Source organism: Biomphalaria glabrata, chromosome 16 (genome assembly GCF_947242115.1).
Source record: "Biomphalaria glabrata chromosome 16, xgBioGlab47.1, whole genome shotgun sequence".
Classification (NCBI taxonomy): Eukaryota; Metazoa; Mollusca; class Gastropoda; family Planorbidae; genus Biomphalaria; species Biomphalaria glabrata.
This window is the reverse complement of record NC_074726.1, coordinates 17,066,250-17,138,338: the sequence shown is the minus strand read 5'-3', so window position 1 is coordinate 17,138,338 and position 72,089 is coordinate 17,066,250.

Genomic DNA, 72,089 nt, shown 5'->3' with positions numbered 1-72,089 from the left:
ATGGCCTTCCTTTTTTTTTTTTTCAATTGGTTTTTAATATTATTAAAATAACTTACTTATTTAGCCCGTGAACTAATGTAACTGTTACAATGAAATTTCACGGTCCGATCTCATTCCTTCTCTCTCTCTCTTTCGCTCTCTGGAACTCCCTCCCCCCCCCCCCTTTTTTTTTTTGTTATCTGCGCATCATAATTTCTCCCTCATAGGCTTTTGACTTGATTTGGACTCGCTTCAAAATGCGCCCCGGACACATATATGCTCTTATATTTTGGGCCCATCAATTTTAGTAGCACTTTTCCCTCCCTCCACCCTTACTCCCCCCCCCCCCCCACCACCGCCAACAACAAAAAGTTGGTCTTAGAAACAATTGACGAAAATAATAATGTTTTAAGTAAAGCGGGCTTTGCGAAGAGAAGTTTCGTAACATTTCGGTCTGCGCATGCGTGACCTTTTCTATTTGATTACGCGATTCATGAATGAAACTAGATCTATATTAGAATATATCTCAACATGGCTTCGCAGCTTTAGCGAAAGAATGTATGCAAAAATGCTTTAGAAAAACAAATTTGAATGTTAATTTGATCAAAATATGAAATGAATGCACTATAATTAGTATGTTCATGTGTTAAAGTATAAAGCTATCTTTGCGAAGAGAAGTTCTATCATCTTAGAGATGAATTAGTGTTTTAGACCTAGGAATAGAGAGATGTGTAACATTTCGCGTAATGTCTAATGAAAGAATGTTCGTCAGGAAATCTATAGTCACAGATATAAGGAACTAATTTATGTAAAAAATGGTTTTGAAATACAAATTTGAAGGTTAATTTTATTATATAATGAAATCAATGGACCATATTTTGTATTTTCATGTGTCAAAGTAAAAAACCATCTGCGCAATGTGTAGTTCTTAAAATTAGATCTAGATCTAAATCCTTTCGATCTTTTCTTATGTCAACATTGTAAACAAAGCCTACATTCATAAAATACTATAGCTGTAATAGAATCGGACAATTTTTTTTTTGAGGGTCATAAGTTTGTTTTAGGGCTACAATACATACACTACGGTCTACGTTAGTACCCAAGGGACATTTCTGCCAAGTTTTATCAAGATTGGTCAAGCGGTTTTGATTTCTATTCGTAAGATACATACATACATACATACATACATACACCTCACATTCTACTTTATAAAGTATATATATATATATATATATATACAACAATTTGGTTTTATCAATTGTAATCGTTTATTTAACCACTTTTGAATGTAGCGAAATGAAAATTTATTTAGATTTATCTTTTCAATGCTATTAGGGTTATTTCTTGGTGTTGAAGTTGTTGTTTTTGTCTCTCTCTCTCTCTCGAAAGAAAAAGACTCTAAAATTAGCTGATTAATACTATAAGGATTGGTTTTGTTTTATTTATTTAGACCGCTTCTAAAAGGAAGTGGAATAAACGTAAGGCATATTACAAAGAAGTAGACTTACGGAATTCTTGATATTTTTAAAAATGCTTTATATTACAACGGCCATTTGTGAAAATACAAAAAATAAAATTCAAAGGTTTGATAGAGCTAGCAGTTTTGCGAATGGCAGCGGTTAGGTTGCGAAACTGTCAAAAAGCGTTTTCAGTGAGGTAAAATGATCCTGTGTACGAAATTTTATTCGGATACGTACGATAGTTTAAGAGTTCTCGTGATAGATCAGTGGTATTGTCGCTTATATGTATTAGATTATCATTACACACCGGCTACGCCCGTTGATTTATTCCCATACTTTATATTGTTTATTATTGCCCCGAAAGGGGAAAAGACGCTATTAGTTTTGTGTGGAATGTCGGACCGTCCGTCCCGTTTAAATCTCGTAAACTAGAAAAGATATTGAAAATCCGATATCATGATGTTTTAGACCTTTCAAAATTCTGATGCAACGTCTACTTTTTTCTTTTCTGAAAGTGAAAATTTTAATTTTTAAAATCAAATATGCAAGCAGTTTTTCATAAAAACACACCATTTTTACAACTATTCACTATTAATAGTAACAAGCACACTAGGTATTGAGTAAGGGGCAAAGTATGTGCCATATTTTTAACACATTTATGCAAACGGTGTTAGATTTTTCACAAAAAAAAAAATAATTTTTCTACAAATGTTAAGTAAGTTTTGACATATTAATTACTACATTCTCAAACAATTGGTTACTATTTTTTTCAAAGAAACAACAATTAATAAGTAGTTTTATCAAATTATCGCGTGAACTATAGGGGCATCATATGCAAAAGTCACTAAACTAAGGATTTTTTACTAAATTGTTTTTACGAAATGTGAGGCTTTGAATAAGAGATAGACTCTATATAATACAATTAAATCAATAAGATAATCATTAAATGAAATCATTTAGGCCAGGTTCACATCTAACTTCACTTTCCTTTATCCCGTGGTCTGCTGGACCGTTGGGGCACCACGTAAGATCTATCAACCTTCTTTCTCCATTCTTCTCTGTCATTTGCCTATGATAGAATTTCATTGTGATATTCTTTCTGAAAATATTGAAACCTGCCCTTTTACCTGCCTACCTACCCCGAATTAGTTTTGTATCTGTTACAATAAAATGAAGCGGCCCGCTCTCTTTGTTTTTCCTTCACTCTTTCTCTCTCTATGGAACCCAAATTTTTGTTATTTTTTTTACAATGCGATTCGTAAAATCTCCGACGTAGACATTTAACTTGATTGAAGCCCTCCGCGACAAACATAAGCACATATGCTTTTGGCGCGTGAATTTTAGTATCACGTTTATTTCTCCGCTCCTTTTCTCCGCCGACCTCCCGTTCACAACCAAATATGAGTTCTATGTGCAACATTCGGCTTCTCAATTCAATATTTAATATATCCTATGTATACCCTATGTTGCTTTTCGACCGTAACCACCTCCCCCACTTTCTCACTTTTCTGCCCTTTTTATTACATATACAACCCTTAGCTTTTTTTTTTCACCCTCCGATTGATTGACCCTTATTTAAAAAAAAAATTCATTTGAACCCAGCTCTAAGAAATAATACTTTCTTCGTTAAGCTCTCTTGTGATTAGAATTATTTTCAACTGGATATGTTTGAGTATAAGTTGGAATAAAATACGACATAGACACTGAAATTATGGGAAATATTTTTATTTATCTCTTGTTAAAATATAAAAAGAACATAGCTAAGTAATTGCTTATATTAACTCTAACAGCACAAATATCTGTCTATTGCGTTAAAAATATATTTAGTCTTAGCTATGTTAGACTTTATTTAAACAACACACGAAGAAATAGGATTACAAATAAATCAAACGCCTCCAGGCAGCGTGTTTTCAATTGATTAATATTGCAAAAGAAATGAAACAGTTGGTCTCATTGCCAGACGGGAGGTCTGTGGTATTTAAGCAGCGTACACCAGAAATACATTAGCTACATCCTTTTCTAAATTTGGTCGAATAATTATGTGGGTCGATGTGGAAGCTTTGGTTCGAAGCAAATTGATACTAGAAAAAAAAACTAGGTATCTAAACAATGTCTACCACAGTGAAGTTAAGACTGATACACAGAATAGACGAGCGAATGTAAAGCAATGTGTTGACTTGAAGTAAAAGAGTAGAAAGGAACACATTTACTGCTCACTCTAGTTCACCATGTCAATAGTCTAATATTTCAATTTATTTGTTACAATGTACAATTTGTAGAGTGTTTGGAAATCATAAAAATGGAATTGGTATGTACAACGCTTACATTAACTCGCTCTGTATGTTTCTTGAATGTAGTTTAGATTTTTGTAATAGATTATGTAACCACTTCTATTCATCCGATCGTTGTCAAATTGTATATATGTTTGATGACAACTCATTAATCTATAAAAAATCATCAACCAATTAGTTAATCAATTAGTCGTAATTAATTAATTTTGTTTTTATATAGACTATTGTGACAAGTCAAAAACTCGCTGTCAGAGTCACTCAAATTTATCACAGCATTAATTATTATTTTTCATTATTTATTTATTTTATCTTAATTATTTCCCCATCCTACCCCTAAATTCTCCACCCGCACCACCTTTTCCTCTCCAGGCTAGACTTAGTTGACCACATTGGAGATAGCTAGGCCACGTCTTTCGATTTGTCTTCCCTTGACCGGGGCTAAGATATACACAGACTCTGATCTTATCGGCAGGATGTCTGACAGCCGCAGTGGACACCACCTTGTGTGGAATGCAAGTCACTCCCCCCCCCCCTTTCCTTTGTCTCTCTTTGATCTAGGAGACCACGAGGACAAACACGCCCATTGACCTCCCAATGTGCGACTCCCATCTCAAGTCTAATTCACCCACGTGTAAGATAATTCTAAGCCTAGGACATTTCCTGTTTCCGCCCACATTTTCCAGGCCTGTATATAAAGTAGATCCAAATAAAATCAGACTCTCTCATTTTCTTATTCGAGCTGAGCTATCGAGTCTGGACTGCTTCACTTATTCTCACTCCTAGAGGAATACCTGATGGTAAGCCGAACTTAATCACAAGTTCCATCTTAATTACTTTTGTGCTATTTCCACTGGATATTATCATGTGTATTTTGCTTAGTTCATTTATATTTAATTAGTGCATTGTGTATTTCTCACTGACGTAAGTAGAAAACATAAACATGTCCTATGTCTGTGGCATTTTACGTCTCGTGAGACGATCTTTTCCCTTTGCAACTTCTTGTGTGACTAAAGAGGCCAATCCTTGATACACAGCTGCGATCACAGGTTGGGCATATAAAATCACCAGGCGCCATTGCATTTTCACCCTTCTTTCTGCTTCTGTTGTGTATGACATCTGCAATCTGTGACCCTTCCTTAATGCTCTCTCTCCATGTGGATCTGTCCAGTGCCACCTCTTCCCAGTTGCCAGTGTCGATTTTGAAGAGCTTCATGTCGCGTTTGCAAACATCCGTATAACGTAAAAGTGGGCGACCAGCGGCTCTCCTGCCTTCAATTAGATCGCCATACAGGATGTCCTGTGGAAGTCGACCTACTGGCATTCTACGAACGTGGCCAAGCCAGCCAAGGCGTCTGCTGCTAATAACAGAGCGGATGTCCTGGCATCCTGCTCTATGTAGCACTTCCTCATTTGTTATCTTATCTTGCCACCTTATTTTAAAGATCCGCCTTAAGCATCGGAGGTGGAAGACATTCAGCTTTTTTTCCTGCCATGAGTAGGTTGACCATGTTTCACTTCCGTACAGCAAGGTGCTCAACACACAGGTCCGGTAGACTAGGGCTTTAGTACTGCTAGTCAGCAATATGTTGTCCCAGACTCTTTTCTGCAACCGTGACATGGTGGCCATTGCCTTGGCTATCCTGTTGTTTATGTCTTTATCCAGTAGAGTGTTGTTGCATATGATGGAGCCAAGGTAACAAAAGTGATCAACAATTTCTAGTGGTTGGCCATTAATGCTTACTTGAGGTGCAGTGTTTGTGTTTTGGACAAGTATCTTAGCCTTGCTTTGACTGATGTTTAAGCCGAACTTCTGGCAAGCAGCAGATAGTTTGTCAACCATGGACTGTAGCTGAATATCAGAATCAGCCACAATAGCTGCATCATCAGCATACAGGAGTTCCCTGACGAGTAGCTTCCTAACCTTGGTTTTTGCCCGCAGCCTTGATACATTAAATAGTTTTCCAGAGGATCTTGTATGGAGAAACACACCTTCGTTTATGTCGCTGTACGCATAATGCAGTAGACAGGAGAAGAATACGCCAAACAGAGTAGGTGCGAGCACACATCCCTGCTTGACACCACTGCAAACCTCAAAAGGTGCTGATTGGGCTCCATTGAATTTGACAGTACATTTAGTTTCCTCGTGAAAACATTCAATTAACTTCAGTAGTTTGGGAGGGCAATCTATTTTCCTCAGGAGTTTGAAAAGGCCACTTCTGCTGACCATGTCAAAAGCTTTAGTCAGATCGACAAAAACAATGTAAAGGGGTCTGTCTCTCTCTCTAAATTTCTCCTGCTGTAGTCGTAGAGAAGATATCATGTCTATAGTGGACCTACCACTCCTGAATCCACACTGAGACTCTGGGTAGACTCTAGAAGCTATCACTTGCAGCCTGGATAGTGCCACTCTAGCAAAGATCTTGCCCACTATACTGAGGAGAGAGATACCCCTATAGTTGTTGCAATCACTCCGATCCCTTTTGTTCTTGTATATTGTGACTATAGTTGCGTCACGCATGTCCTGTGGGACATGACCTGTTTCCCAACAGCGGCAGAGGAGAATATAGAGTTCAGGGAGCAGGAGTGATTCGTTGACTTTCACTACTTCCACTGGGATACCATCACTCCCAGGAGATTTTCTATTTTTTAAGCAGTTAATTGCTTTTTTGAGGTCACTAAGGCTCGGAAGCTCATCTAGGCATTCCAGTACTGGAAGATCTGGTAGAGAAGCCAGGGCGACATCGTCTACTGTATTCTGTGTGGCATAGACTTCGAGGTAGTGTTCTGTCCATCGTTCTAGCTGCTTGGTTTGATCTGTAATTTTTTCTCCTGATTTGGATAGAAGGGGGGCAGGCTTAGACACTGCTGGACCCAGGGCCGCTTTAATGACATCAAATAGAGCTTTGCTATTTCCTGAGTGGAGACTGTCTTGGATTCTGTTGCAGGTATACCTCCAGAAGTTGTTAGCACATTTTCTAGCCATTTGTTTTGCCTCTTTATTAGCACTTTTGAAGGCCTCCAGAGATTTTGGATTAGGCTTTGTCTTGTGAGCGAGGTGTGCAGATCGTTTTTTCTCGATGCAAGGTTCCATATGTGCTAGATTCGCCTCAAACCAGTCTACATTTTTGTGTTTTTGAGGCCCAAAGGCGGTGATTGCCGAACTGTAAATTACGTCTCTTAATTTCTCCCATCTGATCGAGATGTCTTCTTCATCACTTAACGAGGGGATTGAACTGTTCAGGAGCTCGCCAAAGAGTGCACACTTCTCTGGGTCACCTACATGGTTGACGTTAATTCGCCTTGTTCTGGGTTGAGTGGAAGTGTAAGCCTTCTTGAGAAGTAGTTTGATTTTGCTTAGCACTAGTGAATGGTCTGAGTTGCAGTCCGCACTATGGTATGAACGGGTGTGGATGACACTTTTCAGATCCATCCTTCGGGTGATGCAGAGGTCAAGCTGGTGCCACCTTTTTGAGCGTGGGTGCTGCCAAGAGACTTTATGGCGTTCCTTGCCAGAGAAGAATGTATTTGTTACACACAGTTCATGAGAGCTACAGAACTCAAGTAGCCTTTGGCCATTGTCATTTATTTTGCCAACATGAAGTCCCAAGCATTTTGGCCATGCATCATTTCCATCACCAACACGGGCATTAAAGTCTCCATTTATATAGAGGTGCTCGGATTTTGGAATACTTTTAATTACGTCCTCTAGAGCTTGAAAGAATCTGTCTTTGTCCTCTTCTGGTGCAGCAAGGGTTGGTGAGTAAGCACAGATTATATTAACTTTGCCTTGCGGTGATGCAAATTTCATGTGTGCTACTCTTTCATTGCCAACGGGAAACATTGCAATGCAGGGGACGAGACTGTTTCTTATTGCAAAGCCGACGCCATGTATTCTAGGGCTTTGTTCTGGTTTTCCTTGCCAGTAGAATGTATAGTTGCTTTATGTAAGAGATCCACTGTCTGCCAGTCTGGTTTCTTGCAGGCAGGCCACATCAATGTTTAGTCTGCTGAGTTCACTGTCGATGATAGCTGTTTGTCGCATGTCGGTGACGAGTTCAGGGTCAGTATTGAAGCCAGGACACATTGTCCGTATGTTCCAGCTTGCTAAACGCATTAATGTTGATGGGCTTTTAAGATGCAGAAGACTCTGTGATCTCCAAGTGGAAGTCATGCCACACAAGAGTCTGAACACCAGCAGAGGTGTAATCAGCTCTAGGGACCTACTGGAATGTTCCGAGAAGGAAATAGTGGAGGGCATTGAAGGAGTCACCCATGCCCGGCGCATTACCAGGCGCAGGGAGGGTGAGGAGGTCAAAACCGCCACTATTATCCTCACATTCGGAACTAGGACACCGCCAGAGTATGTGAAGGCAGGATACCTACGTACCTAACCCCATGAGGTGCTTCAAGTGCCAGGGTTATGGACACGGCGCGGCAGTCTGCAAGAGGAACACTGTGTGTGCCAGATGTGCTGGAGAGGGTCATGAGGACAAGGGCTGCACAGCCCAGTTCAAATGCCCAAACTGTCAAGCTGGCCACTCAGCCTACTCCAATGACTGCCCTGTGTGGAAACAGGAGGTTGCCGTGCAGGAGTACAAGGCAAGAAACGGATGTACCTTTAGCCAGGCGAAATCGGCTGTACTGGCCCTACCCAAGGGCCAATTCGGCTTGACAAAGACCTACGCCCAGGCTGTTGGTAAGAAAGGAAGATCCATAGCCACACAGACGGACACATTGACCCCACCACCCCCTCCTCCTCCCCCAACTCAGAAGAAAACACCGCCAAAGAACACACCTCTGAAGAAACAAGAAAGCCCTGTTGTCATGCTAAAGAACAGGTTCTCTGTGCTCGCTGATGAGAGCATGGAGACTGAGCAGCATGTCAAAACCAATACTCCGGGAGAACCAGGAGACATCATGTCTGACACAGGTTCTCCTCAGAGAACCCAGCCAGACACCCCAACCTCTACCGAGTTAGAGGTTGACCAACTCCCTAAGGGGAGAAATCAAAGCGGAGAGGATGCCCGAGGTGAGAGTGGAGGAAATAACCTCCGCTCTAACCAGAGGGATCTCCCCTCTCCAGAGAGAAAGACTTCCCCCAAAAGGGGGTTGTCCTCCTCTCCATCCAAACCCAAGAATAAAAATACCAAGGTCACTGGAATAAAGGGAAACCCCTCCGGGGGCCTCCCAAGGCCAAATAGCTCCAAGTAGGTCATCTAGAATAAGCCATGGATTCCAGCATTGTACAGTGGAATTGTAGAGGCCTCAAGGCCAATTACGAGGAAATGCAGCTACTGATGGACTCTGAGACTCCTGTAGCTGTCTGCTTACAGGAAACATTTCTAAAAGATTGCATCAGCTTCCGAAGCTACCGTGCTTACACCAAGAATGTTGAGGATGCAGAGAGAGCATCAGGTAGAGTCTGTATCCTTGTGAAGGATAGCATCCCCCATGAGAGGGTAGAACTACAGACCACACTACAGGCCGTAGCAGCTAGGATAACCCTTCACAAGGTTATCACTTGCTGCAGCCTGTATCTACCACCAGGCGCTCCATTAAACCGAACAGACATGGAGGACCTATTGAAACAACTCCCCCGGCCTTATTTAATCCTTGGGGATTTCAATGCCCATAACACCATGTGGGGATCCAACAATACCGACACAAGAGGTCGTATTCTGGAGGATATCTTCCTCCAACATGATTTATGCATACTTAATGATGCATCACCGACCTACTTGCACCCAGGAACTGGATCATTCACATGCATTGACCTCACCGTATGCGTCCCCGGACTTCTGGACGATTTTAAATGGTCAGTTAGCAATGATCTACGGGGAAGTGATCACTTCCCAATCATCATTACTAACAATCTCCCTTCATTGGGACGACCTCAGCGGTGGAAACTGAATAAGGCCGATTGGGAACAATTCCAAAAAAGATGCTCTGAGGATATCACAGAAAATATCCTCCATGAACAGAACCCAGCTGATACCTTTGCTAGCAAGCTACTAAGTATAGCCAGGAAAGTTGTACCCCTAACCTCTGCAACTCCAAAACGGCCTAGCAAACCATTGTTTGATACAGCTTGCAAAAGTGCTATTGGTGATAGGAAAAAACGACTGGCTGCATTTATAAAGAATCCTTCCCAGGAAAACCTAAAGCTATTCAGGATAGCTAGAGCAAAGGCTAGACAAACCATACGGTCAGCCAAAAGGAATTCCTGGAGAAGTTTTGTCGGCAGTCTGGATGCCAAAACTTCTGCTAGAGCGGTTTGGAAGGCAGTAAGGCGAATCAAAGGGAAAGAATCAAATGCAACAGGGCATTTGAAAAACCAAGGACGAACTGTCACGTCCCCCAGAGAAATAGCTGACTGCCTTGCATCCTCAATAGCAGAAAAATCATCCACTGCACACTACACGCCAGAGTTCCAAAAAGTCAAAACCAGGGAGGAAAGACACCCCATTGATTTCAGGTCAGAGAACAATGAAGACTACAACAAACCGTTCTCGCTTGAGGAACTGAGGGAATCGCTGGACAAGTCACATGACACAGCGCCCGGAGAAGACGAAATCCATTACCAGTTCCTCAAGCACCTTCCCGAACCCTCATTGGCAGTCCTGCTAGGGGTCTATAACTGTGTGTGGCAAACAGGCGCTTTCCCAAACAGCTGGAGGAAAGCCACAGTTATACCGATACCTAAACCGGGAAGAGACGGCTCTGACCCAGCTAACTATCGACCAATAGCACTAACAAGCTGCATCTGCAAAACCATGGAAAGAATGATTAACAGTAGGCTGGTCTGGTACCTGGAAAGGAATAAAGTGATCTCAAACTACCAGTGCGGATTCCGGCAGGGGCGGACAACAACTGACCACCTGGTAAGGCTGGAAGCTTATATTAGAAATGCATTACTCAGAAGAGAACATCTAGTAGCTGTATTCTTCGATATAGAAAAGGCCTATGACACAACCTGGAAACATGGCATTCTACGTGACCTGGCGCTTATGGGGCTTAAGGGACACCTCCCCCGTTTTGTGGAGGAATTCCTGAAAGATCGAAAATTTCAGGTCCGAGTGGGCAACTCCGCTTCTGACACTCATGACCAGGAAATGGGTGTACCCCAGGGCAGCATTCTGTCAGTCACCCTGTTCAACATTAAAATAAATAGCATCATAAATGCGCTGTCCCCTGGCATAGAGTGCTCTTTGTATGTCGATGACTTTGTCATTCTTACTTATGGGAAAAACATGAACACCTTAGAAAGGAAATTACAGTTATGTTTAAACAAAATTCAGGGTTGGGCAAACTATAATGGTTTCAAATTCTCAGACTCCAAAACAGTTAGTATGCATTTTTGTAATCTAAGGGGACTCCACCCAGACCCTGAACTATTTATACACAAAAAGAAGATCCCTGTCGTGAAAACTACAAAATTTTTAGGCCTCACCTTAGATTCCAAATTTAATTTTCTCCCCCACATTAAGGAACTTAGGAAGAAATGCCAAAAGTCATTAAACATACTAAGAGTACTCAGCCATACGGACTGGGGAGCTGACAGAGATACCTTGCTGCTGCTCTATCGGAGTCTAATTCGATCCAAGCTAGACTACGGATCCATAATATATGGAGCAGCAAGGAAGTCGTACCTAAAAATACTGGAACCAATACAAAATGCTGCCCTGCGTCTCTGTCTCGGCGCGTTTCGTACATCACCTATCCCAAGTCTCCATGTGGAGGCTGGAGAACTCCCCATGGATATAAGAATGAAAAAGCTTGCAATGCAGTATATAGTCAAGCTAAAATCCAACCCCACGAACCCTGCTTTTGACTCCATATTTAACCCCACAGAGGTAGAATTATACAATCGAAGGCCTAACGCCATACAGCCGTTGGGCCTTCGAATGAGAGAACCCATCCAAAATTTAACCCCACCCATTGACCAAATCTCTAAAATAGAAACCCCTCAGAATCCTCCTTGGCTAATGAATAAACCCAAATTAAATTTATCCCTCCTTAATTTCAAAAAAGAAAATACAGACCCAAGCATACTACAAGTCCACTTTAGGGAACTGCAGGAGAGCTACGGAGATTGTGGCACCATCTACACAGACGGATCCAAAATGGAGGGAAAGGTCGCGTGTGCCTGCTCCTTTCGGAACAAAACAATCTCCCGTAGACTCCCCGATGGCTGCTCCATCTTTACGGCCGAATTGCACGCAATATTGCTTGCACTTATGGCCGTAAAAGCATCAGAAAGGAGTAAATTTATAATCTGCTCCGACTCCAAATCTGCATTGCAAGCTTTGGGGCGGATGAAGACTGACATCCCATTGGTACATAAGAGCCTGAAGCTGTTGGACCAAATAACAGCCGACCGTAGGCATGTCACCTTCATCTGGGTCCCCTCCCATGTTGGCATTGAGGGAAACGAAGCCGCAGACAGAGAAGCAAAGAGAGCCCTAAATCATGCGGTGTCAGGAACCCAAATTCCCTACTCGGACCTGAGACAAAGTATTGCCTCTGCCACCTATCGAGAGTGGCAGAACCGATGGGAGGCTGAGACTCACAGTAAACTCAGGCAGATTGTGGCGGATGTCAGGTGGCGGCCCACATCTAAGGGTCTGACAAGGCGTGGTAGCACAACCATGTCCAGACTTAGGATTGGCCACACCTACATCACGCACTCTTTTGTACTGAAGAGAGAGGAGCCCCCACTTTGCGAGTACTGTGACTCTCGCCTCACCGTGGAACATATCCTCGTTGATTGCCCCAGATACCAGGATGTCAGGGCGAAATATTTTAGAGCCACTAATCTAAAAACACTATTTAATAATGTCGACCCTGGGAAGGTACTGGGCTTTATTCGGGAAGTGGGGCTATCTACGAAGATGTGATTTCTGAATTTGTGAACATGCACTATTTACATTAGATTTTTACCAAATATTTAAATTTTTACTACCTTTACTATTTTAACTGTGAATAGACCTTGATTTTAATTATATGACTGTATAGAATCTGGCCCTTGTTGTTTAGAGAGAGAGTAGTCCTTAAGGGACTGCAGGCACGACATGGCCTAAATTGTGCCGATGTGCCTCAAATCAACAAATCAAATCAAATCAAATCACCCTTAGCCTTAGACCTTACAGGGACACACACACAAGGCAGTGCGGCTATTGACCTATAGCTAGGGGTTTGGTTTGTGGGCAACAGGGCGTGTCCGCACGCCGACGGGCCATGCCTGCCTCACATCTTGGGGCCAAACCTCCTCCGAGACCCTTGCAGTTTAGCCATCTGCCACCACGAGGAGGTACTGCATAGGACTTGCTGTGGAGAGACTATGTACTGGTACTGTCCTATGTATGTATTTATGAATTGCATTAATCTATTAATGCTACGTTGCTCAATTGATCGTTGAAGCAACCATATATATATTTGTACATCCATTTTATTTCCTTTATCTCGGCTGATCGCCTTTATGATTTTACGATCGCACTTATACTGCGCTTAGAAAGGAGATATGAGTTATCTCCCCTGTATTGATTTATCTCCCCTGTATTCATTTCACTCTAACGAGAGTTGCGCCACTTGAGCCGACACCCTCTCCATTCAAGCGCGCTCCATTGTTCTCGACCGACGGTCATACGTAAGCAAACCGTCTTGGTCAATGAACACCGCCCAATTCAACCCCCCCCCCCTTTTTTTCTTTCTCTTACAACTTGTGTTGTTTATTTGAGATTATTATTTCCCCTTCTATGTACATTTTATATTATTATTTCCCCTTTTATGTACATTCCTATATTGCTACTATCTGCCATCTATTTTCCAAATCCCATTTGTCATCATCTCCCCTTTGTGCTCTAAAGCAATTTTACCAATCTTACGAATGCACCTCAGTCGAGGGCATCGATAAGATGTATGAGAGACATGTCCTAACTTGTCTTTATTTATCCGCAGCCTCCCTTAGGTGTCTGCCTATTTACCTGCCTATTTATTGGATCAACGGCCTATTTACCTGCCTATTTATTTGCTATCGAGAATCACCTACTGCCTATTTGCCGCTTAGGGTCTACTCGACACTACTCAACTATTTGCCATTTGCTGTTCAGTGTCTACACGACACTACTCAACTCTACTACTTGGCGCTATCGGCATTGCCCGCCTATTCGACAGCCCACCTGTCATCTTATTAGGTGCGACGTCCCTATGGACTCAGGTCTGTGCGAGACGTCATAGCTACGCCAACCCTCTGCAACTCACTGGACATATCCTGTCAACTACGCTGCCCACGGCAGATCAGCTCTGCCCGCAGTAACCTTGTGCCCACGGTAGCCGGCCACCCGCCCTACTGTGCCCACTACAGATATTAGAACTTGGGATTGAGACTCCACAAGAACTATATCACCGGCGTCCCTCTATTCGCTAGAGCGCCACCTCCAGCTTCAGAACCTCAAGCCAGGACACAGCCAGCTGCGACATCAACAGGACAACCAGCTAAGTCAGAGGACAAAGTGACATACTCTCTTATTAAGTGCCAGAGTGATGATTAAATCTAGTATTATTTAGAGATAGATGCAAACCCTCCCCCTTTTTATTCTTATATGTATATTTATGTAAATAAATATTCTTCATTTTTAACTTTTGTATCTATCTTTCATTGCTTGTCTCGTTGCGTGTCTGCTCCCGATTCATATGCTGATAGGTTGGTGTGTGATAGCTTTAAAAATAATCATCCCCTAGACATTAAACGCGCCAAACACACGTCACATTTCCCCACCTGTCACAACTATATGGACGATATATTTTTAAAAATCTTCAACCAGTTCTATTCATCAAATATTTCACAAAAGCTCGTGCTCGACGACAACAGACGATTCAACCAGAAAAGACATTCTCCAGACAACTTAAAATATAATACAATTTAGAAAAAAATGTTTGGTTCAAACCGGGTATCGAACCCGTGATTTTAAAACCATCAGCTGCTGGAACGAACGATGTTACTGAATCGGACAGAGGGAAGTGTATAAGAAACCAATTGTTTTTTTGGTTCCTTCATTAGACGTAGAACTCTTAAGATCTAGTCTAGATCTACTTCTTATCTTATCTTATATAATTCAGACGTTACTTCAAAAAATAAGATGATTACGTCCTACGCGTCATGCATTTAGTCATGCGTATTAACCAATGACCTGGATATATTTAATTTACGTAAATCTATCAATAAATTGAAAGCAACTTTAAATTAATAAACAGATCAGTTATCGAGACAAGTTAAAATGTCAAACTAGAGTTTTCCCAGTGTGGTCAACGAGCTAATAATTCTTTTCCCAAGGATATACAGCGACTGTTAAATTTCTATGAAAATAGTTAGAACCGTTTTCGCTTGTAGAATTTATGACGACTTTAGTTTGATTAAATTTTATATTGAAGAGAGTGTTTTTAACCTCAAAACACTATAGGGGGGGGGGGGTTAAACTAAAAAAAACCCTTGGCTACGCTCATAGTATTTGTTGACAGGATTAATACAGCATTTCGTGTCAACGATAACCTTCTAACTACTGTCAAAAAAATGCAGACTTAAACTCTACGGTCTCCAGTGCTCGAAATGACCTTTCTTCAGGGAACGGTACCAGGAAAAAGAAGAAGAAGCAGACAGAGAAAACGATGGGAAGACAACATAAAAGATTGGATAGGCTTGTTGGGAGAAATGTTACCCAAAGCAAGGGACAGAGAGGAATTGAAAAAACAGTCAACAGACTCTTGTGTGGTGCTCCAACGGTTCAACGGACTAATTGATAGGTAAAGAAGGTGAAAGTATAGTTTGCTTTAATATTATATTGCAAATGTTTCTTTTTACTTCAAAACACTCTGGAGGGAGTTGTGAACTCAAAACCCTCTGGCGAGCGGTTAAAATCAAACACTCCCTTTAAACACTCAAAATCTTCTGAAAGAGGATTTAAACCCCCTTGGCTACGCTCATGGAATTTGGTTGGGGGGGGGTGATTAAGCTTATATATATAATACTATAAAGTAGAATGTAAGGCGTATGTATGTATGTATGTATGTATGCGCCGAATAGAAATCAAAACCGTTTGACCAATCTTGATAAAATTTGGCATACATTTTTCTCGGGTACTAACTGGTACTATAGTGTATGTTTTGTAGACCTAAAACAAACTTAACACCCTCAACAACAAAAAAGCTGACCGACTCTATGAAAGTATAGTATCTTATAAATCAAGGCCATGTTTACAATGTTGACATGAGAAAAGATCAAAAGGATTTAGTTCTAGATCTAATTTTAAGAACTACACTTTGCACGGATAGTTTTTTACTTTGACACATGAAAATTACAAAATATAGTCTATTGATTTCAATTTTTAATAAAATTAAGGTTCAAATTTGTGTTTCAAAAGCATTTTTACATAAATTCGTTCCTTATATCTGCGAGTTTAGAATTCCTTACGTACATTCTTTCATTAGACATTACGCGAAAGGTTACAATCTCTATATTCCTAGGTCTTAAACTATAATTCAACTTGCTTTACTTATAAAATTATTATTTCGTTTAATTGCTTACAAAGCACTATCAGTGACTATATCGAAAGTGATACGCAAATTAAGACCCGCGGGCCGCGGGTAACATATGGCTAGTTTATATATATCATTGGCCTCCTTCAGTCGTAGAACGACTATGGTTCATCTCGCACACTTCCTCTTGTGGCTGTGGAGCCCTATTTTGGAGAGACACTCCCGTCCACAAATATTGCAGGTTAAGGTGGCTTTTGCTTCGATGGTAGAGGAGCTGGCCATATTTCGCATTGTCCGTTTTTCTTCCAGGGCTGAGGCCCATATTCTTTCGCTATCCATAGCTTTCTTGGTCACTGTCTCTCTCCATCTGGTGCGGTCTAGAGCTATGTCTTGACAATGGTCAGTATTGATGTTCACTGATTTGAGGTCCCGTTTTATTACATCTATGTAACGGAGGTGGGGGCAACCAGTTTTTCTTGAGCCAGTCACGCGAGGATCTCAGTATAACACACTCTTTCCATGTTATTTTAAAGATCCTTCGAAGGCATCGCAAGTGGAATGAGTTTAGTTTTCTCTCTTGTTTTGTGTAGCTTGTCCACGACTTGCTGCCGTACAGTTTCGTGCTAAGAACGCATGCCTTGTAGACCTCCATTTTGGTTGCTGTGGTGAGCTTCTTGTTTTCCCAAACTCTTGGTCGGAGTCTAGCTAAGGTTGATGCGGCCTTCCCTATGCGTTTTTTTATCTCCTCTTCTAGTGACAGGCCACTTTGTAATTTAGATCCATGGTAGCAGAATTCGTTTACGGCATCAAGCTTGTTGTCGTCAATGAGGATAGAGGGTGGTGCTGTAGCAGGTGGTCCCATGCTAATGGTTAGGCCATACTCTTTGCAAGCCTTAGAGAAGCAGGACATTAGTGACTGAAGCTCCTCACTACCGCTGCGTCGTCCCCGAAGCCCTACTCGGACCTGAGACAAAGTATTGCCTCTGCCACCTATCGAGAGTGGCAGAACCGATGGGAGGCTGAGACTCACAGTAAACTCAGGCAGATTGTGGCGGATGTCAGGTGGCGGCCCACATCTAAGGGTCTGACAAGGCGTGGTAGCACAACCATGTCCAGACTTAGGATTGGCCACACCTACATCACGCACTCTTTTGTACTGAAGAGAGAGGAGCCCCCACTTTGCGAGTACTGTGACTCTCGCCTCACCGTGGAACATATCCTCGTTGATTGCCCCAGATACCAGGATGTCAGGGCGAAATATTTTAGAGCCACTAATCTAAAAACACTATTTAATAATGTCGACCCTGGGAAGGTACTGGGCTTTATTCGGGAAGTGGGGCTATCTACGAAGATCTGATTTCTGAATTTGTGAACATGCACTATTTACATTAGATTTTTACCAAATATTTAAATTTTTACTACCTTTACTATTTTAACTGTGAATAGACCTTGATTTTAATTATATGACTGTATAGAATCTGGCCCTTGTTGTTTAGAGAGAGAGTGGTCCTTGAGGGACTGCAGGCACGACATGGCCTAAATTGTGCCGATGTGCCTCAAATCAACAAATCGTCCCCGAAGAGCATATCTCTTATGAGGGTGGTTCTGGTTTTAGTTTTGGCCCTCAGTCGAGCAATATTTAGAAGTTTCCCATCGAATCTGGAATGAAGATATATGCCTTCGTTGGATTTGTCGAACGCCTGGTGGATTAGCATTGAAAAGAGTATTCCAAAGAGGGCACATCCTTGTTTGACTAATCTGTTTATATTGAAACTTTCGAAGCAGGCGCCGTTGAACTGCACTGTACCCATCATATTTTGGTGGAAATAGACAATAATATTTAGCAGCTTGGGTGGACAGCCTATTAACTGTAAGAATTTAAAGAGACCTTCCTTGCTGACTAGATCAAAGGCCTTTGTCAGGTCGATGAATGCAATGTACAAAGGCATTCTTTGTTCTCTGCACTTTTACTGAAGTTGACGGATGGAGAAAATCATGTCAATTGTGGATCTCTCTGAGCGAAAGCCGCACTGTGATTCTGGATAGATTCGATAAGCAAGTTTTGTAGCCTGGGAAGTATCACTCGAGCAAATACTTTGCCTACAATGCTTAGGAGATAGATTCCCCTGTAGTTGTTGCAGTCGCTTCTGTCATCTTTGTTATTGTACAGGTGATGATCTTTGCATCCCGCAGATCCTGTTGCAGAGTAGTTCATGTACAGGCTGGCTTAGTGTAGTTTTGTATTGTTTCAGAAGATTTGTGGGGGGGGGGTACCGTCACATCCAGGCGCTTTGCCGGCAGCCATGCTGTCTATGGATTTGTTGAGTTCTAATAGGGTGGGTACTTCGTCTAGTTCATTCATTGTAGGTAATTGGTTGATAGCGTTAAGGGCTGAGGCAGAGACTGAGCTTGTTGTGGCGTAGAGTTCGGAGTAATGTTCGACCCATCTGTGCAGTTGTTCGCTCTTGTCTGTGATGATTTCCTCAGTGATGTGATTTGAGAGGTGCTGACTTTTTTTGGGCAGGTGCTAGAGCCTTTTTGATTCCTTCATACATCACTCATATGTTGCCTGCTTGAGCAGCGAGCTGAATATTTTCACTGAGCTCTATCCAGTATTCATTCGCACAGATCCGTGCTGTCCTCTGCACAGTGGCTCTAGCTTCTTTCAGAGTTAACCGATTGCATTGGGTAGGTTTCGCCTTGTATGTAGCGAGTGCATCTCTCTTTGCTCTGATGACAGGTGCTAGTATAGTTGATTTAGAGTCGAACCAATCGTTTGGCTTTGTATGTTTTCTTCCAAAGATGTCTAGGAAAGTCTTTGGTATGGTGGACTTGAGGTGTTCCCATTTTTCTGTTGCTGTATTTCCAAAAGCACTCTTGTTGTCGCGTTCAAAAGATTCCGCAAAGATCAGGGTGGCACATCTTGCTTACATCCGATTGGAGTCTTCCAATCTGCTCGGTATGGTCGATTTTTTTTATCTTACAACATACCAAGTAGTGATCTGTGTCACAGTCTGATAGGACCTGGTAAGCATGACAGATTTTAAGCACTTTTGTCTTACCATAATTAAATCTAGTTGCTGACAGTGTTTGGAGCGAGGCTGCCGCCAAGATACTCTGTGCTGTGGTTTAGTCTTGAAATAGGTATTTGTGACACAGAGGGAGTGAAGTGAGCAAACCTCGAGGAGCCATTGTTCATTTTCTTTTACTTTTCCGACACCAAAACGCCCAATACAGCTGTCCCATGCAGAGTTGTCAGATCCAACGCGTGCATTGGGGTCGCCGAGGATGATAACCTGTTCCGTATTTGGGATCTCACTAAGAGCAGACGAAAGGTTGTCGTAGAACATATCTTTGGCTTCTGGTGTGGAACTCAAAGAATGAGCGTAGGTACTTATCAAAGTTACGTGTCCAATAGATGTGTTAATGCGTAGTGATAGGAGTCTTTCTGAACCGTTGCACTTCAGCTCTACAGTGTTCAGCAGTGTGTTCTTAACTGCGAAACCAGAAGAGGGACTTTTAAATTAAAAAAAAACCATCGGGGCAAGTAATGGTTTAACATTAAATTTTACACTTCAATCAAAAACATTAAAGCAAAAAAAAAAAAAGTAAAAAAATTCCACCCCACACCCACCCTAGTTGTGATTAGCACTTAATACGTAAATAATTGCCCCGAACCCCTTGAAGAATCCTAGCTATGCCCATGGACACGATTATTCAAAGATACAAAATATGAAAGTTAACATTTGGTAGCAAAAAAAAATTTTAAGTGGAAAGTTGTCTATAGGAAAGCAACCTACGATATATATATATATTTGAAATGTCAATACCATTAGAATAATAAGTACTGAGTTAATATGGAATTCGAATTTATATTTATAACAAGTTACAATTTTGATTGATCCAATGGTGATTTATCATGATATCAGTAGCAGGAAAAGTTGCTAGTAGATTATAAGAGCGATGGCTGCCTGGTCGTGTGGTTTGCACGCTGGACTGTCGTTCGGATTTATCGACGGTCGAGGGTTCAAACCCTGCCCGCTCCCATCCCCCGTCGTCCTGCGGGAGGTTTGGACTAGGAAGTAAACTATCTTCAACTCTGAAACATGTAAAAACAAAAAACAAAAACGAATATCGTCAGAATCTTGTCATGCTGCAACAAGTGCAAGTAATGTAAAGAACAGAACATGGCCTTGCGTGACGATTTATCGATCTTACATAGCTAGGTACAATCCTTCAATCCTCTCTAATCTTTGATCTCAAAGAGATGCCTTATAGCCTAAATCTATGATATTCATTTTATCTGATATAGTGAGACAGATATTCCCGAAATGTGATGTCAAAATTGAAATAACGCATCATTATATTTTTTAATGAAAAGCACACATCAAAATAAAATAAGCAACTGACATTGACAAAAGGGAGTTACAAAATAAACTTGTAGATGGCCCCTGTTGTTTAGTTGTACTCACTCATTAGTTACATATAACATATAAACGAACATTTGATTCATAACTTTGAATGAGTGAATATGAGACCATTGACTTTTTCATCTTGCTTTAAAAATGGTTGATAGGTATATAAATATATATATATATATATATATATATATATATATATATATATATATATATATATATATATATATATATATATATATATATAAATCACCCTTTTGATAGCTATAAGTACTATGAACTTACTTATGAATTTATATTAAAATAAAGAGATCAAAGTGAAAAAATAGCAAATTTACAACTTTACCTTTTTCAGTCCGTGGTTAAACAGACTTTTAAACGCCTTTTAAATATTTTATTTATTGAATATTCATAAAATATGCATAGATATGTCGGCTAGTCAGGAATCAACAGAAGACATCAAAATGAAATATAATTATGTCGGCTAGTTAAGAATCAGCAGAAGACATCCCAGTGAGATGTCACCATCGACCAGAGTTCTACAGGTGGCATACAATAGAGAAAAGAATCCCTTTAGTTAACAATATAAAATGTTTAATGTAAATAAAGATAAAAGGGGGAGGAGTTACAAAAATGAGCAGTAAAATCATACATCCCTAAGTAAGTTAGTAACATATAAAGTAAGTAAAGATAAATGAGATGGTTAACTCCTCATATTAACTACTGACTGTACAAAGGTGTAAATGCCCTATTGACTTAGCTCTTATGTTCCTTGGTTCGATCGTGGTCTTAGAAGCTTATCCCTCTGCCTTGGTGCTGTAGACCGTTTTAGCCTGCTAGCATGAGCATCAGCTTGGGAGGTGCCAACTTCAGCCGAAGTACTGCAGTTGAATTAGTAATAGCCCGGCTATAATGTCTCCTCGAAGTGCGAGTCACACACCGGGGGTGGGGCAAAATCAACGATGATTAGGCAGGCTGCGGGTGCTAAGAATTGACTTCAGGTGTAGAACTTAGTACTCAGAGTTCGTTGATCCCAAGGTTCCTTCCTCCAGCCACGGAGTTAAGGGTGGGTTCAACAGGAACGGAGGTCTGGAAGTCGTGGTATTGAGCCAACAGGTCAAGATAGATAATGTGACATCCGGTCAATATTAGCTTTTCACAATCATTTGCTAATGAGGTATTAAGAACACCTGGCTAGAGGTCAAGCGTGACGTGCGCTCATGGTCTAGACCAGTGATTCCCAAAGTGGTCTATATAGACCCCCAGGGGTCTACGAAGACTTCCAAGGGGTCTACGAAAGTGAAAAAATAAATTGGGGGTCTATGAGATGTCTACGGGGGTCTACGATAATAAATTTCATTTAATCATGTTGCGACTTTAATTTTCACATCCCATTAATGTAATTATTTACTAAACTAATCTATGATTTGTACCTTAGTTAATCCTTTAAATATGTATCATGCTATTCAAACGAAAAATTGTAGCATTTAATTTCAATACTTATTTCACTAGCTTAATTTTGTCTACATGTAACTAATGTTAAACAAAAAAAGAAAAACTGTTGATTATTTAAAACTGGGACTCATTCTTTCCTTGTCAAATAAGCGGTTTTATGACGAAATGAAACCAATTACGCTGGAGGATCGTTTGAGACGATGCCACCCTGACAAAATAGATAATGGTTTGAAAAACTTTCGAACACTCAAAGATAAAGTTCAGAATAGACTCACAAAATCCCTCTTCGACATCATATAGAGAAGATGATGGTTTGTAGGCGACTTACAATATCTCTTTACTTATAGCAAAAACCGGAAAACACTATAGGTAAAACATTGATTTTATCAGCCGTTGTAGTTGTAAAAACTGTTTTACACAAACCTACATCAGATATTATTAAAACAATTTCTTTAAGCAATAATACAGTTCAATGGCACATTGAAGGCATGAGCTATAAAATTAAAGGCTTCTTATGTACTTCTTTGCAAACGACATACATACAGTTTTTGGATAAGCGATATCACAGGCTCTGACAGAATGTAATGCTGTGTGCTTCAAACTGGTTGAGGCTCGCAGGCTTCTTATTTTTAACAGGGTTGACCCACGAAACGTTTCCAGTATTTGGGTAAAGTTGCACGCAGCAGAGGTTTGAATTCAGTATTCCTTCTGTTAGGTGGGCAGCAAGTCTAATGATTAATTAATTTTTAATGTTTGATGGTTACGTCATAGAACAACAAATTCCTATATGAAACATAATATCCATAGCAACGGATAATAGACGTGCAAAAAAGACATTTCCAGCGTGTTTTGGTGATTCCAGTAAAAAATATTAATTGTTATTTTAATTGGTTTAAATTTGAATTTTATGAATAAAAAAAGATAAATTTCTATTTTTCATTCTTACACCCACTACAGCTAGAAATTAGTTTTAAACAATGGAGTTGATGAATTTGCAAAAATGCAATATAAGTTAAGCAGGGGGCAGTGGCGTAGCATCCATGGCGCGAAGGGGTTCAATGAACCCGGGCCCACAAGCAATAGGGGCCCACAGCTGTGGCGTAGCAACCATTGCGCGAAGGAGCTCATTACGCTTGGGCCCATGCCTCAAGGCCAGTTGGAGCCCACCTTAGAACTTAGGAAGAACATTTGTTTGTTCATTTGAAACACTTTTAAGTAGTTTAACTCTGTTAAGAAGTTGTAAAAACATTGATTTTTAAGACACTATTACTTATATACAGTCCTATCTGAATCAAACGTTATGACATAATTACTTTTTTTAAAAAAAAGGTACGATCTTTACATTGGAATGTCTTTACATTTAGTTTACTCATTTTTTGTCACACACTAAATTTGTATTGTTGGCTGGAGAGGAGCCCATCAAGATGTTCTTGAACCCGGAGTACTGGTGTGATATTTACTTGTGTAGCAGGCAGTGGTTATGTCCTATAGTCCTCGCAGTACTGGAGTGATATTTACTTGTGTAGCAGGCGGTGGTTACGTCCTATAGCAGTGTTTCTCAAACTGTGTGCCGCGGCACACTAGTGTGCCGCCGAAGATTTGCAGGTGTGCCGCGGGAGTTTTCAGAACGCCACACGTGCAGGCGTTACACAGGTTTACGTTGCGACGACATCCCCACTTGCAACGACCAGTAATAGTAGTGGATCGCTCCATAATGTCGGAAACGGGTGTTAGCTATTCAGGTTATGGAATTGTCCACTATACATATATTATTATAATGACTCAAATTTAGGCCACCTTAGCAGACGCACAGCAGTTCTTGAATTGGTAACCATAATAAGCGATGTGTTTCTTGTAAATTGTTTAGGTGTATGCTAATAATAACAAATTATCACTAAGCCTTATTCATTGTTATCCATGGAGAAATACGTTAGCAAGAATGAAACTGCGAAAGCGTTCAATGAAAAGCAAGGAACCAAACGAAGGTACAAAGAAGATTGCATCGGATATGGTTTCATATCTTCTGGACCTGAAGATGTTACACGGCCATTCTGTCTGATCTGCAATGCAACTCTGAGGCGCTTGTTTCAAGCCAATTGAAGAGACACTTGGAAACAAAACATCCAGCCGTAAAAGCGCAACCGAAGGAATACTTGGAAAACATCAGGGCTCAACAAAATAAACAAGCTAAGAAACTTACGAACTACCTAAAGCTGCCAGAAATGGATTAATTGGAAGTTATAAGGTTGCTCAGTTATTAGGTAAACGCAAGAAAGCACACACAGAGGCTGAATCAGCCATTGCACCATCTTTAGCAATAGTTGTTGAAACTATCCTTGGACCCGATGCCGCCGAAAAAGTTAAAAAAGTTCCTTTGTCAAATGGTACTATCTTGCGCAGAATTGAAGACTTATCGTCAGATTTACGAGATCAAATCTGCGAACACTTCGACGTGACTGACGATGAAGTGTCTCTCCTGTGGTCTCTTCAAGTTGATGAATCCACTGATGTTAGCAGCAAAGCCCAGCTGCTAGCTTTTATTCGGTTCATAAAGGATGAAAAATGTGTCAACGAATTATTATTTTGCAAAGACTTACCAACTACGACCAAAGACGAAGATATTTTCAAAGTGGTGAACGAAAACATTTTGCTATTGAAACTACAGTGGAAAAACTGTGTCAGCGTTTGCAACGATGGCTGTCCTTCCATGTAGGGAAATAGTAAGGGACTCGTCAATCTTGTGCGTCAAGAAAATCCAAATGTATTAGTTGTTCACTGCATGATCCGCAGAGATGCTCTCAATAAATATTGATGGGTCAGCTCTCCATTTGGAAACAATGAAGCTACAAATCTGACAACTGAAGAAGAAGAGCAGCTCAGTGATTTAAAAAACGATGCAGTTCTTAAGTCACGTTTTGCCGAGAAAGCCTGGATGTGTTTTGGATTCAATCAACAAGTTATATCCTGCAATCAGTTTAAAAGCAATCAAAATAATTATTCCATTTGCATCTTCATGGTTTTGTGAGTTTGAATTTTCAGCACTGACTGAAATCAAGTCTAAGAAAAGAGAGAGATTTCTTACAATAGACGATGAAATGCGAGTTTGTTTGTCGACTTTGGAGCCTATATTAGATCGTATTTGCTCTCAAAAACAGGCACACCCTTCACATTAAATGTAATACTTAAAAACAGGTTAAATCTTTTATTCTTTTTATTATAAAACAACTGTTGCTCTTCTTGGTGTGCCGCGACATTTTTGTAGTTTGTTTACTGTGCCGGCAGACAAAAAAGTTTGAGAAACACTGTCCTATAGTCATCGCAGTAATGGTGTGATATTTACTTATGTAGCAGGCAGTGGTTACGTCGTATACATCTGACCATCACCTAAATTAAAATTTAACTTAACACTAATAGTCCAATATTTAAACTACATGCTTACATATTACTTCCTAATGTGTCTTAAAACGAATAGATATTAATTAATAATATCATTTTATCCCGTGCTTTTAAGAATGTGCGCTTATAATACTGTCTCTAATTCAGTCACAAGAAGCACTGGCACTTGATTTCCAACATCGATTCGGTCCAACACCAAGTCGTGTTTATCCCATCTCCCATTTAGCTCGAGCCTGTCACACAAGTCCTGGTTTGGATCCCCATACTAAATGAAATATAGATGTTAAATGTTTTCTTGGAGGTTCAGCGAGTGCCTAATTAAATTATTCCGATAGCGGATTCCAGCGGTGGTTGATTTTGAAACCAATACGATGCCAATGCCCATACATTCTCATCGTATGACCTCAAAACCATCCATTCGAAGTTTGTTTCTTTGTTTTCTTGCGGTGGTTGATTTTGAAACCAATATGATGCCAATGCCAATACATTCTCAACAAAGTTTGTTTGTTTCTTTGTTTTCTTGCGGTGGTGATTTTGAAACCAATACGATGCAATGCCCACTCATTCACATCGTATGACCTTAAAAATATCCATTCGAATAACTTATTTTTTTAAAAAAGGTACGATCTTTACATTAGAATGTCTTTGCATTTAGATTACTCATTTTTGTCACACACTAAATTTGTCTTATTGGCTGGAGGGGACCCACCAAGATGTTCTTGAACCCTGGCCCACCAAGATGTTCTTGAACCCGGGCCCAAGGGTACCTTGCTACGCCACTGGCAGGGGGTCTACCGAAAAGCAGAAAACATGGCAAGGGGTCTACGAGATAAAAAAGTTTGGGAACCACTGGTCTAGACAAAGGGGAAGAGACAGTCTGGCTGCATCGCAATATGAGAGGAGCTTAGATCGTCACACGCTAGTGATAAAGTCAACAGGGCTGACAGATTTGACACTAGAATAGAATAATGGAGAATTGCACAGATTGGCAATGTGGTAGAGTAAATCTAGCGAAAAGGGGAAAAGATGGGAATTGGGGATAAAATTGGACTTGGAAGGGGAAATAATAAGGTTGAAATAAATAATAATTAATGCTGTGTTAAAATTGAGTGACACTGTCAGCAAGCTTTTGGTCTGTGACTGTTATGCTTGCCCTGGATGTGGCAAAATATGTAGGTCACAGCTGAGGTTGCGCAGCCACGGAAAATACTGTATTTCTTACTAATCTTCGGACTCCAAGACAAGCGTTATTATTATTAAATGAAAAACAAAACCAATCCCAATAGCATTAACAAGATAGATTTAGAGTCTTGTTCTTTTTTTGGAGAGAGTATGGAATGATACTTTGTAACACTGTCAAAACAAGTAAATCATAATAGCATTGAAAGGGTCTATTGCCATTTAAAATGGGTCAAAGAAACGATTACAATCATTAAAAACTAATTAATATTTCTTCTTAATTAGAGAGAACGAAATACCAAGATGTAGAAAGGGGAACGGGAATGTTCACGAAGGAATAACTTTTTGTTGTTGGCCGGGGAGCGGATAAGTAAAAGTGCTACTAAAATTAACAGGCCCAAAATATGAGAGCATGCAAAAGCGGATCTTACCAAATCAGGTAAAAAAAAACGAAATGAGGGTTCCTAAGAGCGAAAAAAGAGAGAAGGAAAGAGAGAGCGGGCCTTAAAATTTCATTATAACAGTTACACTAATTCATGGGCTAAAAAAGTATGTTCGGTTGATGGTTAAAATGCTTCTCATTTATTTAAACTTCAAAAATGAAGAGGATATTTAAGGCCTTAAAAAATGATATAAAACCTAAGAACTAATCAACGGTCGTAGCCTGTTTGTACTACTCGTTAAGCATATTTTATGAACATTAAAAAAATAACATGTTTAAAAAGCCGAAAAGGCATGTGTGTATCAATGGACTGATATACCAAATGTACAGTAGTCAATAAGTTCAAGAAACGAAATGAAGGAGTTGTGATACAGTTATTGCATGTATGCAGACGACGTATATGGATGAGACCTCTAGTAAATCTAAGCCATCTCATAAAAAAAAAAAGTAAAGCCTCTGGGGGTTAAGGTCTGGTGTTTGTCATGATGAGATTAATGAGAGTCTGGCTGTGCTAAAGTTTATGCACGTAGTGTGTCGATCGAGATGCCAGATATTCATCGGGGCTGTTGTAGCCAGAATTGTGTGAGTCCACCATTGTTAGCCAGTATACAATATACTACTGTAGCGTCCTGATGTTTGACTCGTCAGGAGTCATAATTGGAACGAGAAACCTTTTCTTGGTTAAGATGTTTTTTAAAAACATACCAGCTATTCCAAACAGTCTACTGTATATATACATATATGTAATTTATTTATTTATCCTATACTTTAAAACGACCAATTCTGGTATGTATCTATAATACAAAGCATAAAGTAAGGCGAATGCATGTATGTAGGCCTATACATGTATGTATGTGCAGAATAAAAATAAAAATCGTTTGATCAATCTTAATAAAACTTATGTTCCTTGGGTACTAACTGGAACAATAACATATGTAAAGTAGTCCTAAACAAGCTTAAGATCCTAAAAAAAAAGTTGCCCAACTCTATGAAAGTATTACTATTTCATGGATCTAGGTCATATAGCCATGTTTACATGAGACATGACCGAAAGGATCTAGATCTAAGTTTAAGAACTACACTTTGCAAAGATAGTTTTTTACTTTGACACATGCAAATACAAAATATAGTCTATTGATTTCATTCTTTAATAAAATTAACCTTTAAATGTGTGTTTCAAAAGCATTTTTTATATAAATTCGTTCATTATATCTGGGAATTAAGACGTCCTGACGTACTTTATATCCAGGGGCGGACTGGTTATCTGGGCAAACGTCAAATGCCCGGTGGGCCGGTACCAAATGGGCCGGTCTAGTCGCGACCAAAGAAAAAAAAATTAAATGCAGACAACTTTTAAAAAAAGTGACAGCAGCAAGACACAAAAGCCCGAACACGTTTTCTTGTTGTTGTTGTTGTTTTTTTAAATTATTATTACAATTAATATTGTTTGAAATTCAACAAGAATAAAATTTAAGAATAACACTATACACTGTACGTGTTATCATTTGTAAAACGTTAGACCGTACATTCTGCTATGCACGAGCGGCATGGCCTTCAACACTACTTTGATGTCTTCAAGACTGTGTTTGGCCTGATCACTTTGCTGGTCGGCATGGGCCTTTGATGGCACTCCTATTTTTGTTTTGCTCCTTCCCTCCCCCGTCTTTTGATGGTTCCATTGAAAGTTAACGAAAAAGAGGGATGGGAGAGGTTAAGTTAGAAAACATTAATATAACGCGGCAAAAGGGGAGACAATTAGCTCTTTAACAAAACTTAATAGAAGTTAACTTGAACACATACACACAGCCGCGAAATTGCAAACGACCCAACGTATTCATAGCTCAATATGGGTATAAAGTTCTAGTTTCTGCGATTTGAAAAGAAAAAAGTAAGTTTCTTGTTGTTTATTTGTAATAACATAGATCTAAAAATACTACACTTAAGGCTTAAAAAAAAAAAATTAATTAAAACATAAAATCTAGATCGAAATCAATATTTGTACCTTTATGATTAATGGCAAACTTATGCTTAGTCATTAATAATGAAAATTATTATAATAATTACAATAATTTATATAGCGCTGTCATATCCGATATTTAATGAAAGGAGATTTAGAATCATTTATATTTTAAATAATATATTCATATACAAATCGCGTTTTTGAGAATGTACTAGGACGAAGCAAGAGCTTTTCACATTTAGAAGTACCTCTCTAACCGTTATGCTTTCTCTTATCTGGTAAAGGAATATATATATATATATATATATATATATATATATATATATATATATATATATATATATATATAGTTCGTCCATCGTAGTTCGATTATGACCACTTTATCGTCCAGGGGGCTGAGGGCTTTGCACTGGGGTTTTATGTCTCCTCGTGTGGCTGGTGAGACCTATGTGAGCCCGGAATGTTCGGCCGCACATTAGGCAGGTTATTCCAGCTGGAGCTAGTGTCATTGGCCTTGCTTTTCTTCTCTGGCGTTTTTCTTCTGCCAGCTTGGTTCTCTTTTCCTCAGAAACCTGTGCGCCACTTTTCACAGCGCGACGCCATGATGCTTTGTCATGTGCCTCTGTCTCCCAGGTGGCTGGGTCTATGCTGAACGCCTTCAGAGAAGCTTTGAGGGTGTCCCTAAAGCGCTTTCTTTGACCACCTTGCGAGCGCTTTCCTTCGCTTAGTTGGCCATACAAGAGTCGTTTAGGGATGCGGTGGTCTTCCATTCTGCATACGTGTCCTGCCCATCGCAGCTGGGACTGCATCAGGATTGTGTGGATGCTTTGCAGAACCGCTCTTTGAAGGACTTCAGTATCTGGTATTTGGTCTTGCCATTTGACATTCAGTATTTTTTCACAGACATGTCGTGGTAGTGATTCAGTTTCTTTGCATGTTAACTGTACACTATCCATGTTTCTAAGTCATAGAGCAATGTAGGGAGGACGACGGCTCGATAGACCCCTAGTTTTGTATTTGTGGTGATACAAATTTAAAGGAATGGGTTGCCTGAGTCAGCCAGGAAAACCAATGACTTAGCATATTTTAAGTCACAGATCAACATGCATGACTAGATTGACACGTGAAATGCGTAGGACTTGATTATTGTAATTTTTTTGAAGAAACGTCTGTAATCTATAAGTAATACCAAAAAGTTTGAAACTCATTAAGGCTGCTATTGTAGTGTTTATAGTTTTCAGACTACATACATGTATAAATAGAATACATTATGTAAGCCTACGAAAGTATACATCCAGTTTTCGATGCGTTATCAAACTTTATATATTTTGAATAGAATTAGGCTTACACCTATGATAAAATACATGGGCGAAGCCGAGAGGGGAGGAGTTCAAACCATCACCGGCCTCAGATCTCATTGTCTGAAAGGGAAACTTTACTTACTTCCCCAGTGCAGCCAACTTAAGCAAACTACAGTCACCAAATTTCATGAGCGTAGCCAAAAGGGGTTTTGTGGTTTCCCTCCCCCCCACCCCTCCACTTCCAATACAAAAACTAAAGCATTTTACCTTTTTCTACCAGTCGCTGGACTCCACTGAATAGAAGATTTAGTTTTTTATTTTTTTTAGCGAAAGAGTAGCAGGCTAATTGCACTGTAGATACCTCAGAATATGCATTTTTTAAAGCTTAAAATAACGAAAATAATGCTTGGGTCCGGGGCGACTGGGGGAGCTTACAGCGCTCCCCCAGACTCCCTACCTGTCCCTTGGCGGTGTATACTGCCTTTCACTAATTATAGGAAAAGAGTATTCTAGGGTAGAAAAAACGTTTGAAAGAATGAAAGATAAGAATGTAATGAAGATTAATTACATATAGACACACACTAATATATATATATAATATATATATATATATATATATATATATATATATATATATATATATATATATATATATAAATGGCGTAGAGGTTTAAAATCCCTCCCCCCCACCATAAACACCGAAAATATATGACATGACATTTGTGGGTTGGTTTCTATGGTAATGCCCGGGCCGATTTTGATACCCAGTCCGCCCCTGTTTATATCCCATTAATCGCGCGCTTCTTTCATTAGACAAGACCGAAAGGAGAACTTAAAATCTCATGAAGCCTATATCTAGATCTAATTCGCAAAGATAGTTTTTACCTTAACACATGATCATACTAAATGTAGTCCATTCATTACATATTGTAAACCAATTAACCTTCAAATTAGTTTTTTTTAAAGCATTTTTACATACATTCGTTCGCTATAGCTGCAACTTAGCCAAATAACTCGACATCGCGCGCTTCTTACATTAGACACTATTGAAAGGTCACGCATGCGCTGAACAGAAAACGTCTTAATTAGGTCGATTAGCTATTTTTTTAGTTCCATTCATATTAATTTTAATATTAACGCATTCGCTTTACTTCTAACATTGTTATTTTAATTGTTTCTAATACACTATATATGTGATACGCAAATTAAGACTCGCGGGCCGCAGGTCTATCTGGCTAGTATATAAATACACAATTTTATTCAGAAATCACACACTCATGCCTTTCACAATGTTAAGCTGTGTCAATTAGAAAAAAAATTCAGCCTTTGGCTACATTAGGAAAACACGAGGTCGACAGCTACATTGATGTTAAAATCTTTCAGTATCATTAAATTACTTATTTTGGCTGCAAATCTTTTAATAAATGAAAGTGTGACGTCAAAGGAAAAAAAAATGACATCGCCGTTTTTTCGCTGAGTTCAGTCTTACAGCAGTATACTAAACATCTCTTTGTAAACAAATGGGACTATTGGAGCATTGGCGCAATAAAAAAATATATAGTGTAATACGTGTTGTATAAATTGTTTATGCTTTTACTGCAGCGAGCCGTTAAGTGACTTTTCCTTTTGGTGAAAACGCTGTTAGAGCTCAGGGTATGAACCCGAGATTAGATGTACCATAGCCTTGTGGAGATATTTTCATACCATACTTTGGAGTTAGGAAGTTGTTTTCCTTAAAAATCTGATTTTGTAACGTTTTTAGCTAGAAAATTAAATGCAGTGTAAGACATAAGTGCGATTTTACATAAATAGAGTTAAAATGTTTTTCTTAAAAATCCGATTTTAGCAAATGAGAAGATTATTTGTTTTATATATTAGAAGAGGGATTTCAAACAGTTATTGGCGTTAGTAGATTTTTCATTTAAATTCGGATCATTTTTGGCGACGATTTGTAAGAAAATGAAAGTAATGTAGGTCGATTTCTATTTCGATTCCGGAACATTCTTAACCGATTTTTCTTTTATGCTTCAGCAAGAAAATTTAATGTAAAATAAGTCTAAAATGTTTTTTTTCAATTATCATTTCTAGTAAATTGCTTTCTTATTTTAAAATCCTGAACCTAATGTCGATATTTTTGGAATAAATAAAGTCATTTGACAAATTTAATTTAAGATAAAAATACGGGAACAATGTGAAATCGATAATTAGCCTTTATAAACAAACAGAAATGTTTTCTTTTAATTTTAGCAGCTAGTTGACCAGAAAAAACACTTTAATTTATTTTTATTTATATTTGTTGTGAACATTTCTAATACATTTTATAAATATATTTGACTTTGTGATACTGAAAATACACAAAATATAGATTTCATTTTAGGCATATTGTTACATTATCTACCTAACATTTATGTATTTTTTTAGAATCGGTGTATTTTTATTAAAAAAAACGCTTGCATAATTAATTTTATAAATTAATCGGTTTTCTTTTACAAAACAAAAAGTTGCCGTTGCACGTAAACTTATCAAGCCGCATCGCATGGTGAAATATAATTTTTCTTTTCTCTTCTAGGTTTTTGAGATCTGAGTGTGACAGACGGACAGACGAACATTTTGCACAAACCTAATAGCGGTATTTCCCCTTAAGGGGGCCGCAAAAAAACAGAGACGTGCACGTGTCAAAAGTGTTGTCGATCCTGTTGTTAGTTCGACTAACGACTTGATAAGAAGAGACATCCTGTTGTAGAGTTAGTTCCACTAACGACTTGATAAGAAGAGACATCCTGTTGTAGTGTTAGTTCCACTAACGACTTGATAAGAAGAGACATCCTGTTGTAGTGTTAGTTCCACTAACGACTTGATAAGAAGAGACATCCTGTTGTAGTGTTAGTTCCACTAACGACTTGATAAGAAGAGACATCCTGTTGTAGTGTTAGTTCCACTAACGACTTGATAAGAAGAGACATCCTGTTGTAGTGTTAGTTCCACTAACGACTTGATAAGAAGAGACATCCTGTTGTAGTGTTAGTTCCACTAACGACTTGATAAGAAGAGACATCCTGTTGTAGTGTTAGTTCCACTAACGACTTGATAAGAAGAGACATCCTGTTGTAGTGTTAGTTCCACTAACGACTTGATAAGAAGAGACATCCTGTTGTAGTGTTAGTTCCACTAAGACATCCTGTTGTAGTGTTAGTTCCACTAACGACTTGATAAGAAGAGACATCCTGTTGTAGTGTTAGTTCCACTAACGACTTGATAAGAAGAGACATCCTGTTGTAGTGTTAGTTCCACTAACGACTTGATAAGAAGAGACATCCTGTTGTAGTGTTAGTTCCACTAACGACTTGATAAGAAGAGACATCCTGTTGTAGTGTTAGTTCCACTAACGACTTGATAAGAAGAGACATCCTGTTGTAGTGTTAGTTCCACTAACGACTTGATAAGAAGAGACATCCTGTTGTAGTGTTAGTTCCACTAACGACTTGATAAGAAGAGACATCCTGTTGTAGTGTTAGTTCCACTAACGACTTGATAAGAAGAGACATCCTGTTTTAGTGTTAGTTCCACTAACGACTTGATAAGAAGAGACATCCCGTTTTAGTGTTAGTTCCACTAACGACTTGATACCACAGGATACGGACATTTATTAATGTTATTATTATTACATTGTTAATATTTATATGTATTCAATTAACTGGTAGTTATGTAGATGTAGTTATGTCCTAGATGTTACTTATAAAGATCGCATCACAAATGAAGTGATTAGAAACAGGGTTAATGCAGCTATTGGACTCTGCGATGAACTGCTGACCACAGCCAAAAAAATGTACACTCAAACTCTATGGCCACGTCACATGGTCCACGGGGCTCGCAAAGCCCTTTCGTTATGGAAAAGTACCTGGAAGAAGATGAAGAGGAAGACAGAGAAAGCGATGGAAAGACAACAACAAAGAATATACAGGCCTGTCAGTGAATGAAATTCTACCAAAGGCAAAGGACAAAAGGAATGGAAAAAGACGGTTAACAGATCTTGTGTGGTGCCCTAACGGTCTAACAGACTAAGGGATAGGTGAAGGTGAAGTTAAATGTGAACCTGGCCTAACTTATGTTTATTCTGATGTTCATAGGGAGTTCTCCAGCCTCCAAGATAGAGAGTGTGACGAAATAAATCACTCCGCATGCCTACAAAAATCAGTTTTTATCAAGCAGTGGCTCTCTCAGCCCCTCTATGTGTATCTTAGACATGGGTACTTTACAGAAAGCATCGAAGACTTCTTAAACGCTTTCATCCAAGTTGTTTGCACGCCATCATGGACATATGGTGACAAGATTGCACTACAAACAGCGATGTTCTTACGAATGTTGGTATGAAAACTTCTTATACTCCTACAGTCACGCTAGGCAGGGCAAATATCCTGAATGGAGGTCGAATATATGCCAAAAGCAATCTTTTTAGTGAGCTGAAAGGTGGTCGGCGTAACAGAGATGCCAACGGAAACGCTTCTTTAGAATTTTAACTTAATGTTTTTAAGTCTCTTCGGAAAAAATGCGTTTATGTTGTTACAAAGTGCATCTTTACCATATAAAGTAGAGATTTTGCATCACTTGATGTTTCGTACTAAAGTCATAATGAATATACTAATCGCAATAATAAATGTCTGTGGTGGATTTGACTTCCTCACCATCGCTACGCCTGGCAATGCGCAACTTCCACTATTTCATTTTTGACTATTCCAGCAGGTGTCTCGAGCTGATTACACCTCTGCTGGTGTTCAGACTCTTGTGTGGCATGACTTCCACCTGGAGATCACATAGATCACATAGATACCTGCATCGTAAAAGCCAATCAGAGTGTAACTTACTATCAACTTCCGCGAGAAGTTCAGATGATTATTTAAGCTTGGTCACACTTTTGGGCTTTCCCACTACTGCCTTTAGTCTCTTGCAGATTAGAAAAAAAAATGATAATTTTTGTCAGGCCTTTTCTCTGTGCACCTGACCATCAAAAATGATGGCCAGGTAGCGCAGCTTCTTGTGGCTTCCTTTTCTTCAAGTCTCCTTTTCTTGACCAGACGCAAATCTGGGGAAAATAGTTTTTTTTAATCCATATACATTTATGTCAATTCAGCACCTGTGCTCTCCACCCGCTACCGAGTCCAATAATAGGACGAGCCATTCAGATGTCCAGAATGCGCTCGCCAGGGCCACACAGGTCACCTGCTGCATCGGGAATCTGTCCGATGAAGCAGCTCCCTGATTGACTCTCTAGCCACCGCCCTCCAGCATAGGTTGATGACCCATGCTGGTAGCTTAGCGTGACCAGCCGGTTGACCCAGAGCGGGCCCTCTGGGCCTCAGGTCTAGAGGAGCTTGAAGCAAGAGTACTGTGTTGTAGTAACTTATCCTCAAATGGGCACCTACTCAAATACCAGGATCTCTTTATCCCCCTTTACTCGTCGAAGTCCACGGCAAACGGACTGGTCTCAAGACATGGGGAGGATTTTAAGATAAGAAGACAGAGTGATTGGTAATGAAGGCAGACACAATGACAGAAGTAGGGCATTTTAGAGCTCCAAAAGAGGAGCGCTGTTTAACATTTCTAGGGACGATGAAACGGTTGACATGCTTTAAAGGTCCCAATTGGAACTAACTCAGCTCCACAAATCAATGTGATTCTCCTTAATGTTGTTGACCACTTTGCCTACCTGGGCAGCACAGTGTCCAACGTTGCATCACTGTCCAGAGAAATAGACAACCGTCTCAAAAAGGCCAACAGCGCTTTTGGTACCATCAAACTGAGAGTATAGAGAAGTAGGTCTCTTCACCTAGCAACAAAAATGCGTGGAGAGGGAGGAACTGCTGTGTGGGCGACATCTTTCCGATCATAAAGAATGCTTGTTCGAGATGAACCATAGTTGTTCAACCACTGAACAACAACAACAACAACAAAGCGCAATTTTGCCCTCATTGGCATGGAGAAAAGTTGAGGGCAGCAGATGGCCTCTGAAAGAGACAGATGGAGATTTCTTACACAGGTTGCGGGACACAAAGAAAAGCCCTTATTGAAGGCAGGCGTTGAAGACGAATAGACCACTGACGGACAACGGCTTTGTCTGCACGAGATGCGTAAATGCGAAATATTGCTATTAACTATTAGATCTAATTAAAAAGACATCTTATTTTCTCTAGTCTCTAGATCTTGACCTAAATCTCTATAAATCAATGTCTAAAAGTGTCGATCAAAATCTACATTCTACAGAGATTTGAATAGATAAAATGCCTAGATCTACATTCTACAGAGATTTGAATAGATAAAATGCCTAGATCTACATTCTACAGAGATTTGAATAGATAAAATGCCTAGATCTACATTCTACAGAGATTTGAATAGATAAAATGCCTAGATCTACATTCTACAGAGATTTGAATAGATAAAATGCCTAGATCTAGATCTACATTCTACAGAGATTTGAGTAGATAAAATGTCTAGATCTAGATTTAATGCGTAGACTTGAGATCTAAATGTAGACCTTGAATGGCTGCTTGGATGTGTGATTTACACGGCCGCTATGCGCTTTGCCTTTGTACATCTTAAATTAAGTCTAGACCCTAGATCTAAAGAATAGACTGGATTCGAGGTTTAGGTCTAAATCTGGATTCCAAATGAGAAGAGTTAGTAAGAGTCAAATTCTAACAACGAACGAATTATTGTGAAAACATTTAATGATCACAAATCTTTTGGTAGCAAAAGAAAAACGGATTAGCATATAGATTAGTAGATATTTGACTTAAAACTTGATTCTAGATGTAGATCTAATAGTGAGTAATATATACCAGTATTTGATTATTGTAGATATAACTAATATTTTAAAAGCCCATTGTGGCAGTGCCCCAGACTTACACTAGGCCTAGAGCAGGGGCGGACTGGGTATCAAAATCGGTCCGGGCATTACCATATATAAACAGGCCCACAATGAATGGCATGTCATATCATGGGTGTAGCCAGGATTTTTCGGTGGGGGTAAATTTTTTTCTACCCCCCTCTGCAATATATATGTATGTAATTAATCTTCATTACATTCCGACCTTTCATTCTTTCGGACGTTATTTTTTTTAGTCTAGAATATGTTCTTCTTTTAATTCGTGGAAATAGTCCACACCACCAAGGGCAGCTAAGGAGGGGGATCGCCGTGAGCTTGGGCGAAGACCTGGATCCAATCATTTTATTTCCGTTATATTAAGCTTTAAAAATGCATATTTTGAGGTACCTACAGTGCAATTAGCTTGCTACTCTTTCGCTTAAAAATTCAAAAACCACATCTACCATTCACTGCACTTAATTAATGGAGTCCAGCGACTGGTAGAAAATGGTATAGTTTTGCTTTAGTTTTTGTATTGGACTGGGAGGATAACCACAAAACCCCTTTTGGCTACGCGTAGGAAATTCGGTGACTGTAGTTTGCTTAAGTTGGCTGCACTGGGGCATAAAGTAAAGTTTCCTATTCAGACAAAGAGGTCTGAGGCAAGTGATGATTTGAACCCCCTGTTTCCCGGCTACGCCCATGTGTCATATTATAGGTGTAAGCCTAATTCTCTTCAAAATATATACAGTGTGATATTATTATAAGAATTTCCATCATATATATAATGGCCTCATACTAAGCATAAGTTTGCCATTACATATAATTGTAAAAAAAATTATTTAGGCTAGATCTAGATTTGTTTTGTTTTTTTATTATATAATATTTTTTGTAAGCCTTAAGTGTAGTATTTTTAGATCTATGTTACTAAAAATAAACAAAAAGAAAACTTTTTTTGTCTGTACAATTCTCAGAAAGAATAACTCTATACCCATATTAACCTGTGAATAAGTTGGGTGGTTTGCAATTTCGCAATTTGATCTTGTCGGGATAGCTAATAATAGGCATAATCTTTCTTGTGATTCGGATGAGAGCTTGTCCATTTCTCATTTATTTTATATACTACTAGTCGGCCGGCGGCGTAGCATACGCCGCTATTTTGCATAGCCGGTCTTAGGCCACAGCAACCTATGCGACCGAAGTGGGCCCCTACTTTCAAAGGATCCGCACTTTCATAGGACCTGCGCTAATTCAAGGTGTATAAATTATTAAATTAAACAAATTTTTAAATTAAAACAGATTTCCCGCGCCCTCATGTCGATTTACCAGGAGGTCAACAATTCTCAAAGATAGATTGAAACATTTGGTAATTCTTGCTATTGAGCGGGATCTATGTAGGAAACAATTATTATGATATACTGTATGACTTTGCTATACGCATGGCTCGTAAAGTAAAAAAATGTCATTTTGGGGTGTCATTCAACTTGGAAAACGCCAATCTTACGCGCGGCATCATGCCGTAATTGTGTAATCTGGTGAAAGAAGCTTCTCGCGCCTCAAACTAATGAAAAATTACTTGAGGTCAACAATTCTCAAAGATAGATTGAAACATTTGGTAATTCTTGCTATTGAGCATGATCTATATAGGAAACAGAATTATTATGAGAATTATTTATGACTTTGCTACACGCAAGGCTCGTAAAGTAATTCTGTACGTAGTAAAGAATGAATAAAATGCATAGACGAATTTATTTTCTAATACAAACTCTTAAATTTCACTTATTGTCCGCTTCCCTACCCAAACTTGGCCCCGCCAAATCCGTTTCGCATAGGGACCCACAATGGTTAAGTCCGGCCCTGCTATTTAAAAAAATTACTTAGATTAGTTCCTAGTCCAAACCTCCCGCTGGACAAAGGGGGATGGGATCGGGCAGGGTTTGATAAATTTAAACGACAGTCAAGCGCGCGGCCAGTCATCCGTAATGTGAATACTACTCTTTAAACCCCCCTCCGAAATTAACAATAAAACCCCCTCTTCGATAATAGACTATCCATTCATGAGTCACCAGAATCTATGAGCGTAGCCAAGAGGGGTTTTGTGTTTAAAACCCTTTCAGCAGGGTTTGAAGCTAAAAATCACATCTTCAATATAAAAAAAAGCAAATTACGCACTCAAAAGGCTATGAGGGGTTAAAAATAAAATTAACCCCCCTCCAGTCAGCGGGTTTGAAGCCAAAAAATACTTCTTCATTATAAAAAAAAGGAAATTACTCAAAGTTAGTTATAAAGATCAGGTCTCAATCAAGGAAATCCTATGCCGAACTTGGAGTCGACCCCTTAGTAAGTTTGAGACAGTGCATCGCATGAGGTTTGCGGGACATGCTCTCGGACAAAATGAATTACGCATAATAAGAGTTGCGATGACATGTAGGCCATTTGGAGGAAATAGCAAACAGAGACAACTTGGCGCTTCACTTTCATGGAGGTCCTCAGAGCAGGTGGGAAGAGGCGTCAGACATTGCCAGTGACAAATTTTTGTGGAAGCAGCTTGCCGCCCAATGCTCCGAACGGCGCGGGAGGATCTAAGTCAGAAAAAATAGCAGATTATGCTTTTGAAATATAATAGCAGGATAATGCACTGTAGATACTTCAGAATATGCATTTTGTTGGCTTTGAATACCGTAAATAGTGCTTGGCGGCGGGGCTCAGCAACGAACCCCGCTGGGGGACCTCTCAGCGCTCTAATAGACTCCCTTGCTTGTAAGGGCGGGGTAAAACGCCCATCGCATTTTGAGTGCGTAATTGGCTTTTTTTTTTATTGAAGATGTGATTTTTAGCTTCAAACTCTGCTGAAAGAACCCCCTTGAAAAAATCCTGTCTACGCCCATGATATATATATATATATATTATATATATATATTATGGTTAGGGTTTATATGGATTATGATTATGATTAGGGTTTGAGAAAAAATTGCCCCCCTCCCCACTCAAAAATTCTAGATTTACTAGTGGCCTTGACAGGCATAGAGGAAAGTAGTTGGCAGTTGATGACCTCCGAAAGAAAAAGAGAGCAAAGGCCACGGGACACATAATTGAGACCCTAAAAAAAACTTTTGTAGATAACAGGCTCAGAATACGTTAAGAAAGCCTACATTTGCATTTTGCAACTGAATTTGCGTTGTCATGTGAAACACTATACTCATCTCTAATCTTCGGAGTTAAAAACATTGTAATTTTAATTATTTTAGACTTGTTCATAGTAAAAATAAAAGTTGACATTTTAGGCGGAGTAGAAAAGAACATAACAGTGAGAAATAGAGAAGTGAGAGTGAGAGAGAGAGAGAAGTGATGATTATGATTGTAGATGACGTCAATAAAGCAGGATGAAATATATGATTCAGGTGATTTAAAAAATTGGTTTAAAATTATGATTGTTTAAAGCTACAGAATTTACTCTGCTACTTACATTCAGCAGTTTAACCTAACATTGAAACATCAGTGTTACCAGTGGCGTCACTAGGGTGGGTGTCACCCGGTGCGGTCCGCTCAGGGTGTCACCCAACAACACCCACTTTTAATTTTTTTTCGTTTGTTTGTTGAGCCGTAATACATATAGTTTATAATTAACGACGTTATTGTATTGTTGAACAACTCTAAAATGAGTGTCTATTAAATGTTAAAATTCAGTTTTTTATTACAATTTATCTACAGTTCACTGGGTTTGTGTGGTCATGTGAAACTCTGCACTCATCCTTAATCTTTGGAATCAAAGACATCGCCATTAATCTATAGTTCAATTTTGTAACAACGCAACCATAAGTAAATTACACTGTTTTTTTTTTCTTGATTTCAAACTTTAAAACTTACAATAAACATAACATAAGCTTATGTCTTTAACGATCTCATTTTTAATAAAAATCAACAGTTATAAAAATGTCGTCTGTTCCTTTGTCTCAAAAAGGTCTTAATTTTAATTTTAAAAATCCTTTTTCACATGACGCCAAACATATGCAGTTGGTAAGAAACGGTTATAGGCTTTGTTAAATGATTCTTAATGGCATACGAATCATGCACTGCCAATTTTTAGTTATTTCAATAATAACTTAGCTGCCTTTAGATCTGTTCTCAGTCATTGTATATCTGTTAGAATGTCGCCTTTTGGAAAATCCATATGCACCAATGTTTGTAACTGACATCTACAATAATTTGCCGGTTGTTGAACTAAAGTCTTTCTGGTTGGATTGCTCCTGATGTATCTGCTACATCAATGATAGCTCCTAGTAGGACTTGAAGCTTAGCGTTAAAAAAACGATCATGCACATAAGAATGAACCTCTTTTTCTTTTCTTAAATAGTGAGTCCGGCATTTTCTCATTGCTTGCCGGACATTTTCTTCTAGTTTTTAATTTTCGTCTGAATCTCATTGCTTTTTTTTTTTCAGAAGACCCTTTTTTTTAATAAACTTTGCGCTAACGTGTTATGCTTTTTTTTTAAATAAAAGGTTTTATTAATCACCACTTTATCAATAGTTTAAAGATAGGCATACTCTTGCATATCTTTAGCTTTCTAGTACATCCCCACCCCCCAATAAAAAATAAAAATAAAGATAATATAAAAGATCTTAGGTTGCGCCTCTAGTGCCTAAAATTTCAGAAGGAAAAAAAGTATTTCAATTGTACCAAAAAATGCTCGGCAAAAAACCTTTTCAGAACAAGAATGTTGACAACGTAGATGAAGTGAATGTACTCGACATCTATTAAATAGCTTTTCTGATGGCTTTTAATAATTCCCTGCACCGGTACTCTTCCGTGGTTCTAGGCTATGTCAGGTGTGCTGTCAAACAAAATACAAAGGTGCTTGCAATCATTCTGACTTTTACGCCATTTGCTAAAACATTTATAAACTTTATACCATTGCATTGTAGCCTACTTTAAGCTATGGGTTTTATCTACATAACCCATCATCTCATGGAAGTTCTTGATTCAATAAAGACTCGATGTTAATATGGTCACAAAATTTCAGATATTCTGCTTTTATAGAAACAGTCCGTCCAATATATCCTTCCATTGTCAATGATAGCAACGACTTCCTTGTCAAATGTATTTGTAGCCGGATGCTCTTACTTTCCAGTTTTCCAATCCAGTCAAGAAGAAAAATCCCCTAAAACATTCAAGTATATCATTTGACCGACACATTGTAACATTTCCTTCCTCTTGGCTACAACTTTTTTTAAAAAAAAAAAAAAAAAAAAAAAAAAATTACATTAACATCTTCAGAAATCTCAATGGCCATTTATTTACTTTCCAATTTTACAAAATTCACATTAATTACATGCAAGATTTCAATAATATTTTATGCCTGAAAAATGTCATTTGTTAAACAGTGACTGTTGGTTGGCATCCTGATATTACGGTGCTAGCTACACATTCAATTGATAGATAGATTCAACATATTTTTAATCAAAGCAGTGTTCATATACATACATGCAGCTGGTATACATCTGAAAGTAAGGTATGTTTTCCTTGTGATAATAAGCATGCTAAAACATTTTAAACCTTTTGATAGAATTTTATTTAAAGAAATTTAAATATGTTTAGTCGAAATGAAAAAAAAAGTATATAGATCTATTTATTAATTGTGAATAACATTTTCCAATGCTTAGCCACTGTCGTTTATTCTTTTAATTGTAAGTTATTCCCAAAGTGCATTTTTTTACTTGGGTGTCACCCCCCTAACGGGTGTCACCCGATGCGGACCACAAACCCCTCGCCCCCCTTATGACGTCACTGAGTGTTACTACTAAGTTAGTTCTTATATACATCAGCCTTCTGGTCAGCTTATAATTTGAAGTTATTTTAAAATAACGATGGCCCGAGGAAAATAGATCCTAAGAGACATAGCCACCACATTTGTCACATTTCAGCTCTAATGCGCTTTTGATCCCGTACATTACCAGAGGGCAAAGTGCTAGGCAGGAAAGCCAGCCAGAGAAGAATCAAGTCTAATTAGATCAGTTAGAGTCTTTCCTTCATTTTGTTTTGCTGTCGTTTCTTCTTTTCTGCAGCGCAAGTTCGATGACGTCATCAGAAGAATGTTCTGCCTTTTAAGGCCGCTGTCACGTGATAAAAAGAGGATTTATATATTTCATGTTGACATGCTTCACAACAATGTCACCTGTAGATTTTAATAGTTTTAATGAATAATTTATTTTATTAGTGTTTTTTTTTATAAATAGAATAATTAACACTTTGTTAATCTTCATGATATATTTCAATAAATATTTTAATTAAACAAAAGCTGCTTAATGATCACATTTTTGGGGGTAATACTACCTCACAAATAACTATGTTTTGCTGGAGGCTGGTGTGGACAGTATAGAAGAACTAATACTATACTAAAGCTGCGCTGGGTCGAACACATTAGCGGATCCAGAACTTTGGAGGGTGGAGGCGATTTTTTTCCGAACCCTGACCCTTACGCTCAGTAAACCCTAGCCCTATGCATTAACGTGCGTACAGCATATATATATATATATTCATGGGCGTAGCCGGGGGGGGGGGGTTGGGGTTCACCCCCCCCCCCCGAAATGAACGGGGAACGGAATTAAGTGACTGATTTTTACTTTCATTTTGTTTATATTAGGTAAGATTTTAATACTAAATCATCACTTACCACAGCACAGCCGAGGGGATTTTGAGTTGAAAACCCTTTACCAGGGTGTTTTGAGATTTTAAAAACCCCTATCAGGGGGTTTTGAGATACAAATCCCTCTACCAGGGGGTTTTGAGTTTAAAACCCCCTACCAGGGGCTTTGAGTTTAAAACCCCCCTACAGGGGGTTTTGAGTTTTAAACCCCCTACCAGAGGTTTTTGCAGTTAAATCCCCCTCTTCTATACAACAAAACAAACAAAAAATGCAAACAACAATCCCCAAATTCCCCGAAAATCCCCCCCCCGAAAAAAATCCTGGCTACGCCCATGATATATATATATATGAGAATAAAATAAAGCAGCGTTTCTTAACCTTCGGCGGAAAAAACAAAAGAAAGACAGTCATGTTGAGGCCTTTCTCTTGCAAGCTTGGAGGTTTGGGGGAGTGCTGTAAGCTTCCCCAGTGGGGTTCGGGACTCCAAAAGCGTTCTCTTGCATTTTTCACTGTAGTAACGCATTCTCCTGACATCTACAGCTTATTATTCATCAGTGAGGTTCAGGGCGAAGCCCCGACGCCAAATGCGTTTTCTTGCATTCTTCACTGAAGAAACGCATTCTCCTGACCTAAAGCTCATTATTCATCCTATATATAAAGGACCTTTTGAATAATGTTGAGAAATATTCTAATATGAATTTATAGGCTATTAATGCATTGAAAAGGTAAGATACCCCACATATTTAGGTTAAGGCTCTGAGGATCGCCGCCGAAAAAAATTATTCGATAAATAATATTCAATAAAATTCAAGCATAAATTGCGAATTATAGTTCCAAATTTATTTAACTAGAAAAATATCAGATTGAGTAAAGGTTGGGAAAAGGCGACTAGGAAAAGATTATCTGGAATTAGAACTCATCTAAATCGTGACTCTTATACTGAAACATTTCGTTTGAATTATAACTTTTCCAAAGCAAAGTCTTTCTTAAAATAATCTATAAATATAATTCTTTTCTTCCCTTGAGAGTTTGGACGAGAAGAAGAAGTAAAGGAAAGATCACTCTCTTATTTCTGCAATTTTTGTTTGAGTTTTCAAAAGATTTTAATAATTTCCGGATATTTCCATGACTTTTTCGTATATTTTGTTATAAAATGGTTTAATTTAATAATTTACACCTACAATTAGCGCGGGTCCTTTGAAAGTGCGGGGCACACTACGGTCACATAGGGGCCTAAGGCCGACCCTGTAAAATAACGGCGTATGCTACGGCGTGGGTCAACTAGTTATGATAAATTCATGTGAAATTACATAAACTCTATCTGGAAAGGAGATCCGCCAGTGGTCGGACACCCATTTCGTTTGGGGAATGACTGCATACGAAAGGCTTTTTTTTGGGAGGGGGGGGGGCTGGGGTTAGCTTAAAAGAGGACGTCGTAAAAGTGATTTTCCCCGGAAGACTAAATGAGGCAGTAGCTAGTATTGAAAAGCTTCATATATAAGTTTCAAGATTATCACAGACTTTTAAAATAGATGTAGATCTAGATCTAAATTTATTTCTAATCATGCATCTATAAAAGTTATAGTTTCTAGGCTTACTAAAAAAAAAGATGATTTACCCAAGCGGAAAATGATTTTATTAGAGATGTCAAATCCACAGGCATAGTGAGCATAACATGCGTCCGGGGAAAGGTACTTTAACCCCCCCCCCCCTTTATGATCTTCGAAAGTATATAGAAATTGCTTTTACCAACATATCGTTTTAAGTCATCAAGGAAACGTTTTTGGGGACTTATTGCAATACCTGCTAAAGATGTATCTTTAATTTTAGAAGAAAAAAAATTAAATCACTATAGCAATTTCGTAGATTCAGAAGATTATACTAAACTGATGTCGGATCACGCTAGTAAAATGATACAGCACTAATGTCAGATCAAGCTAGTAGGATGATACTGCACTGATGTCAGATCACGCTAGTAGGATGGAATTTACCTGATGTCAGATCATACAGTAGGATGATACTGCACTGATATCAGATCACGTTAGTAGGATGATACTGCACTAATGTCTTATCACTCTAGTAGGATGATACTGCACTAATGTAACATGAAATTGACCTGATGTCGGATCACAATAGTAGGTTAATACTGCACTGATGTCAGATTACGCTAGTAGAATGATACTGCACTGATGTCAGATCACGCTAGTAGGATGAAATTGACTTGATGCCATATCACGCTAGTAGCATGATACTGCACTGATGTCAAATCACGCTAGTAGGATGATACTGCACTGACGTCAGAACACGCTAGTAGGATGATACTGTGCTGATGTCAGATCACACTAGTCGGATGATACTGCACTGACGTCAGATCACGCTAGTAGAATGATACTGCACTGTTGTTGGATCATGCTAGAAAGATGCTGCTGCACTGATGTCGAATCACGCTCAGGATGGTATTGCACTGATTTAAGATAATGCTTGTAGGATGAAATTGACCTGATGTCTAATCACGTTAGTAGGATGATACCACTGGCGGATCCAGGGGGGGGCGGTAGGGGCGATCGCCCCCCCCCCCCACTCGGCCGACCCCTGGGGGGGCGGACGAATTTTAGTATAGAAGTCACACAATTTGTATACGAATTTATTACTTATGTTAATAATATATACTAATTATTTATATTTCAAACTATTTTTAGATTATTTCGCCCCCCCCCCCTAGTATGTTGGCCGATTTGGTGGGGTCGGGAGGGGGCGATAGCATCAATCAGCCCCCCCCCCCCAACCATAAACTTTTGAGTGGGGGGGCGGTCCAATTTATTTGTAGAAATCACAGCTTGCTAAAAGAATCAATTAAATATTTATATGATTAAAACTTATTGATATTTTAACCGATCTCTATATTATGTCGTTCCCCTGTTGTCCGATTGGTGGGGGGGGGGGGGGGCGAAACCTCTACTGCCCTTCCCACCTAAACCCTTTGAGTGGGGGGGGGCGGTCCTACTTTTAAGGAGAAATCATAGTTTGTGAGCAAGATTAGTTGAATTGATATATAAATTTGATATTATGTCGCTCCCCTTCTGGTATCTTGGCCGATTCCGTGGGGTAAAGGGGGGGGGGGGGCGATTGCATGTACTGCCCTCCCCGCTCTAGCCCTCTGAGTGGGGAGTGGTCCTATTTTTATGGAGGAATCATAGTTTGTGAACAAAAATAGTTGAATATCTATATAATTGATATGTGAAACCATTTGTATATTATGTCGCACCACACTCTAATCTCAAATTTTATGATTAGTAAATATAAAAGGAAAAAGGTGGGAGGGGCGATACATTCCATCTCCTTTCCCTTATCGGACAAAGCAATAATTTTTCTTTTTGTATTATAGTTAAGAAATTACAAAATGTAAAAAAAAAATGAAAATGCAAGAAAACGCTTTTAGCGTCGCGGCCCCGAACTCCACTGATTAATAATGAGCTGTAGATGTCAGGAGAATGCGTTTCTTCAGTGAAAAATGCATGAAAACGCTTTAAGCGTAGGGGCTTCGCCCCGAAACTCACTGATGAATAGTGAGCTGTAGATGTCAGGAGCAGGCGTTTCTGCAGTGAAAAATGCAAGAAAACGCTTTTGGCGTCGGGGCTTCGCCCCGAACTCCACTGATTAATAATGAGCTGCAGATCTCAGGAGAATGCGTTTCTTCAGTGAATAATGCATGAAAACGCTTTAAGCGTCGCCTCGAAAATCACTGATGAATAGTGAGCTATAGTTGTCAGGAGCAGGCATTTCTGCAGTGAAAAATGCAAGAAAACGCTTTTGGCGTCGGGGCGAATGATGGATAAAGAGCTTTAGATGTCAGGAGAATGCGTTTCTGCAGTGAAGAATGCAAGAAAACGCTTTTGGCGTCGGGGCTTCGCCCCGAACTCCAATGATGGATGAAGAGCTGTAGATGTCAGGAGAATGCGTTTCTGCAGTGAAGAATGCAAGAAAACGCTTTTGGCGTCGAGGCTACGCCCCGAACTCCACTGATTAAAAATGAGCTGTAAACGTCAGGAGAATGCGTTTCTTCAGTGAAAAATGCATGAAAACGCTTTAAGCGTCGGGGCTTCGCCCCGAAATTCACTGATGAATAGTGAGCTGTAGATGTCGGGAGCAGGCATTTCTGCAGTGAAAAATGCAAGAAAACGCTTTTGGCGTCGGGGCTTCGCCCCGAACTCCACTGATGGATAAAGAGCTTTAGATGTCAGGAGAATGCGTTTCTGCAGTGAAGAATGCAAGAAAATACTGAGAAATACTGCTTATTATTATTATTATTATATATATATATATATAATATATATATATATATATATATATATATATATATATATATGCTGTACGCACGTTTATGTATAGGGTTAGGGTTTCCCTGGCGTTAGGGTTAGGGTTTGGAAAAAAATCGCCCCCCCACTCCAAAGTTCTGGATCCGCTAGTGGATGATACTGCATTGATATTAGATTTACGCTAGTAGGATGATACTGCACTGATGTCAGATCACGCTAGTTGGATGAAATTGAACCGACGTCAGATCACGTTAGTAGGATAATACTGCACTGATGTCAGATCACGCTAGTAGGATGATATTGCACTGACGTCAGATCACGCTAGTAGGATGAAATTGACCTGATGTCATATCACGCTAGTAGGTTGATACTGCGCTAATGTCAGATCACGCTAGAAGGATGATACTGCACTAATGTCAGATAACGCTAGTAGAATGATACTGCACTGACGTCAGATCACGCTAGTAGGATGAGATTAACATGATTTCCGATCACGCTAGAAGGATGATACTGCACTAATGTCAGAGAACGCTAGTAGAATAATAATGCACTGACGTCAGATCACGCTAGTAGGATGAGATTAACATGATTTCAGATCACGCTAGAAGGATGATACTGCGCTAACGTCTGATCAGGGTATTAGGATGATACTTTACTGATGTCGGATCACACTAGTAGGATGCTGTCGCACTGATGTCGGATCACGCTTGTAGAATGATACTGCAATGACGTCAGATTATGCCAGAAGGATGATACTGGACTAATGTCTGATCAAGCTTGTAGGATGATAATTCACTAATGTTGGACCACACTAATAGGATGCTGCTGAACTGATGTCGGATTACGCTAGTAGGATGGTACCGCACTGATGTTGGATCATACTTGTATGATGATACTTTTTTAATGTCAGATTTACGCTAGTAGGACGATATTGCATTGACGTCAGATCACGCTAGAAGGATGATACTGCACTGATGTCAGATTACGCTAGTAGAATGATACTGCACTGATTTTAGATCACGCTAGTAGAGTGAAATTGACCTGATGTCAGATCACGCTAGAAGGATGATTCTGCACTGATGTTGGATCATAATAGTATGATGATACTGCTTTAATGTCAGGTTTACGCTAGTAGGACGATATTGCATTGATGTCAGATCAGGCTTGAAGGATGATACTGCACTGATGTCAAATCACGCTAGTAGAATGATATTGCACTGATGTCAGATTTACGCTTGTAGGATGATACTGCACTAATGTTAGATCACGCTTGTAGGATGAAAATGAGCTGATGTCGGATCACAATAGTAGGATGATACTGCACTGATGTCAGATCACGCTAGAAGGATGATACTGCACTGATGTTAGATCACGCTAGTATGATGAAACTGTGCTGTTGTCAGGTCACATTAGTCGGATGATACTGTACCGATTATGGATCACGCTAGTAGGATTATAGTGCACTGACGTCAGATCACGCTAGTAGGATGAAATTGACCTGATGTCATATCACGCTAGTAGGTTGATACTGCGCTGATGTCAGATCACGCTAGAAGGATGATACTGCACTGATGTCAGATCACGCTAGTATGATGAAACTGTGCTGATGTCAGGTCACGTTAGTCGGATGATACTGCACTGACATCAGATCTTGCTAGTAGGATGATACTGCGCTGATCGTCTGATGTCAAATCACGCTTGTACGATGATACTGCACTGATGTTGGATTACATACATAGCGTTTAACAAAGAATTATTTTTAAAAAATCATTTCTTGTAATCAGTACAATACTTATGTTTAAATTGAGCTCTGTAGAGTATAAAGATCCAATCTTTGTAACATTTTTAAATAGTTGAAAATATATATCACTTTTTCTCACGTTCAAGATTAAAATTGAAGCTTTTCCGGTAAGAAGAGCGCAGACCTAAAACAATGTTTATCAAACTTTCAATAGTGGCTCTCCCCCCCCCCCCCCACGAAAAGAAAATTCGCGACTCCCCATTTATTCAGCTAACAGATTTGTAAACATCGAGAACAACCGTCTTCCTGCATTGTTAGCTTCCGAAATTTATTATGTTTTGGTCTATACCACACTACACTCTTAGAAAATCTTATGTCCCATACCAAAATAAAAGAACTGGTCATTACACAGCTTCTGTACACCTTACTTGCTCACACTTAATATGATCTCCAGCTCTCGGTCAACGAATTTGCGTATGCTGCTGCCTATTTTTGTTTAATTATAAAGCTAGGAAAAAATGGAAGTCATGTTCCAGAAGTCACCCAATAAACTCTACTCGGCCCCAAAGATCACCCTGAATAGACACTGCCTTAATAACATGATAGACAACTTCACAAATCTTGGAAGCATAGTATTGTAATGAATCTGCCTATCCAGACTCTCTGCAAACCGCTCCACACAAAAACTTAAAGAACTTGACAACTCAGTGCTCCAAAATAAAGTAACAGTTTAATGTTCAATAAATCACAAATGGCAACAACGTAACGCAGACTATACAAATGCTTCACACTCCGACGTATCAACTCTGTAACGCTGTATCAACTCTCCGCCTTGCACTCGATTCTCTTTTCCGGACCGACTTCACCTAGTCACACCGACTTCGACTCGTACTTGTGAAGTTGCGAGGTAACGTGAAGTGACTTGACACATAGTTTTCCGCAAAAGATGTAATGTAAAATGACATGACATGAGCTGCGGTTTTTCTACACTGTTGGGGGACTTAAGAGACTTTCTATTTAATCGCTATGTACAATTACATTTAGAACTAACAGAACACAAAAGAAACTCTTCAGACTGGTCTTTACCCGATCTTTCATTTTCGTAATTGTAAAAAATATTTCCTAAATGACTTCGGGTACATGTCCTTAAGAAATTATTCAACCGAGCGAGGCTGGGTCACATGGTATTATAGATTGAATTGAGAAGCCAAAGAAAAGTCATATGAGTGCGTGTATATTTCGGGGAGCATAATGGAGCGGGTGTTTCCAAATCAAGTCAAATGTCTATGTTGGAAAATGTTACGATGTGCAGGTTAAAAGAAACCAAATGGGCTTTCCAGAGAGAGAGACAGACAGAAAAGGAAATAGAGACCAGGTCGTAAGTTTTCATTTAAACAAATTCACGGGCTAAAAAGTATGTTAGGTTAATCGTTAACTTTTGGCCGTTTTATTACAATTACAAAAAGAAAAGAAGGGGGTGTTCCGGACGTAATTATCAATATAAAATCTGTGAAAAAATTAACGGCATAGCCGTTAAGATAAATACTTGTGGCTCAATTGTCAATCACACTTCAGTATCGGCCCTTGCCCCCACGTTAGTTTATTTAACTTTATTTGACCTGCCTTTTTAAAAGGATTAATAATGAGCTGTAGATGTCAGGACTTGCGTTTCTGCAGTGAAGAATGCAAGAAAACACTTAGCGTCGGGGTTCCAAAAATACCACTGATCTATCGCAAAATATCTTAAACTATCATACGTATCCACATCTAATTTCGTACACAGGTTCCTTAACCTCCTAGGTGCTCACTAAGAACGCTTTGGACTAATTCGCGACCTGACGACCGCTATTCGCGAAAAAACTCAAGCCCTATCAAACCTTTGTATTTTGTTGTCGGTATTTCCCCAAAAGGCTGCAGTCTACATATAAACCATAAATAAAAATATGTCTAGAATTCGGTATTTTAAATCATTTTTTTTCTTTTTCCCTGAGTCTACTTCTTTGTAATATGCCTTACGTTATTTCCACTTCCTTTTAGAAGCGTTCTAAATAAAAACAAGGTAACTAAGACAGTTTGTGTGGAAACACAAACTCAAAATCGGCCCCCGAAGTGGTCCACCCAGGCAGGCTTCAATATTTTGAGAAAGAAAATCCAAATGAAATTATATCAAAGACAAATGAGAGATAAGAATGGAGAAAGAAGGTTAACAGATCTTGTGTGGTGCCCAACGTTACAGCAGATCAAAGGATAGGTGCAAGTGAATGCAAAGTTAGATGTGAACCTGGCCTAACTAGTTCCCCTTTCAGACCTTGTGGTCTATAGGGCAGATGTTGTAAAGTTCATCTGTTTTTGTGGCCTACTGTTAACGATGGTGTCATGTAGCCAGCACAACGACCAACCACCTTTACTTTTCCCCAACTAATGTCAGGTACCTATGAGAGCTGGGTGGACTCAGAGGCGCCCAAGGATTCCGAAGTTGAAAATCCCAGTCTTCCCCAGGATTCGAACCTGGAACCCTCGGTTCGGAAGCCAAGTGCTTTACCGCTCAGCTACCGCGCCTCTCCTGGCCTAACTGAAGTCTTATAATTAATGTAATAGTTTTGAAAAGACTCAATCTATTATTCGAATCCTCAAATGAATAGACAAAATAACATTTCCGCTATACAAATATTTAAGGAAAATGAAATTTACAGGATTACTATTTGTTTTAAATTAGGTCTGACTTATAATGCATACTAATTAGCTTTTTCTCTTTAAAAAAACTGCTTGCATTAATGATTTTAATAATTAGATTTTTCGCTTTCAGAAAAAAAAAGTAGCCGTTGCATCAGAACTTTAAATGGTCTAAAGTATTGTGATGTCGGATTTTCAATATCTTTTCTAGTTTACGAGATCTAAACGGGACGGACGGACAGACATTTCGCACAAAACTAATAGCGTCTTTTCCCCTTTCGGGGGCCGCTAAAAATCAGTCACTAAAGTGCGTCTCCCCCCAAACCCCACCCTCCTGGCTACGCCCATGATATGTATATATATATATATATATATATATATATATATATATAGAGAGAGAGAGAGAGAGAGAGAGAGAGAAAGAGAGACAGACAGACAGACAGACAGACAGAGAAAGAGTGTGTTATGTACATAACTCTTTTTTAAGCTCCAAATCTAGGAAAATCAACAAATTGATTTTTTTTTTTTGTTCTTTAGAAAATAAAATATCAAGAGAAAGAAATGTACTAATGAAAATGTGTAAGAAGGACTAACTTTTTGTTGTTGGCCGGGATGGAGGGGGTAAATAAAAGTGCTACTAAAATTAACGGGACCAAAATATGACAGCCTATGTGTAGGTGCGCATTATGGAGCGGGTATTTCCAAGTGAAGTCAAAATGTGGGAGAAATTACGAAGCGTAGGTAAAAAAAACAAAACTAAATGGGGGGGGGGCGTGAAATTTCATTGTAACAGTTACACTAATTCGTTTATCGTTAAAATAAGGCCCATCTAACAGAAGGCAGGAGAGCCGCTGTTGATCCATTTCTAAGGTATACTGATGTATGCAAACGTGACGTGAAGCTCTTCAAAAATCGACAATAACAGCTGGGAAAAAGTGGTAAAGAAACATGGAAAGTGAACATTATGGAAGGGTCCGAGTTTGCAAGGGTGAAAGTACAACGGCTCGTGGTGTTTACAGATGCCCGACCTTTGACCATAGCAGTGTATCAAGGATTTGCCTATTTAGTTACTCAAGAAGTTGCAAAGGGAAGGTACGCAACCGAAAGACATAAAATGTCACAGAAAAACCGTTTATAAAAATTACAAAAAAAAAAAAGAAAAGAAAGGGGGTGTTCCACCATAATAAATATTATAGGCTTAAAGTCTGAGAACAAATCAAAAGGTGTAGCTGTGTTTGTGTTTATACATACGGTTAGGGTTTACTGGGTGTTAGCGTTTGGAAAAAAATCGCACCCCCCTTACTCTGAAGTTCTGTATCCACTAATGATCAGATTTAACGCGAAGTCTCTTGTAGAATTAGAATGAACATAACAAGCCAGATCAAATAACGCAATAAGTAGTTCAACGTTAAAATTTCCAGAAAATCATTTTTTTTTAAAATCTTTTGTCGCTCCTCTGCGTGTGGCTCCCCCCTAAAAGTGGCGTCCGAGGCATCATGCCCATCCTCATTACGCCTACGGCTCAATCAATACCCAGTACATTATTTTTTTTAATTATCTAGACTCTATTTAGACTATATAATAGCCCCCAAAAACAGCAGTAATTTGGTAAATATATTTTCTGTAGATATGTATAGATCTAAAATAGATCTAGCTTCTTGTTTGCGTTTGATCTGTTAGTGTAGCCACTCACGTCTAAAACTGAAAATTTATCTTTAGGAATATAAGAGTGCAAAACTTCAATCAGGCTTGTCCAATCATAACTAATAGTTTATAAGATCAATATGTAGATCAGTGATTCCCAAAGTGGTCTATATAGACCCCCAGGGGTCTACGAAGACTTTCAAGGGGTCTACGAAAGTGAAAAAACAAATTGGGGGTCCATGAGATGTCCAAGGGGGTCTATGATAATAGATTTCATATAAGCAGGTCGTGACTTTAATTTTTACATCCCATTAATGTAATTCTTCACACTATATATAATTTGTAACTTAGTTAATCATTTAAATATTTATCCTGCTATTCAAACGAAAAATTGTTTTATTTAATTTCAATACTTATTAAAATAACTTAATTTTGTCTTCATGTAAATAATGTTTAACAAAAAGAAATGAAGACTGTCTAGCGTTGATTATATAAAATTGTTCATTCTGTCCTTGTCAACCAAGCGGTTACCAATTGCCTTTTTTATGACAATATAATTACGCTTGAGGATCATCTGCGACAATATCACCCTGATAAAAAGATATAAATTTGAAAAACTTTTGAACATTCAACATCACGTAGAGAAGATGATGGTTTATGAGTCTTATAATATCTGTTCACTTATAGCAAAATAAGGGTGTGGTGGTAGTGGTTAAGCGCTTGGCTTCCCTAATTGGGTTCCTGGGTTCGAATATCTGAATTTTGAATTTCAGGATTTTCAAGGCTCCCCTGAGTCCACCCATCTCTAATGGGTACCTGAATTATGTTAGTAAAAGTAAAGGCGGTTGGTCGTTGTTCTGCCCACATGACACCCTGCTCGTTAACCGTTGGCCAAAGAAACAGATGACCATAGCACCATCACAATGTCTGAAAGGGGAAATTTACTTATTTATGGCGAAACGCGGAAAACACCATAGGTAAAACATTGATTTTTACCAGCCGTTGTAGTTTTAAAACCTGTTTTACACAAACCCACATCTGATATTATTAAAAGAATTTCTTTAAGCAACAATACAGTTCAAGGTTGCTTCGGTGGCATGAGTTATACAATTAAAAGCTTTATATGTAATTCTTTGCAAACGACATATATAAGTTTGGGCTCAGCAGCGTCACAGGTTCTGACAGGATGTAGTGGTATGTGCTGCAAACTGCATTATGGTCGCCGGCTCCTTATTTTTTCTCAGGTTAACCCACAAAACCTTTCCCATGTTTGAGTTGCAAGACAGGAGAGTTTTGAATTCAGTTTTACTTCTGCTAGGTGGGTAGCCAGCCAAGACTAATGACCCTTTCATGCTCGAAGCTTACTGGTTTAGGCGACAGTCTTATCTTATCTTATATAATACAGACGTTACTTCAAAAAAGAAGATGATTACGTCCTACGCGTCATGCATTTAGTCATGCATATTAACCAATGACTTAAATTCTGCCAAGTCACTGGTTTTCCTGGCTAGCTCAGGCAACCCATTCCATGCTCTAATAGCACTAGGGAAGAAGGAGTATTTGTACAAATTTGTCCTAGCATATGGGACGAGGAATGTGCCTTTATCTTTGTGTCTTTCAGAGTATTTTATTAAATTTTGTTTTTGTATTTGAAGATTATGGTTCAGTGTTTTATGTATGATTGCTACTTTACTTTTGAGCCTTCTGTCCTGAAGGCTTTCTAAATTTAGTGATTTTACTAAAGGTGTTACTCTAGTCAAATGTGAATATTCGTTTGTTATGAATCTCACTGCTCTATTTTGTGTCTGTTCCAGTTTCTTAATGTTTTCTTGAGTTGAGGGGTCCCAAACGGAGGATGCATATTCTATTATTGGCCTAACCAAGGTTAAGTAACATTTTAGTTTTATGTTCTTATTTGATTTATAGAAATTTCTTTTAATAAATCCTAATGCTTTGTTTGATTTTTTTGTAGTTTCATCAATATGTGGATTCCATGATAGTTTTTCATTTATTATAACACCTAGGTATTTTGCGTTTTTAGTCTGTGATACTGGTTTGCCATGAATAAGATAAGTGGAATTAATTTGTTTTAGTTTTTTTGTTACTCTTAACAACTGACATTTTTCTGGGTGGAAAGACATGCTCCAATTTGATTCCCATTTCTGTAATTCATCTAATTCTCTTTGTAAAATATCTGTGTCTTGTGTTGTTTTTATTGTTCTATATATTATGCAATCGTCTGCAAATAATCTGACTTTTGTTCCTGAACTAATGCAATTTGGTAAATCATTTATGTAAATTAAAAATAGTAGTGGACCCAAGACTGTACCTTGAGGTACACCTGAGTTTACTGTTATCGGTGTTGATTTAGAGCCATTTATTATTACAGTTTGTTCTCTCCCTATCAGAAAGTCTTTAATCCACTGATGCAGTGGACCATTAATGCCGAAATATTTTAATTTTTTAAGCAAACTATGGTGGTGAACTTTGTCAAAAGCCTTAGAAAAATCTAGTAAGATAGCATCTATTTGTTCACTATTATCTAAACCTTTTGAAAAATCATCAATTAGTCCTATTAGTTGTGTTTCACATGATCTATATTTCCTAAAGCCATGTTGGTATGGTGTGAGGACATTATGTTTGTCTAAGTGGTTTATGATGTTGCTACATATTATGTGTTCTAGGATTTTACATGTGATGCTGGTAAGTGATACTGGTCTGTAGTTTCCTGGGTCAGATTTTTCTCCTTTTTTAAATAAGGGGGTGACATTAGCTTCTTTCCAGTCCTTTGGTACTCTGCCCTGGTTAAGTGAAGCCTGAAAGAGTATTTTGAACACTGGGGCTAGCTCATTACTTAGTTCTTTGAGTAATCTAGCTGGAATACCATCAGGTCCAGAAGCTTTATTTGGTTTGGTGTTGGCTAATAGTTTTTGAATTCCATTTTCTTGTACTACTATATCTTCTATGTTGTCTACTTGGTTCAAATTCAGTAATATGTCTTTGTCTCCTGGGGCTGAGAAAGCTGATGCAAAGTATTTGTTTAGAATGTTTGCTTTAGTTTCATTATCATTATGTATTATGTTATGTTCATCTTTTAATGGCGCTACGCCTGTTGTTTCCATTTTCTTAGACTTAATGTAAGACCATAGGTTTTTGTTGTTATCTTTAGATATTACATTGTTTATGTATTCACTCTGCAGCTGGCTGCTTACTTTTTGGGTTAAGTGTTTAATTTTTATGTACTTTTTGTAAACTCTTTCTGCATTAGTTTCTTTAAATTTTCTATAAAGGTTTTCCTTCTGTTTACAAAGCTTCTTTAGTCTATTATTAAACCAGCATTTATTTATTTTGTTTAGTGTGTATTTAGTTGGTATATGATTTTCTATAATGCTTTTAAGATGGTTTTTAATGAAATTCCAGAGGTCATCGACTGGTTGGTTAATGTCTTTTTCGCCTTCGCTCTTTCTTCCGATAGTGATAACATCTTTGCGCGGACTCAATATTTGAGCAACTCGTGAAACGTCAACAAATACACGAGAAACTGCTCTTTGCGAAAACTCTTACAATGATACTTAAGGCCATTGTGTTTGGAGATTCCAGCAATACATAATGCTATTTTAATTGGTTTTTAATTTTATCAATAAAAAAGAGAGATCTCTAAAATCTCTAATATGCAGCTTTAAATTACTTTTTCACTTTTCAACTCTCTACAGATAGAAATTAGGAGGCGTTTTGGCTGAGCGGTAAAGTGCTTGGCTTCTGAACCGGGGGTCCCGAGTTTGAATCCTGTTGAAGACTTGGATTTTTAATTTCGGGATCTTTTGGGCGCCTCTGAGGTCACTCAGCTCTAATGGGTACCTAACATTAGTTGGGGAAAGTAAAGGCTGTTGGTCGTTGTGCTGGCCACATGACACCCTCGATAATCGTAGGCCTTTACATCATCTGCTCTATAAACCACAAGGTCTGAGGGGAACTTTACTTTACTTTTGTACAGATAGAAATTAGTTTTAAAAATGTTGAATTTGCAAAAATGTGAAAGTTAAGCAGGGGTCTACCGAAAACCAGAAAACATGGAAAATGGTCTACGAGACAAAAAAGTTTGGGAACCACTGATGTAGATCAATAAAATGAAAGTAGGTTATAGATCTATTTTTAGCGGCCCCCGAACGGGAATAGACGCTATTATTTTTGTGTGGTCTCTCTGTCTGTCTGTCCGTCCATCCGTCCCATTTAGATCTTAGAGAATAGAAGAGAAAATGAAAATCGGACATCATGAAATTTTAGATCATTCAAAGTTCTGGTGCAACAGCTACTTTTTTCTTTTCCGAAAGTGAACCATTTAATTTTTTAAAATTATATATGCTAGCAGATTTAAAAAAAACAAACACCACTTTTAAATTACAAACTTCAGGGGAGATATGCTTTCTTTTAAAAAGTCACAGACTTCTTCATTGGTAACTTAAGCTTCATTAATAGATACGCTCGCGCATTGGTACTCAAAATTTGCATCTAAGGTCACAATGGGAAAAGTGTGAACGGATCATTATAAAATATATTTTGTAAAATGTTTGTAAAATGTTTTACATGGTTCGGATGTTCCTTCAGAGTTGAAGACAGTTTACATCCTAGTCCAAACCTCCCGCAGGACGACGGGGGATAGGAGCGGGCAGGGTTTGAACCCGGGATCATCCGAACGACAGTCCAGCGAGCAAATCGCAAGACAAGGCAGCCATTTTACATTTATTAACTAACTCATTGAATGGAATACTGATTCAAATGTTTTTAAAAACGAATTTTGATAAGAACTTCATTTTAGTTGTAAATTTTAAAAAATAAAGAAACTATTTTTATAGCGCGCAGTTTTGTCATATTCTCATTATACACTTGACAACAGTCTAAATGGGCTATGTTGGACTAGTCCGTTTCGTTTCTTTGATTAAAAAGTTGAATCACAAATTGGGCCGGAAGTGGCTTTTTTTCTTTATATATCTTTGCATTTTTTCAGTTCTCTTTTTAAACTAAATTGACATTATTATGCTATAATTTTAAGTGTGCCTGATAGTGAAAAAAAGTCTGCACAAAAATACGGGTAGTTGGGATCATACCCAATAGAGGCTATGAAAAGAAAAGACCTGAAACTAGCGCGTGAAACTACACATTTACAGTACTTTATTTGATGAGTATTTTACCCAAGATCTGTGTTGTTTTTTTAGGACTAGCTTATTTCAAGTTCCCGGCATTTTCCGATACACAATTTCATACACAAAGTAGTTAAAAAGTTGTTACTCTAATCAATTTTGAATATTAGTTTGTTATGAATGTGACTGTCTATTTTGTGTCTGTTCTAGTTTTTTAAATTTTTCTTGAGTAAAGGGGTCGTGTTTTCTCCTAATGGGTATACCTGATTTCTCAAAGCAGCCTTTATAAAATATTGGTCCTAAATAATGCTATGTTCATAAACGAAAAATCGCATGGCTGCATTATGATGAATATATGTGTTATTTCTATATATTTTATATTACTAGGTAACTAAAAATAATTGTATAAATAGACGTAAGTTTCATTTTTTTCTGTTAGACAAAGTCATATGGCAAATTTTTTTTGTATATCCTTATTCTAAAAAGGAATAATAAATAGAATTATACAGTAAAAATAATCACTAATTTTTAAAAAAATAGCTTTGAAAGTCTAACTGATAAGATTACAAAGAGAGTTTGTGTTTTTTTGCAAATGTACACAAGGTACACTATATAGTCAGTCCATCTCTTCTAATTGTTTAGCAATGAGTGTAAAAATGTAGACTTCGATAGTTTTAGCCTGAATTTAAGAAGTTACAAACTTCAAACAACTAATATATTGCCTCTTCCATAAAACTTTGTATTTAAAAAATAAATGTATCCAATGCTCGAAATCCTGCTTGTATACTTAGGCCCTATATGAATCGATCCGGTATCAATGTATTAAGTAGCAATAACCCCTCAAAATAAAATTAAATGAAAGAAGATTGAGATATACATATATTTTTGTGACGGTACGCACCGGTACGGGGTACCGGCACCTTTTTTCAATGTCGGGAAAATTATTACTTTTCTTGTATTTCAACGTTAATTGTTAATTTATTAGTAGTTGAAAGTTAGGCAATCTATCACTGAGTACCGGCACCTATTTTTTTTTTTTACAAAAAAACAACAACACTTTATATATGTATACTTTGTATACAGCTTACTTTCAGCCGACATGCCGTATTTATTAACAACACCTATATGTGAAAGTCTCAATCATTTAGAGCAGTGGTTCCCAAACTTTTTTATCTCGTAGACCCCTTGCCATGTTTTCCGCTTTTCGGTAGACCCCCTGCCAGTGGCGTAGCAAGGTACCCTTGGGCCCGGGTTCAAGAACATCTTGGTGGGCCAGGGTTCAAGAACATCTTGGTGGGTCCCCTCCAGCCAATAAGACAAATTTAGTGTGTGACAAAAATGAGTAATCTAAATGCAAAGACATTCTAATGTAAAGATCGTACCTTTTTTAAAAAAATAAGTTATTCGAATGGATATTTTTAAGGTCATACGATGTGAATGAGTGGGCATTGCATCGTATTGGTTTCAAAATCACCACCGCAAGAAAACAAAGAAACAAACAAACTTTGTTGAGAATGTATTGGCATTGGCATCATATTGGTTTCAAAATCAACCACCGCAAGAAAACAAAGAAACAAACTTCGAATGGATGGTTTTGAGGTCATACGATGAGAATGTATGGGCATTGGCATCGTATTGGTTTCAAAATCAACCACCGCTGGAATCCGCTATCGGAATAATTTAATTAGGCACTCGCTGAACCTCCAAGAAAACATTTAACATCTATATTTCATTTAGTATGGGGATCCAAACCAGGACTTGTGTGACAGGCTCGAGCTAAATGGGAGATGGGATAAACACGACTTGGTGTTGGACCGAATCGATGTTGGAAATCAAGTGCCAGTGCTTCTTGTGACTGAATTAGAGACAGTATTATAAGCGCACATTCTTAAAAGCACGGGATAAAATGATATTATTAATTAATATCTATTCGTTTTAAGACACATTAGGAAGTAATATGTAAGCATGTAGTTTAAATATTGGACTAATTGTGTTAAGTTAAATTTTAATTTAGGTGATGGTCAGATGTATACGACGTAACCACTGCCTGCTACTTAAGTAAATATCACACCATTACTGCGATGACTATAGGACGTAACCACCGCCTGCTACACAAGTAAATATCACACTAGTACTGCGATGACTATAGGACGTAACCACTGCCTGCTACATAAGTAAATATCACACCATTACTGCGAGGACTATAGGACATAACCACTGCCTGCTACACAAGTAAATATCACACCATTACTGCGAGGACTATAGGACATAACCACTGCCTGCTACACAAGTAAATATCACACTAGTACTGCGATGACTATAGGACGTAACCACTGCCTGCTACACAAGTAAATATCACTCCAGTACTGCGAGGACTATAGGACATAACCACTGCCTGCTACACAAGTAAATATCACACCAGTACTGCGAGGACTATAGGACGTAACCACTGCCTTCTACACAAGTAAATATCACACCAGTACTCCGGGTTCAAGAACATCTTGATGGGCTCCTCTCCAGCCAACAATACAAATTTAGTGTGTGACAAAAAATGAGTAAACTAAATGTAAAGACATTCCAATGTAAAGATCGTACCTTTTTTTTTTAAAAAGTAATTATGTCATAACGTTTGATTCAGATAGGACTGTATATAAGTAATAGTGTCTTAAAAATCAATGTTTTTACAACTTCTTAACAGAGTTAAACTACTTAAAAGTGTTTCAAATGAACAAACAAATGTTCTTCCTAAGTTCTAAGGTGGGCTCCAACTGGCCTTGAGGCATGGGCCCAAGCGTAATGAGCTCCTTCGCGCAATGGTTGCTACGCCACAGCTGTGGGCCCCTATTGCTTGTGGGCCCGGGTTCATTGAACCCCTTCGCGCCATGGATGCTACGCCACTGCCCCCTGCTTAACTTATATTGCATTTTTGCAAATTCATCAACTCCATTGTTTAAAACTAATTTCTAGCTGTAGTGAGTGTAAGAATGAAAAATAGAAATTTATCTTTTTTTATTCATAAAATTCAAATTTAAACCAATTAAAATAACAATTAATATTTTTTACTGGAATCACCAAAACACACTGGAAATGTCTTTTTTGCACGTCTGTTATCCGTTGCTATGGATATTATGTTTCATATAGGAATTTTTTGTTCTATGACGTAACCATCAAACATTAAAAATTAATTAATCATTAGACTTGCTGCCCACCTAACAGAAGGAAAACTGAATTCAAACCTCTGCTGCGTGCAACTTTACCCAAATACTGGAAACGTTTCGTGGGTCAACCCTGTTAAAAATAAGAAGCCTGCGAGCCTTAACCAGTTTGAAGCACACAGCATTACATTCTGTCAGAGCCTGTGATACCGCTTATCCAAAACACTGTATGTATGTCGTTTGCAAAGAAGTACATAAGAAGCTTTTAATTTTATAGCTCATGCCTTCAATGTGCCATTGAACTGTATTATTGCTTAAAGAAATTGTTTTAATAATATCAGATGTAGGTTTGTGTAAAACAGTTTTTACAACTACAACGGCTGATAAAATCAATGTTTTACCTATAGTGTTTTCCGGTTTTTGCTATAAGTAAAGAGATATTGTAAGTCGCCTACAAACCATCATCTTCTCTATATGATGTCGAAGAGGGATTTTGTGATTCTATTCTGAACTTTATCTTTGAGTGTTCGAAAGTTTTTCAAACTATTATCTATTTTGTCAGGGTGGCATCGTCTCAAACGATCCTCCAGCGTAATTGGTTTCATTTCGTCATAAAACCGCTTATTTGACAAGGAAAGAATGAGTCCCAGTTTTAAATAATCAACAGTTTTTCTTTTTTTGTTTAACATTAGTTACATGTAGACAAAATTAAGCTAGTGAAATAAGTATTGAAATTAAATGTTACAATTTTTCGTTTGAATAGCATGATACATATTTAAAGGATTAACTAAGGTACAAATCATAGATTAGTTTATTAAATAATTACATTAATGGGATGTGAAAATTAAAGTCGCAACATGATTAAATGAAATTTATTATCGTAGACCCCCGTAGACATCTCATAGACCCCCAATTTATTTTTTCACTTTCGTAGACCCCTTGGAAGTCTTCGTAGACCCCTGGGGGTCTATATAGACCAATTTGGGAATCACTGATTTAGAGTCTTAGACAGTCATTATTTTAGACTAGATTTAAGTAGAGTCTAGACCTAGATCTAGTAGGTCTATTACTATAAAAATAAATAAAAATAATCAGTCATTAGACATCATTAGCGATTTTATTATTAGGTCTAGGCATTGAAAAGTAAATCTATTAATAAACTAAAATAGATCTAAGTCTAAGTACTAACTTATTAAATAAGTAGAAGAATTATAATGAATATTGTATAGATCTAGATTGACTAGATTATAGATAGATCTATAGATACATCTCTAGTCTAGTAGATTGTATAGACTATAGAGTATGGTAAATGTATTAGAGTATTATTAGATCTATGTCCTATGTCTAGGCCTATATCTAATAATCTGATAATTAATAAACTTAAGTCTTTAGTAATATCTAGACTTGATTCTAATAAAAACTGACTATAGGCATAGCAGAGGCTAGACTCGGCAATCTAGTCTCAATCAATACTATTACTAGATCTATTCGATTTTTATACATAGATCTAGACTAGAATTTGATTATAGATTTAAATAAACTAATGGAGAGATGATATGCGGTGTTAGCTAATAGCGTTGCACAAGAAACTAACCTGGGTTTTTCTAAACTCTAATAATAATATAATAATAATAATAATCAAATTGTGTAAGATGCAAGTTTTAAAAATACGATCAAAACTGCTCGCCTCCAGCAACAAATTAGTTTCCTTCCAAAGGAAATACGACTCCGATGCAACCCCTCTGAACCTACACAATGCTGATGTCAATATCGGTTTGGACGACGTAGGGCATGAGATTCGCCAATGGGAAGAAAAAACACTCCACGGAAAATTTCCGGCTTCATTACATGGGGACAACATCGACAAGGCTGCTTCCTTAACATGGCTCAAAGCAGGTCATCTCTACCCTGAAACAGAAGGCTTTGTTACAGCAATACAGGACAGAGAAATCAGGACAAAAAATTACGAGAAGCATATCCTGAAACTCAATGTTGTCGACAAATGCCGAAAATGTGGAAATGTGGGCGAGTCGATTGAACACATTATGGCAGGATGTCCAGCCCTATCAGAATCAGCCTACCTAGGTCGCCATAACCAAGTTGCAAAGTTAATACACCAACACCTGGCTTTGACGTACAAATTGATCGGTAAGGACACTCCCCCTTATTATAAATACTCTCCGCAAGAGGTTCTCGAGTCTACTGAACATCTGCTGTACTGGGATAGGCCTATTCTGACCGACAAAACGGTAGATTTCAATCGCCCGGATCTGCTGTTCATCGAAAAAAAAGAAAAAACCGCTACCATTATCGATATCGCCGTACCACTGTCTCATAATTTAAGAAAAACTGAGATAGAAAAACAAAGAAAATATGGGAACCTAGGCTTGGAGATTAAGCGTCTATGGAAATTGTCCAAAATAACAATATACCCCATTGTTATATCAACCGAGGGGATAATAACAACTGACCTCACAGACACCTTCAAGGCCCTTAACATTCCTAGGAACATCTTCGTTGCCTGTCAGAGGGCGGTACTGCTGCAGACCTGCCACATCACCAGAAAATTCCTCAGTGGAAACTGTTAAAGGGACTACGATGAATTTTGTTTCTCTTTAGCGAAACTCGACCCTGGCAGCGCCAGAGAATGACTACTCGTTCATTTCTAACATAATAATAATAATAATTTTGTTATGCCCATAAGCTACTAGCAGAGGAACAACAAGGTTGCATTGAAGAGTCGATGGGCTGTAAAGTACAGCTAACTATAGATGGTATTATATTGCATCAAGCTAATAGAAGAAAGAGAAATTTACACATGTGTTACATCGACTACAAAAAAGTTTTCGATTCAGTTCCGCATGATTGGCTATTAAAAACCCTGGATATTCATAGAATCAACCCAAGAATAAAACAACTATTGAAAGTCTGTATGAATAATTGGAAGATAAACCTGCACCTTAATCGTGATAAACTAGGTTCTGTGCACATAAGAAGAGGTATATACCAGGGTGACTCACTATCTCCACTCTGGTTCTGCCTAGCGATTAATCCTCTATCTACATTACTCCAAGACTCTACAAACGGTTTTAGGGTTGACACTAAATGTACAAAATGTGTGTCTTACTTATTATGCATGGATGATCTAAAGCTATATGCAGAAACCGAGCAAAAATTACACACCTTAATCAAAACGGTAAAATGCTTTAGTGACGATATCTGTATGTCTTTTGGCCTGGATAAGTGTGGCATCATAAGCATTAAAAAGGGCAAGGCAACGAACACCAACATTGAATTTGAAGGCATCGAGGAATTGAACTCCGCCTCTATTTACAAATATCTATGAATAAACCAGAATGCCAAGATAAACCATAAGAAATTAAAAGAGGACTTTCTTGGCAAATATAGGCAAAGAGTTAATAAAATCCTCAACACCAAACTGTCTGGCAGTAATCTCATCACTGCAATAAACAGCTGGGCCGTCCCAGTGCTCCTTTACACGTTCGGTGTGATCAAATGGACTGACACAGACCTACATGACATTGACAGACTCACCAGAAAATTACTAACCAAGTTTCGATGCCTACACCCCAAGTCCTCCACCATAAGGTTATACCTGCCCAGGAAGGATGGGGGTCGTGGATTGCAGAACATCTTCAAATTGTGTAAGATGCAAGTTTTAAAAATACGATCAAAACTGCTCGCCTCCAGCAACAAATTAGTTTCCTTCCTACGGAAATACGACTCCGATGCAACCCCTCTGAACCTACACAACGCTGATGTCAATGTCGGTTTGGACGACGTAGGGCATGAGATTCGCCAATGGGAAGAAAAAACACTCCACGGAAAATTTCCGGCTTCACTACATGGGGACAACATCGACAAGGCTGCTTCCTTAACATGGCTCAAAACAGGTCATCTCTACCCTGAAACAGAAGGCTTTGTTACAGCAATACAGGACAAAGTAATCAGGACAAAAAATTACGAGAAGCATATCCTGAAACTCAATGTTGTCGACAAATGCCGAAAATGTGGAAATGTGGGCGAGTCGATTGAACACATTATGGCAGGATGTCCAGCCCTATCAGAATCAGCCTACCTAGGTCGCCATAACCAAGTTGTAAAGTTAATACATCAACACCTGGCTTTGACGTACAAATTGATCGGCAAGGACACTCCCCCTTATTATAAATACTCCCCGCAAGAGGTTCTCGAGTCTACTGAACATCTGCTGTACTGGGATAGGCCTATTCTGACCGACAAAACGGTAGATTTCAATCGTCCGGATCTGCTGTTCATCCATAAAAAAGAAAAAACCGCTACCATTATCGATATCGCCGTACCACTGTCTCATAATTTAAGAAAAACTGAGATAGAAAAACAAAGAAAATATGAAAACCTAGGCTTGGAGATTAAGCGTCTATGGAAATAGTCCAAAATAACAATATACCCCATTGTTATATCAACCGAGGGGATAATAACAACTGACCTCACAGACACCTTCAGGGCCCTTAACATTCCTAGGAACATCTTCGTTGCCTGTCAGAGGGCGGTACTGCCACATCACCAGGAAATTCCTCAGTGGAAACTGTTAAAGGGACTACGATGAATTTTGTTTCTCTTTAGCGAAACTCGACCCTGGCAGCGCCAGAGAATGACTACTCGTTCATTTCTAACATAATAATAATCTTTATTATCCGTAAGGAAAATTGTCTTACAATTTGTGCATTACACCAAACAAAAAACATTGTAACTATAAGAAACCAAAGTGTACATTCACACCAGACTCACTCATAATTTACATGTGACAAAGTTTATACCAGATTGTTCTTATTTAATGATTTGATTGCCAGGGGAACAAAAGAGTGTTTGTGTCTGTTTGTCTTTGCTATCGGTGTCTTGTATCTCTTTTGTGATGGTAAAATCACAAAATCCTGACACAAAGGGTGATTCTTTATTTCGAGGATCTTGTTAGCTTTTTTATAGATGTTTGTCTCAAACAACTGCCCAAATTCTTGGTATGAAGTAGTAAAACAGCATCTACCTAAATAAATCCTATCTATAAATCAAAAACCTATATTTATTTTAGTATTTATAGGTCTGTGGTTGTATATTATATAGCCTTCGTAACTTCTTCTATAGAGAAATGACTTTTGTAATTTCTTTTACTGAAAAATTGGGCTATTCGCGTCTGACACATATAATTTTTATGTTCAGCAACAAAGCCCATTAGAATAAATATAAGCCAGATGTAGATCTAGAATCTAGATTTGATTAAATTTATTACACAATTTGAACAAAATTTACATCTATAATCTATTAAGGAAATAGCTTATCTTCTTACAGCTTAGGGGTGAAGATTTATTTATTATGTAAACATTAGTATCACATTAAGAAGTGAATCTGATGCGAACAGCATAGTGTCCTATGTACCTGCTAATCCTTATCATAATATTGACCTATCTCTAAATCTAGTAATTTTAACATTAAACGTGTAAAATCATACGAATTCTAGTCTAGATTTAGATTTTATTTCTAGATTCTAGATTTAGTTCTTTATTTTGATATAGAGTCTATTTTAGTGTTTAGTCTAGATCTAAACCTAGTCTAGATTCTAGATCGAGATCTGGTTAAGATCTAGAGTCTAGAGTGATTCTAGATTCTAGATCCAGATCTAGAATAGATCTAGAACTTTTGTAGAAATCTAGTTCTAATCTAGATTTCAATTCTAGATCTAGTCTAGATTTAGTTCTAGATTCTAGTTATAGATTCAAGTTCTAAATTCTAGTCTAGTTCTAGATCAATAACTAGTCTAGAAATCTAGATCTAGTCTAGATTCTAGATCTAGTTTAGATTTAGATCTAGACTATACCTGGGGGGGGGGGGCGCACAGGTCGACACCATTTTGGGGGTGACAACCAAGTTGGAAAAAATATATCTTGGCAAAGCAGACACATCGGAAAAGTTAATTATAAAATCTCTAGATATATCTTGGAGCAGTGGTGTCACTAGAGGGGTGTGGTCCTCACCAGTCGACACGATTTTGGGGGGTGACAACCAAGTTGGAAAAATAACTTGGCAAAAGCAGACACATCGGAAAAGATAATAATAAAAAATAAAATCTCTAGATATATGCCCAAATATGCCTAGACACATCTAGATGGTAGTTGAAATGTAAATGACACAGCACAGCGTTATACAATTTCTGTCTTGAAGTATAACAAAGGAGACCTGTTTATATGATGTTGAATCTGTTTATAATTTTTATTAAATATCATTGTAATATTTGCAATAACATTTGAATAAATGTCATAAACAGTGGGATTTTACATTAGAGGAAAAATCAATAAAAGTAGGTAATCAGCTCACTGTATTGGTTAAACAAAAAGAACTAACTAGCAATAGCAATAGTGTTTATTGGAACTTATTTGAAGAAAGTTGATGAGGGAGGGGGGACACCCTGAGTTCCCGCACTAGGTACCACAGTCACTGTATCGGGAGGTTTCCAAGCTGATCTTAGGTGATCAGTTAACGCTACTCTACTTAATCCAGAAGAGTCTCATCAAAGACGGCGTGTTACATTGTTTGCTTTTATGGGAAAAAATAACGCCCAATCATTTTAAAAATGGTATTACTTTAAACGATCAAAACAAGACTATGGCGTGAATATATTTCTAATCCATTTGGTGAATTTGATGGGGGCCGCCTCTGAGTTTCTGTGATAACACAAACTCTCTTTGTAATCTTGTTTCAAATGTATTTTCCTAATTAATAGTATAGTTAAATGAATAAGAGAAAAAAATATTGAACACTTAATGATTTAAAAATAACGTGTAATAGAATGTATAATTAATTAATATCATTAGTCAAAAAGTCAGCATCAATTTTTTTTATAGCACTGGAAGTTCGTGATCTCAAGACTCGTTGCCTTGTTATAGCCTAATCCAGCTAGATTGCTCAAAGATTTAGCCCACGAGCTAGTTCAAAATACTTTTCAGGCATCACTCAATCAGGGCAGGGTAGCGAGGGTCTGGAAAGAAGCTAATGTCACTCCCCTATTTAAGAAAAAAGAAAAATCTGATCCGGGCAACTACAGATCAATATCACTCAACAGCATTACATCTAAAATATATATATATGGCTCCTTTTGTCTCGAAAGGCAATGGATGCGCCCAAGTGAGTCACTGGTTTTGGCTTAATCTTGATAGGGGGCAGAATCTGGTGTGGCTAATCAAGCCAATTCTAGAACGGCAGACTTTGCCACAATTCGTACATTTGTATGCCTCTGATTTAGGGCTAGCAGACAGGGCAGCTTTCTTTTTTTCCCTCTTGATTAAAGCCGCTTCAATTCTTTTGTTCTCAGCAAGGGTTGTCCCAGCACGCACAGTCTGTCTCCATGCACTCCGGTCTTTGGCTATGTTTTCCCACATACTTTCACTGATGCCTGAGGCTCTCATGTCTCGCTTGCAGACATCTCTATATGTTAGTCTTGGGCAGCCCTTGGGTCTGACTCCTTCCACAAGCTCAGCATATAAGATATCTTTCGGGATTCTACCATCTGGCATGCGGGTGACATGTCCGAGCCAGCGTAATCTCCTTTGTGTCAGGAGAGCATACATGCTGTTCATATTGGCCAGTCTAAAAACTTCCTGATTGGAGACATGGTCCCTCCAAGAGATGCCCATTATGCGTCTCAGGCAGCGCAAGTGGAAACTATTCAATCTGTGCTCTTGGTACATGTATGTTGACCAGCTTTCACTGCCATAAAGGAGAGTGCTCACAACACAGGCGTTGTAGACTAGGATTTTGGTCGCTGTGGTCAATTTACCATTTTCCCAGACGCGCTTGGAGAGTTTTGCCAATGCTGTGGTAGCTTTTCCTATCCTTTTTGTCAGCTCGATGTCTAAGTCTAGGTTACTGACAATTGTTGAACCCAAGTAGGTAAATTCCTGCACCACTGAAAGGGTGTGGTTCCCAATTTGTATTATAGGTATTTCTGCAACGTCTTGTGCCAGGATTTCGGTCTTGGAGAGACTTATAGTAAGGCTAAACTCTTGACAAGCAACTGCTAAGGCGTTCACTAGCTTCTGTAGACCTCCTTGTGAGTGAGATACGAGTGCCGCGTCATCGGCAAACAGCAGCTCCCTTATCAAGATACGACGCCTTTTCGTTTTGGCTTTAAGACATCTAAAATACTAGAACACATAATATGTAGCATCATCCTAAATCACTTAGATAAACACAATGTCCTAACTTCATACCAACATGGCTTTAGGAAGTATAGGTCACGTGAAACTCAACTAATAGAATTAATTGATGGTTTTTCCAAAGGGATTAGATAATAGTGAGCAAATAGATGCAATTTTATTAGACCAGCATAGCCTGCTTTAAAAAAAAAACTAAAATATTTGGTTCATTAATAATAATGGTTCATTACATCAATGGATTCAGGATTTCCTAGTAGGAAGAGAACAAAATGTAATAAACGGATCTAATAAACACCGGTAAACTCAGGTGTACTTCAAGGAACAGTCTACTGTTTCTAATTTAATAAATGACCTACCCAGTTACATTATTTCAGGAACAAAAATCAGATTATTTGCAGACGAATGCATAATATATAGAACAATAAATATAACACAAGATACTTAAGATACAAAATTGTACAAAAAGAATTAGAAGAATTACAGAAATGGGAATCTAACTGGATTATATTTTTCCACCCAGAAATTTGCCAGCTATTAAAAGTAACAAAAAAACTAAAACAAATAGAAACTACTTATTTTATTCACGATGCAATACATCGACAAACTAAAAAAGAATAAGAATATCTAGGTGCAACAATAACTGAAAAGTCATCACGGAATCCCCATAGTAATGAAATTGTTGAAAAATCGAGCAACTTTATTAAATGAAATATATAAAAGTAAAAAAATAACATAAAACTAAAATGCTATTTCACTTTAGTTGTGCCAATATTAGAATATGCACCTTTTGTTCGGGATCACTCAACTTATGAAAACATAAAGAAACAAGAACCAAAGTGAGATTTATAACAAACGAATATTCCAATTTGATTAGAGTAACAACATTAGTAAAATTACTAAACCTAGAATAACCATATTGCATGAAACACTGAACCATAATTTACAAATAAAAAAAGAAAACCTAATGAAATACTCAGAATGACACAAAGATAGAGGCATATTTCTTATTCCATACGCTAGAATGTCTAGAACAGTGGTTAACAAACATGTTTGTCTTCTAGACCTCTCTCCTTGTTTTTAAGTAAATCCCTTACATTTTGTGTATCATCAACTTCAGATGTGTTTGTCTCACTGATTTCTAGGACATATACATTTGTTGATGAAGTTTAATATGTATTGCATGTATTGACTAAACAAAAAAAAAAACGCCTACTGTTGGGCAGCCTTTTCACTATTGGGCTTCCATTTAGTTAGGTTTACCATTATATCTTCTCAATTAGGTGATGTTTTGGAGAAGGAA